Raw genomic sequence first — 72,089 nt, 5'->3', positions numbered from 1 at the left:
TCAAAGCGGAGAATGCTGAAACTTCAGGAATCGAATAACCTTTTGCTGAAAGTTCTACTTTGGAATGTTCGACTATAGAAACATCTAATGTAAACAACGCCAGCTCTAAAAACAACCCACTTTCCTTATATAAGAAATCCCATTTTATGTACGAGCATTACAATTATACTTGACGTGAAGAAGAACATGACGGACGGGGGAAAAAGGAATGCATATTTTAATGAAGACTTTACTAAAACTATATTAACAAAATATACCCCATACGCACCCTTATGGACCAATTTAATGGGTCGCTTTGTTGATAACAAAAATACGAGCATTGCTTCAATGTAATTAAAAATAGATTACTGTAAAAAATCAGAAATATTCGTGCTATTGCATACACACGGAATGCTTATATTTATGCACAAGCAAAAGTAAAGGGATTAAGACACTTTTATTTAAATTCAAAAAACAAGAATTCAAAAAATATTAACAAGCCACGACCAAGATAGAAAGTCATTTTGTACGACTTGTCACGAAGATGAAACAATATATATCACCCTATTACCCAATATAATGGGTCGCTTTGTTGATGACGAAAATACGAGCATTGCTTGCAGTCCGGGGGAAACATACTTCAATGTAATTAAAAATAGATTACTGAACAAAATCAGAAATATTCGTGCTACTGCATACACACGGAATGCTTATATTTATCCACAAGCAAAACTAAAAGGAATAATACACTTTTATTTAAATCCAAAAACAAGAATTCAAAAAAGAAAGTAGTTGATATATTTTTTAACCACGACCAAGATAGAAAGTCATTTTGTACGACTTGTCACGAAGATGAAATAATATTTAACAGTTCAAGATATGTTCTTCTCCCAATAGATGAGTATGAACAAATGTTATCCAATATTACATTCAGTACACTATACACTAATTTACCTTCAAAGAAAGTCATTTCCTATGACTTGTCACGAAGATGAAACAATATTCAAAAGTTCAAGATATGTTCTTCTTCCATTAGATGAGTATGAACAAATTTGTATCACAATATTACACTCAGTACACTATACACTTATTTACCTTGAACCAACAAAAGAAGAAATCTACTACTTTAGCACTCGAAAAAAAAGCAGATCATGTAAAATTGTCAAATATTTATATAAAATAAATATAATGTTCGTAGCTGCTCTACAAATTTATTACAGGTGTTTCCTACAATTGTAGAGTATTTGTATCACAGTATGTATGTAGAATCGTAGCAGTGATTAAATAAACCACTAACAAATCTTGAATGCCAAATCCAATATAGAGAATATGATGACAAGTTTAATGGATTTATATACTGATCCAACTAAAACTATTTGCCTCCACTGCGGTCGTAATGGTTCGCACTCAAATATATGTTGCAATTGTAACCGATCCGTTTGTGAAGGCTGTTTTAAATTTTACTATGATAATATTAATACACAAAATGCACTATAAATAAAAATTTAAGAACGACAACAATACATATAATAATTCTAATGTAATATAAATGTAAGTTCAATATGAGGAACTTGGCAAATAGGCCAGTAGAGATGCCAAAAAAGTAAAAAAGTAGAAACGGTGTCTTTACATACATATATACAAAGCACCTTGCTCACCTATATTTGAGGAATTACCTAGGTAAGTAGGTAAGTAAAGCATGCCAACCAAGTAAAAAGAAGTGGCAACGCAGTTTTTATATTCTCAAGAAGTGTTTTGGAAAGTAGGCCTTAAAGGAAAGTCAACCAAATAAGATTAATGACAAATTTACGAGTTCTTACTAATAAGTCAAGAATGCACTATTACTTTATTATTTCATTATATATTTTTAAATTATATTTAGTAGTTAACATTATAAGATTTAATTACATTTAGATAGAAGTTGTTAAAGTTGAAATGAAAACTCTTTTGGGTTTTTTGGGGAAGACGTATTCTTGTACTATCTTTTCCAAATTAAGTTAATCTAAACGAAAAATAAAGTAATCGTGGGGAATTCTTAATAAGCATAATGTATACTTACTATTTTGGAGTAATTCGGACAACATACCTCAATAAAGTGAGGGTGTGTAGTTACATACTAAAGGTATTGTAACTTGAGTAAAATCATACTATTAGTTTGATACAGAAGGTATGCCAATTTGGACAAATGTGGCAACCAGTATGATACGTTGTCGTACGGAAGGTATGGCAACATGCATGAAACAAACACACTACACCTCCCTTTTTAACAAAAATTATCAACGGTTAAAATTGATTTTTCTTAGTTGAATTTAGAGAATGTCTTATTATTTATTCATATAAATTTACAATTAGTAGTCAGTGCTGGTTTCATTTAAAGTTAGTTAGTTCTTGTTAATATTAAAATTGAAATTAATGTTTACAATTTACTCATATTGGTTTCTTTTGTATAGAAACTAATGCTTACAACTATAATTAACGTTACATTTTAAATATGGTTACAATTTTTGGATAAGGACAACACAAAATAGAAAAATTTTTTTTCCGTTCGCTCTAATGAGACATAAGAACGAATATATTCATTAAATGTCCTATGTGACCTTTCTATGGATCCAACTGTTTGATTGTGGTATGCTGTCAAAGGGGACCTGTTTCACATCTAACATCTTAAAAAGTTCCTGCAGGGTCTATTTTTATACCCTCCAACATACTATGGAGGGTATATTAACTTTGTCATTCCGTTTGTAACTCCTCGAAATACTCATGTCAGGCCCAACAAAGTATATATATTCTTGATCTGCGTAAAATTCTAAGTCGATTTAGCGATGTACGTCTGCCTTTCTGTCTGTCCGTCTGTCTGTTTGTCTGTCTGTTTGTCTGTCTGTCTGTCCCTCTGTCCGTCTGTCTGTCTGTTGTAATCACGCTATCTTTCGAATGAATTAAGATAGATGGCTAAAATGTTGCACACATGTTTATTTTTCCAGTAGGCAGGTTATGTTCGTAAATGGGTCATGTAGGTCCACGTTTTCATATAGCCCACATATAACGGTACCTCCCTATATTCGGTATTTTGATGATTTTGGGGACATTTTTCACTGGCATTGTTTCAAATTTGGTATATGAAGTTCAAAATGGATACTACATCCTAAGACAGAAAATTGTCTGTGCAGGTCCACGTCTTCGTATAGCCCCCATATATCAGTACCTCCCTATATTCGGTATCTTGATGATTTTAGTGACATTATTCACCGGAATTGTTTGAAAATTGGTATTTGAAGTTCGTAATGAATACTACAGTCTAAGATAGAAAATTGTCTGTGCAAGTCCATGTCTTCGTATAGCCCCCATATAACGGTACCTCCTGATATTCGGTATTTTGGTGATTTAACGACATTATTCACGGGAATTGTTTCAAATTTGGTACTTGAAGCTCAAAATGGATACTACACCCTAAGACAGAAAATTGTCTGTGCAGGTCCACGTCTTCGTATAGCCCCCATATAACTGTACCTCCCTATATTCGGTATTTTGATGATTTTAGCGACATTAGTCACCGGAATTGTTTCGAAATTGGTGTTTGAAGTTCGTAATGAATACTACAGTCTGTGACAGAAAATTGTCTGTGCGGGTCCAGGTCTTCGTATACGCCCCATATATCAGTACCTCCCCATATTCGGTATTTTGACGATTTTAGGTACAATACCCACCGAAATTGTTTGAAATGTGGTATTTGAAGTTCGTAATGGATGCTACAGCCTGTGACAAAAAATTGTCTATGCTGGTCCAGGTCTTTGCACAGCTCCAATTTAAAGGCACCTCCTTATATACGATATTTTGGTGATTTTAGCTACATTATTCACCGCTTATGACAAACAATGCCTATGTATGTCCACTTCGTATAGACCCCAATATAACGGCTATATTCGGTATTTTTAAAATTTTAACAGAATTTTTTAAGGATTTTATTTTTTAAAAATTTCCAAATTCGTTGCAAATGGTGGAGGGTATTAAAAGTTCGGCACGGCCGAACTTAGTGCTTTTTAACTTGTTTATACTCAGTTCCTATTATATATTACCGTAGCAATAGTTTTTGCCGTTTTATCGGGTACTTGTATAGTTACCAGGTACTTGGTGAGATCACATATTATTGTCACATCATATTCGTTACCGCTGTTTGACTTCATAAACGGACATATTGTGTCAATAACGAGAATATAAAAGGCACTTGCTGGGGTTTCCGTTATGCACATAGGTTCTTTCGTCCTTTTTAGGGGCTTGTTTTCTTGGCATTTACTGCAATTTTAACAAAGTTTTTGATGTCTTGAGACATTTCTTTCCAACGATATTTAGTGCGGAGTTTTTCTGACATTCTTTTGATGCCAGGGTGGGTCATTACGATACGTTTTTAGGAGTTTTTTTCTGCTCGTCAGCAGATATTTTTACTTATTTTGGCGTTAACGCTATCGTTAGTTCCTTTAGTAACTGGTTCGCATATTTTTGAGAGTTTCAATTTGACTATTCCCTTATTACCGGTTATTTTCTCCAACCTAGGAAGGAATTGACTTAGATCAAAGCTTCCATTAGCAATAAGGTCATCAGTCTTTACATTTTCCATATTTGAGGTTACGCTTTGGAGTTGTACCAGAGAGAGAAATCTTTAGGCGAACACTTTTTTTACCTCCTTTGCATTTAATTGTTTGTAGACCCTAGGAATGTCTGCCAAGCTTGTAAAGTTTTTATATTCTTGTTTTTGGTCTTTCTTTGATTTTGACCGCGTAGTTATCATATAGAGTCTCTTTATATTCTTAATTCAAAATCAATTCTGGAGAGGACATCGGCACCACAGTTGTCCTTTCCTTTTATGTACTGTATTTCAATGTCATATTCTTCTAAGTTCTTTCTCATGCGGTACCACATATAACGGTACCTCCCTATATTCGGTATTTTGATGATTTTGGGGACATTTTTCACTGGCATTGTTTCAAATTTGGTATATGAAGTTCAAAATGGATACTACATCCTAAGACAGAAAATTGTCTGTGCAGGTCCACGTCTTCGTATAGCCCCCATATATCAGTACCTCCCTATATTCGGTATCTTGATGATTTTAGTGACATTATTCACCGGAATTGTTTGAAAATTGGTATTTGAAGTTCGTAATGAATACTATAGTCTAAGATAGAAAATTGTCTGTGCAAGTCCATGTCTTCGTATAGCCCCCATATAACGGTACCTCCTGATATTCGGTATTTTGGTGATTTAACGACATTATTCACGGGAATTGTTTCAAATTTGGTACTTGAAGCTCAAAATGGATACTACACCCTAAGACAGAAAATTGTCTGTGCAGGTCCACGTCTTCGTATAGCCCCCATATAACTGTACCTCCCTATATTCGGTATTTTGATGATTTTAGCGACATTAGTCACCGGAATTGTTTCGAAATTGGTGTTTGAAGTTCGTAATGAATACTACAGTCTGTGACAGAAAATTGTCTGTGCGGGTCCAGGTCTTCGTATACGCCCCATATATCAGTACCTCCCCATATTCGGTATTTTGACGATTTTAGGTACAATACCCACCGAAATTGTTTGAAATGTGGTATTTGAAGTTCGTAATGGATGCTACAGCCTGTGACAAAAAATTGTCTATGCTGGTCCAGGTCTTTGCACAGCTCCAATTTAAAGGCACCTCCTTATATACGATATTTTGGTGATTTTAGCTACATTATTCACCGCTTATGACAAACAATGCCTATGTATGTCCACTTCGTATAGACCCCAATATAACGGCTATATTCGGTATTTTTAAAATTTTAACAGAATTTTTTAAGGATTTTATTTTTTAAAAATTTCCAAATTCGTTGCAAATGGTGGAGGGTATTAAAAGTTCGGCACGGCCGAACTTAGTGCTTTTTAACTTGTTTATACTCAGTTCCTATTATATATTACCGTAGCAATAGTTTTTGCCGTTTTATCGGGTACTTGTATAGTTACCAGGTACTTGGTGAGATCACATATTATTGTCACATCATATTCGTTACCGCTGTTTGACTTCATAAACGGACATATTGTGTCAATAACGAGAATATAAAAGGCACTTGCTGGGGTTTCCGTTATGCACATAGGTTCTTTCGTCCTTTTTAGGGGCTTGTTTTCTTGGCATTTACTGCAATTTTAACAAAGTTTTTGATGTCTTGAGACATTTCTTTCCAACGATATTTAGTGCGGAGTTTTTCTGACATTCTTTTGATGCCAGGGTGGGTCATTACGATACGTTTTTAGGAGTTTTTTTCTGCTCGTCAGCAGATATTTTTACTTATTTTGGCGTTAACGCTATCGTTAGTTCCTTTAGTAACTGGTTCGCATATTTTTGAGAGTTTCAATTTGACTATTCCCTTATTACCGGTTATTTTCTCCAACCTAGGAAGGAATTGACTTAGATCAAAGCTTCCATTAGCAATAAGGTCATCAGTCTTTACATTTTCCATATTTGAGGTTACGCTTTGGAGTTGTACCAGAGAGAGAAATCTTTAGGCGAACACTTTTTTTACCTCCTTTGCATTTAATTGTTTGTAGACCCTAGGAATGTCTGCCAAGCTTGTAAAGTTTTTATATTCTTGTTTTTGGTCTTTCTTTGATTTTGACCGCGTAGTTATCATATAGAGTCTCTTTATATTCTTAATTCAAAATCAATTCTGGAGAGGACATCGGCACCACAGTTGTCCTTTCCTTTTATGTACTGTATTTCAATGTCATATTCTTCTAAGTTCTTTCTCATGCGGGTTTAATTTTGAAGATAGATTCTTCAAAGAGAGCGAGTAGGTCAATGGGCGGTGATCACTTCTCACCACAAATTTTGTACCATATATGTATGGTCTGAAGTATTTTATTGCCCAATGTACTGCTGCGAGTTCTTGTTCAATTTTTGTACAGATTTTTTGCTTTCAGCTTTGGTGAAGGATCTTGATGCATATGCCACGGGTAATTGTACACCCTTATGCTCGGTAGTTATGCATCGGTAGTAATGCAAAATTGTTTATTGAAATCGGGGTATTGAAGAATTCTTGGGGTTAAAAGTGAATTCTTCATATACTCAAACCACTTTTGGCATTCTTCAGTCTAAATAATCTTTGCATTTTTATACCCTCCCCATACTATGGAGGGTATATTAACTTTGTCATTCCGTTTGTAACTCCTCGAAATACTCATGTCAGGCCCAACAAAGTATATATATTCTTGATCTGCGTAAAATTCTAAGTCGATTTAGCGATGTCCGTCTGTCTGTCTGTCTGTCTGTCCGTCTGTCTGTCTGTTGTAATCACGCTATCTTTCGAATGAATTAATATAGATGGCTAAAATTTTGCACACATGTTTATTTTTCCAATAGGCAGGTTAAGTTCGTAAATGGGTCATGTAGGTCCACGTTTTCATATAGCCCACATATAACGGTACCTCCCTATATTCGGTATTTTCATGATTTTAGTGACATTATTCACCGGAATTGTTTGAAAATTTGTATTTGAAGTTCGCAATGAATACTACAGTCTAAGATAGAAAATTGTCTGTGCAAGTCCATGTCTTCGTATAGCCCCCATATAACGGTACCTCCTGATATTCGGTATTTTGGTGATTTTAACGACATTATTCACGGGAATTGTTTCAAATTTAGTACTTGAAGCTCAAAATGGATACTACACCCTAAGACAGAAAATTGTCTGTGCAGGTCCACGTCTTCGTATAGCCCCCATATAACTGTACCTTCCTATATTCGGTATTTTGATGATTTTAGCGACATTAGTCAGCGGAATTGTTTCGAAATTGGTGTTTGAAGTTCGTAATGAATACTACAGTCTGTGACAGAAAATTGTCTGTGCGGGTCCAGGTCTTCGTATAGGCCCCATATATCAGTACCTCCCCATATTCGGTATTTTGACGTTTTTAGGTACAATACCCACCGAAATTGTTTGAAATGTGGTATTTGAAGTTCGTAATGGATGCTACAGCCTGTGACAAAAAATTGTCTATGCTGGTCCAGGTCTTTGCACAGCTCCAATTTAACGGCACCTCCTTATATACGATATTTTGGTGATTATAGCTACATTATTCATCGCTTATGACAAACAATGCCTATGTATGTCCACGTCGTATAGACCCCAATATAACGGCTATATTCGGTATTTTTAAAATTTTAACAGAATTTTTTAAGGATTTTATTTTTTAAAAATTTCCAAATTCGTTGCAAATGGTGGAGGGTATTAAAAGTTCGGCACGGCCGAACTTAGTGCCTTTTAACTTGTTCCTAGTTAGTTTTGTTAATGTCAGAGTGTATTCTGCAAAATTCGGTATAAATCTTCTGTAGTAATTAAAAAATGCAACATCCCTTTCAGTTTTGTCGGCGCTTTTTGGGGTAGGATATGATGATGTATTCCCTTGTCAGTGCATTTATGACCCATAAAAGTTACACCATGCAACAAAAAATACAATTATCAGGATGTAACTTCTGATTATATGTTCTGCACGTCGTAAAGGCATCCCGCAGATTTTGAATCATATGTTTTTCTCAGCATTCCAATTATGATGAGATCATCCATGTAAAGGAATGCCTGTTCAGGCGTTAGACCAGAAAATGCTATTGTCATCATTCTTTGGAAGGAGTTCAGTGCTACTTTAATTCCATAAGGGTTTCCCTTATTCAAAGCGGAATGATCTTTCATTCGTGGAGAATGAAGTCCTCTTTTAGTTCTATGGAATCCATACATATATACAAAGAACCTTACTCACCTATATTTGAGGAATTACCTAGGTAAGTAGGCAAGTAAAGCATGCCAACCAAGTAAAAAGAAGTGGCAACGAAGTTCTTATATTCTCAAGAAGTGTTTTGGAAAGTAGGCCTTAAAGGAAAGTCAACCAAATAAGATTAATGACAAATTTACGAGTTCTTACTAATAAGTCAAGAATGCACTATTACTTTATTATTACTTTAGACGCAAAATGCGTCTTCCCCTTACTTTATTCAAATCAAAGCTATTCTTATATTATCGTTAACAAATTAAGTTAATCTAAACGAAAAATAAAGTAAGCGTGGGGAATTCTTAGTAAGCATAATGTATACTTACTATTTTGGAGTAATTCGGACAACATACCTCAATAAAGTGAGGATGTGTAGTTCCATACTAAACGTATTGTAACTTGAGTAAAATCATACCATTAGTTTGATACAGAAGTTATGCCAATTTAGACAAATGTGGCAACCAGTATGATACGTTATCGTACGGAAGGTATGGCAACATGCATGAAACAAACACACTACACCTCCCTTTTTAACAAAAATTATCAACGGTTAAAATTGATTTTTCTTAGTTGAATTTAGAGAATGTCTTATTATTTATTCATATAAATTTACAATTAGTAGTCAGTGCTGGTTTCATTTAAAGTTAGTTAGTTCTTGTTAATATTAAAATTGAAATTAATGTTTACAATTTACTCATATTGGTTTCTTTTGTATAGAAACTAATGCTTACACCTATAATTAACGTTACTTTTTAAATATGGTTACAATTTTTGGTCTACAATATATTTTGTAGTAGAAAAAAATTATTAAATAAGGACAACACAATATAGTATATATATATATTTTTGGTAGTATTAAAACCGTATGTAAGATATTCTAGCCATTCGTCCCAATCCGTTCGCTCTAATGAGACATAAGAACGAATATATTCATTAAATGTCCTATGTGACCTTTCTATGGATCCAACTGTTTGATTGTGGTATGCTGTCAAAGGGGACATGTTTCACATCTAACATCTTAAAAAGTTCCTGCAGGGTCTGGTTTTTATACTCAGTTCCTCTGTCAATTAAAACTTTTCTCATTGGTCCGTATGTAAGTACAAAGTTTGCAAATATTACCGTAGCTGTAGTTTTTGCCGTTTTATCGGGTACTGGTATAGTTACCAGGTACTTGGTGAGATCACATATTATTGTCACATCATATTCGTTACCGCTGTTTGACTTCATAAACGGACATATTGTGTCAATAACGAGACTATCAAAGGCACTTGCTGGGGTTTCCGTTATGCACATTGGTTCTTTCGTCCTTTTTAGGGGCTTTTTTTCTTGGCATTTACTCCAATTTTAATATAGTTTTTGATGTCTTGAGACATTTCTTTCCAACGATATTTAGTACCAGAGAGAGAAATCTTTAGGCGAACACTTTTTTACCTCCTTTGCATTTAATTGTTCGTAGACCCTTGGAATGTCTGTCAAGCTTGTAAATTTTTTATATTCTTGTGTTTGGTCATTCTTTGATTTTGACCGCGTAGTTACCATATAGAGTCTCTTTATATTCTTAATTCAAAATCAATTCTGGAGAGGACATCGGCACCACAGTTGTCCTTTCCTTTTATGTACTGTATTTCAATATCATATTCTTCTAAGTTCTTTCCCATGCGGGTTTAATTTTGAAGATAGATTCTTCAAAGAGAGCGAGTAGGTCAATGGGCTGTGATCACTTCTCTCCACAAATTTTGTACCATATATGTATGGTCTGAAGTATTTTATTGTCCAATGTACTGCTGCGAGTTCTTGTTCAATTACAGATTTTTTGCTTTCAGCTTTGGTGAAGGATCTTGATGCATATGCCACGGGTAATTGTACACCCTTATGCTCGGTAGTTATGCATCGGTAGTAATGCAAAATTGTTTATTGGAATCGGGGTATTGAAGAATTCTTTTGGTTAAAAGTGAATTCTTCATATACTCAAACCACTTTTGGCATTCTTCAGTCTAAATAATCTTTGCATTTTTCCTAGTTAGTTTTGTTAATGTCAGATGGTATTCTGCAAAATTCGGTATAAATCTTCTGTAGTAATTAAAAAATGCAACATCCCTTTCAGCTTTGTCTGCGCTTTTTGGGGTAGGATATTATGATGTATTCCCTTGTCAGTGCATTTATGACCCAAAAAGGTTACTTCATGGTACAAAAAAATAGTTCTATGGAATCCAGACATTAGATCCAGACAGTAAAAATATTTTGCTCTCCTTGGTTAGTCTAGAATATCTTCGATTCTTGGTAATGGATATTTGTTCGCTATTAACCTTTTATTAATTTTTCTGTAGTCTCCAACTAGTCGCCATATCTTTGCTGAGTTACCTGGAAGGGTGTTCTTTGGGACTAATAATACCGGACTGTTGTAACATGAAAATGATGGCTCTATAATATAATCTTGTATTAATTTGTCAACCTGAGATTTGATTTCCTGTTTTTGACCATGTGGAATTCTATAAGTTTTTATATAAACAGGGGTATCATCCATTACTAGGAACTCTTGTTTATAAAAATTATTAATTGAGATTTTATCGATTTCCAAAGCAAAAAATTTTATTTGTAAAATCAGGAAAATTTTTTGTAAGTTTTTTCAATATTTGTTCACTACGGGGGCATTGTATCTGTATGTTATAATGTGAAAATTTTTTAGTAACACGTTTGCGGACTTAGGCATTATTCCTTTCTACTATAGTGTTTGCTATAAAAATACCTTCTGATAACTCTTGATTTGGTATCAAAATCACCTCATGAGGGCCATTAAGTTTAATTTTCGTCACTGCTTCCGATCTAGGTGGTAGTGAGACGGAACAGGGTGTTGGGGTATCATATAATGGAACTGTAATTGTAATGTTGTGATTAGGAGGTGTTACCACTAAATGCGTGTTTATTGCCCCAATGGATTCTATCATCGAGTCACCAATCCCATTTATATTGCATGTTGTTTTGTTATTGATATAAGCATTAAATATTGTTGTTCTTTTTATTATGGAGACATCGCATAATTTTGAGTCGCATAATTTTGTTTGTAATATCACATAGCTACTCAGGTTGAGATTGATATTATATATGTGATGACTAAATACTTTGGTATATAGTCTATTATTTGTTTCCCCGTGGGATCTCCGGGGACTTGGTCATTTTCTTGGGTGTTAGTACACCTCACACAGTGACTATTTCCTCAATTTTCATTACCGCGTTTGTTGGAATGGTTTGACCTACCATTACCGCTGTAAATACCGTAATTATTTTCACCATTATTACGACCAGTCTTTGATAGTTGTTAGTATAACCACATCCGTGGTTACGTTCTCGGCCGCGTCTCTTCCCTCGAGAGTTGGAATTCATATACATTGTACTTGAAGCATTTGTACTAACTTCAGTACTAGTGTTTATGAATTTACTTATCGCGTCATTTAAGTTTGAAAAAGTACCGGCTTCCATAACAAGTTTGACCCGTTCATCGGAATTGTTTTTTGTAATAGCCTTAACAGCTATTTGTGTGGCTACAGTTCCGCAGTTTTGTTTGGGAGTCCGTCTGCAAGATATGCTGAAGATAATGATTTTGTGAGCTCTTGAATTTCAGCTATTACAATATTCAAATGCGAAACTTGAAAGAAAAAAATCTGTTAATAATATAGCTAAAATCGTCAAAATAACGAATATAGGGAGGTACCGTGGTGGTTATAAAACGTGGATCTGAACAGACAATTTTCTGTCATCGGCTGTAAAATCCATTACGAACTTCAAATGCGAAATTTGAAACAATTCCGCTAAATAATGTCGCTAAAATTATTAAAATACCGAATATCGGGGTGTACCGTTAGATGGTGGCTATACGGAGACGTGGACCTGCACAGACAATTTTCTGTCATAGGCTGTAGTATTCATTATGAACTTCAAATGCGATATTCTAAACAATTGCGGTAAATAATGTCGCTAAAATCATGAAAATACCGAATATCGAGGGGCACCGTTATATGAAAACTATACGAAGGCGTAGACCTGCACAGACAATTTTCTGTCATATGCTGTTGTATCCATTACGAATCTCAAATACCAAATTTGAAACACTTCCACTAAATAATGTCGCTAAAATCATCAAAATACCGAATGTAGGGAGGTACCGTTATATAGGGGCTATACGAAGACGTGGACTTACACAGAAAATTTTCTGTCATAGGCTATAGTATTCATTACGAACTTCAATGCGAAATTTGAAACAATTCCGGTAAATAATGCCGCTAAAATCATGAAAATACCGAATATCGAGGGGTACCGTTATATGGTGGCTATACGAAGGCGTGGACCTGCACAGACAATGTTCTGTCATATGCTGTAGTATTTATTACGAACTTTAAATACAAAATTTGAAACACTTCCGGTAAATAACGTCGCTAAAATCATCGAAATACCCAATATAGGGAGGTACCGTTATATAAGGGCTATACGAAGACGTGACCTGCACAGACAATTTTATGTCATAGGCTATAGTATTCATTACGAAATTAAAATACCAAATTTGAAATAGTTTCGGTAAATAATGTCGCTAACATCATCAAAATACCGAATATCGGGAGGTACCGTTATATGGGGGCTATACGTAAACGTGGACCTACACAGACAACTTTCTGCTATAGGCTATAGTATTCATTACGAACTTTAAGTACCAAATTTGAAATAATTCCGGTAAATAAAATCATCAAAATACCGAATATCGGGGGGTACCGTTGCATGGGCTATATGAAGACGTGGACCTACATGGACCATTTTCTGTTTTGCGCTGTAGTATCTATAAAACACTTCAAATACCAAATTTGAAACAATTCCGGTAAATAATGTCGCTAAAATCATCAACATACCGAATATCGGGACGTTCCGTTATGTGGGGGAAATTTATAGTTATAACACCACTCACCATACCGACATGGGTTTCACATCCAACAAAATTGTTACTATTAATATCAAATCAAACAAGAATAATATTATGAGATTGGGAATGAAAATACAGTTCAATATAATATTCCGGGAAGACCAATCAATTCGAAATTTTGATGTAACTCATCACACTAATCTCCTAAATGATGTCGATCGAAGTCATGAAACTGAAGTACTTTCCATTCATTAGTTCGTGAATATTTTTTCTTTGAAGACAAAAATATTACATATAGCAATAGCAATTCTCCCAACAGTATGGATAGTGAAAATAGCAAGGTTGCAAATATTAACCATCATAAACAATTGTCCAATTGCTGTGCACATATTATGAAGGTTGTCGTAAATGATTTTCAAAATCTAAAATGAAAAAGAAAATCCTGCCCATGAACATATTATTCCAGAAGAAGACTATGACATTGATGATTTGAGTGTTAATAGTGAGACTGTTGATTCGGTAGTTGATATTTCTGTACTGGGATCAGGGAATGCTGAAACTTCTGGAATCGACAACTTTTTGCTGAAAGTTCTACTGTGGAATGTTTGACTATAGAAACATCTAATGTAAACAACACCAGCTTTAACAAGTTAAAAAGCAGTAAGTTCGGCCGGGCCGAACTTTGAATACCCTCCACCATTTGGAACGAATTTGGAAATTTTCAAAAAATAAAATCCGTTAAAAGTTCTGTTAATTTTTTAAAAATATCGAATATAGCCGTTATATTGGGTTCTATACGACGTGGACATACATAAGCATTGTCTGTCAAAAACCATATTCAAATTCGAAACGTGAAATAAACGGTGAATAATGTATCTATAATCATCATAATACTGTATATAGGGAGGTACGGTTACATCAAAGCTATACGAAGACCTGGACCTGCGTAGACAACTCTCTGTCACAGGCTGTAGCATCCATAACGAACTCAAATGCGACAACTCAAACAATTTCGATGAGTATTGTACCTAAAATCGTCAAAATACCGAATATAGGGAGGTACTGGTATATGGGGCCTATACGAAGACCTGGACCTGCATAGGCAATTTTATGTCACAGTCTCTAGTTCCCATTACGAACTCTAAATACGTAATTTGAAACTACTCCGGCGACCAATGACGCTAAAATCATCAAAATACCGAATATCGGGGTGTACCGTTATATGGTGGCTATACGGAGACGTGGACCTGCACTGAGAATTTTCTGTCATAGGCTGTAGTATTCATTATGAACTTCAAATGCGAAATTCTAAACAATTGCGGTAAATAATGTCGCTAAAATCATGAAAATACCGAATATCGAGGGGTACCGTTATATGAAAACTATACGAAGGCGTAGACCTGCAAAGACAATTTTCTGTCATATGCTGTTGTATCCATTACGAATCTCAAATACCAAATTTGAAACACTTCCGGTAAATATAGTCGCTAAAATCATCAAAATACCGAATATAGGGAGGTATCGTTATATAGGGGCTATACGAAGACGTGGACCTACACAGACAATTTTCTGTCATAGGCTGTAGTATTCACTACGAACTTCAATGCGAAATTTGAAACAATTCCGGTAAATAATGCCGCTAAAATCATGAAAATCGAGGGGTACCGTTATATGTTGGCTATACGAAGGCGTGGACCTGCACAGACAATGTTCTGTCATATGCTGTAGTATTTATTACGAACTTTAAATACAACATTTGAAACATTTCCGGTAAATAACGTCGCTCAAATCATCGAAATACCCAATATAGGGAGGTACCGTTATATAAGGGATATACGAAGACGTGACCTGCACAGACAATTTTATGTCATTGGCTATAGTATTCATTACGAAATTAAAATACCAAATTTGAAATAGTTTCGGTAAATAATGTCGCTAAAATCATCAAAATACCGAATATCGGGAGGTACCGTTATATGGGGGCTATACGAAAACTTGGACCTACACAGACCATTTTCTGTAATAGGCTATAGTATTCATTACGAACTTCAAATACCAAATTTGAAATAATTCCGGTAAATAAAATCATCAAAATACCGAATATCGGTGGGTACCGTTGCATGGGCTATATGAAGACGTGGACCTACATGGACCATTTTCTGTTTTGCGCTGTAGTATCTATAAAAAAACTTCAAATACCAAATTTGAAACAATTCCGGTAAATAATGTCGCTAAAATCATCAAGATGCCGAATATCGGGACGTTCCGTTATGTGGGGGAAATTTATAGTTATAACACCACTCACCATACCGACATGGGTTTCACATCCAACGAAATTGTTACTATTAATATCGAATCAAACAAGAATAATGTTATGAGATTGGGAATGAAAATACAGTTCAATATAATATTCAAACCGGGAAGACCAATCAATTCGAAATTTTGATGTAACTCCTCACACTAATCTCCTAAATGATGTCGATCGAAGTCATGAAACTGAAGTACTTTCCATTCATTAGTTCGTAAATATTTTTTCTTTGATATAGTAATAGCAATACTCCCAACAGTATGGATAGTGAAAATAGCAAGTTTGCAAATATTAACCATCATAAACAATAGTCCAATTGCTGTGCACATATTATGAAGGTTGTCGTAAATGACAAAAAGTATTGGAATTTTATTATGACATTGTTAAGTTTCTAAAATGGCAAATTAATGTAGCCATTAATAAAAGTGATCTTGCATAATTTTATGCATAGATTCAGAGTATATTTATTATATTACTAAGTCCGTTAAATTTTCAAAATCTAAAATGAAAAAGAAAATCCTGCCCATGAACATATTATTCCAGAAGAAGACTATGACATTGATGATTTGAGTGTTAATAGTGAGACTGTTGATTCGGTAGTTGATATTTCTTTAGTCGGATCAGGGAATGCTGAAACTTCTGGAATCGACAACTTTTTGCTGAAAGTTCTACTGTGGAATGTTTGACTATAGAAACATCTAATGTAAACAACACCAGCTTTAACAAGTTAAAAAGCAGTAAGTTCGGCCGGGCCGAACTTTGAATACCCTCCACCATTTGGAACGAATTTGGAAATTTTCAAGAAATAAAATCCGTTAAAAGTTCTGTTAATTTTTAAAAATATCGAATATAGCCGTTATATTGGGTTCTATACGACGTGGACATACATAAGCATTGTCTGTCAAAAACCATATTCAAATTCGAAACGTGAAATAAACGGTGAATAATGTATCTATAATCATCATAATACTGTATATAGGGAGGTACGGTTACATCAAAGCTATACGAAGACCTGGACCTGCGTAGACAACTCTCTGTCACAGGCTGTAGCATCCATAACGAACTCAAATGCGACAACTCAAACAATTTCGATGAGTATTGTACCTAAAATCGTCAAAATACCGAATATAGGGAGGTACTGGTATATGGGGCCTATACGAAGACCTGGACCTGCATAGGCAATTTTATGTCACAGTCTCTAGTTCCCATTACGAACTCTAAATACGTAATTTGAAACTACTCCGGCGACCAATGACGCTAAAATCATCAAAATACCGAATATCGGGGTGTACCGTTATATGGTGGCTATACGGAGACGTGGACCTGCACTGAGAATTTTCTGTCATAGGCTGTAGTATTCATTATGAACTTCAAATGCGAAATTCTAAACAATTGCGGTAAATAATGTCGCTAAAATCATGAAAATACCGAATATCGAGGGGTACCGTTATATGAAAACTATACGAAGGCGTAGACCTGCAAAGACAATTTTCTGTCATATGCTGTTGTATCCATTACGAATCTCAAATACCAAATTTGAAACACTTCCGGTAAATAAAGTCGCTAGAATCATCAAAATACCGAATATAGGGAGGTATCGTTATATAGGGGCTATACGAAGACGTGGACCTACACAGACAATTTTCTGTCATAGGCTGTAGTATTCACTACGAACTTCAATGCGAAATTTGAAACAATTCCGGTAAATAATGCCGCTAAAATCATGAAAATCGAGGGGTACCGTTATATGTTGGCTATACGAAGGCGTGGACCTGCACAGACAATGTTCTGTCATATGCTGTAGTATTTATTACGAACTTTAAATACAACATTTGAAACATTTCCGGTAAATAACGTCGCTCAAATCATCGAAATACCCAATATAGGGAGGTACCGTTATATAAGGGCTATACGAAGACGTGACCTGCACAGACAATTTTATGTCATTGGCTATAGTATTCATTACGAAATTAAAATACCAAATTTGAAATAGTTTCGGTAAATAATGTCGCTAAAATCATCAAAATACCGAATATCGGGAGGTACCGTTATATGGGGGCTATACGAAAACTTGGACCTACACAGACCACTTTCTGTAATAGGCTATAGTATTCATTACGAACTTCAAATACCAAATTTGAAATAATTCCGGTAAATAAAATCATCAAAATACCGAATATCGGGGGGTACCGTTGCATGGGCTATATGAAGACGTGGACCTACATGGACCATTTTCTGTTTTGCGCTGTAGTATCTATAAAAAACTTCAAATACCAAATTTGAAACAATTCCGGTAAATAATGTCGCTAAAATCATCAAGATGCCGAATATCGGGACGTTCCGTTATGTGGGGGAAATTTATAGTTATAACACCACTCACCATTCCGACATGGGTTTCACATCCAACGAAATTGTTACTATTAATATCGAATCAAACAAGAATAATGTTATGAGATTGGGAATGAAATTACAGTTCAATATAATATTCAAACCGGGAAGACCAATCAATTCGAAATTTTGATGTAACTCCTCACACTAATCTCCTAAATGATGTCGATCGAAGTCATGAACTGAAGTACTTTCCATTCATTAGTTCGTAAATATTTTTTCTTTGATATAGTAATAGCAATACTCCCAACAGTATGGATAGTGAAAATAGCAAGTTTGCAAATATTAACCATCATAAACAATAGTCCAATTGCTGTGCACATATTATGAAGGTTGTCGTAAATGACAAAAAGTATTGGAATTTTTATTATGACATTGTTAAGTTTCTAAAATGGCAAATTAATGTAGCCATTAATAAAAGTGATCTTGCATAATTTTATGCATAGATTCAAGTATATTTATTATATTACTAAGTCCGTTAAATTTTCAAAATCTAAAATGAAAAAGAAAATCCTGCCCATGAACATATTATTCCAGAAGAAGACTATGACATTGATGATTTGAGTGTTAATAGTGAGACTGTTGATTCGGTAGTTGATATTTCTTTAGTCGGATCAGGGAATGCTGAAACTTCTGGAATCGACAACTTTTTGCTGAAAGTTCTACCGTGGAATGTTTGACTATAGAAACATCTAATGTAAACAACACCAGCTTTAACAAGTTAAGAAGCAGTAAGTTCGGCCGGGCCGAACTTTGAATACCCTCCACCATTTGGAACGAATTTGGAAATTTTCAAGAAATAAAATCCGTTAAAAGTTCTGTTAATTTTTAAAAATATCGAATATAGCCGTTATATTGGGTTCTATACGACGTGGACATACATAAGCATTGTCTGTCAAAAACCATATTCAAATTCGAAACGTGAAATAAACGGTGAATAATGTATCTATAATCATCATAATACTGTATATAGGGAGGTACGGTTATATCAAGCTATACGAAGACCTGGACCTGCGTAGACAACTCTCTGTCACAGGCTGTAGCATCCATAACGAACTCAAATGCGACAACTCAAACAATTTCGATGAGTATTGTACCTAAAATCGTCAAAATACCGAATATAGGGAGGTACTGGTATATGGGGCCTATACGAAGACCTGGACCTGCATAGGCAATTTTATGTCACAGTCTCTAGTTCCCATTACGAACTCTAAATACGTAATTTGAAACTACTCCGGCGACCAATGACGCTAAAATCATCAAAATACCGAATATCGGGGTGTACCGTTATATGGTGGCTATACGGAGACGTGGACCTGCACTGAGAATTTTCTGTCATAGGCTGTAGTATTCATTATGAACTTCAAATGCGAAATTCTAAACAATTGCGGTAAATAATGTCGCTAAAATCATGAAAATACCGAATATCGAGGGGTACCGTTATATGAAAACTATACGAAGGCGTAGACCTGCAAAGACAATTTTCTGTCATATGCTGTTGTATCCATTACGAATCTCAAATACCAAATTTGAAACACTTCGGGTAAATAAAGTCGCTAGAATCATCAAAATACGAATATAGGGAGGTATAGTTATATAGGGGCTATACGAAGACGTGGACCTACACAGACAATTTTCTGTCATAGGCTGTAGTATTCACTACGAACTTCAATGCGAAATTTGAAACAATTCCGGTGAATAATGCCGCTAAAATCATGAAAATCGAGGGGTACCGTTATATGTTGGCTATACGAAGGCGTGGACCTGCACAGACAATGTTCTGTCATATGCTGTAGTATTTATTACGAACTTTAAATACAACATTTGAAACACTTCCGGTAAATAACGTCGCTCAAATCATCGAAATACCCAATATAGGGAGGTACCGTTATATAAGGGCTATACAAAGACGTGACCTGCACAGACAATTTTATGTCATAGGCTATAGTATTCATTACGAAATTAAAATACCAAATTTGAAATAGTTTCGGTAAATAATGTCGCTAAAATCATCAAAATACCGAATATCGGGAGGTACCGTTATATGGTGGCTATACGAAAACGTGGACCTACACAGACCACTTTCTGTAATAGGCTATAGTATTCATTACGAACTTCAAATACCAAATTTGAAATAATTCCGGTAAATAAAATCATCAAAATACCGAATATCGGGGGGTACCGTTGCATGGGCTATATGAAGACGTGGACCTACATGGACCATTTTCTGTTTTGCGCTGTAGTATCTATAAAAAAACTTCAAATACCAAATTTGAAACAATTCCGGTAAATATGTCGCTAAAATCATTCAAGATACCGAATATCGGGACGTTCCGTTATGTGGGGGAAATTTATAGTTATAACACCACTCACCATACCGACATGGGTTTCACATCCAACGAAATTGTTACTATTAATATCGAATCAAACAAGAATAATGTTATGAGATTGGGAATGAAAATACAGTTCAATATAATATTCAAACCGGGAAGACCAATCAATTCGAAATTTTGATGTAACTCCTCACACTAATCTCCTAAATGATGTCGATCGAAGTCATGAAACTGAAGTACTTTCCATTCATTAGTTCGTAAATATTTTTTCTTTGAATACAAAAATATTGCATATAATAATAGCAATACTCCCAACAGTATGGATAGTGAAAATAGCAAGGTTGCAAATATTAACCATCATAAACAATTGTCCAATTGCTGTGCACATATTATGAAGGTTGTCGTAAATGACAAAAAGTATTGGAATTTTTATTATGACATTGTTAAGTTTCTAAAATGGCAAATTAATGTAGCCATTAATAAAAGTGATCTTGCATAATTTTATGCATAGATTCAAAGTATATTTATTATATTACTAAGTCCGTTAAATTTTCAAATCTAAAATGAAAAAGAAAATCCTGCCCATGAACATATTATTCCAGAAGAAGACTATGACATTGATGATTTGAGTGTTAATAGTGAGACTGTTGATTCGGTAGTTGATATTTCTTTACTCGGATCAGGGAATGCTGAAACTTCTGGAATCGACAACTTTTTGCTGAAAGTTCTACTGTGGAATGTTTGACTATAGAAACATCTAATGTAAACAACACCAGCTTTAACAAGTTAAGAAGCAGTAAGTTCGGCCGGGCCGAACTTTGAATACCCTCCACCATTTGGAACGAATTTGGAAATTTTCAAGAAATAAAATCCGTTAAAAGTTCTGTTAATTTTTTAAAAATATCGAATATAGCCGTTATATTGGGTTCTATACGACGTGGACATACATAAGCATTTTTTGTCAAAAACCATATTCAAATTCGAAACGTGAAATAAACGGTGAATAATGTATCTAAAATCATAAAAATTCTGTATATAGGGAGGTACGGTTACATCAAAGCTATACGAAGACCTGGACCTGAATAGACAACTCTCTGTCACAGGCTGTAGCATCCATAACGAACTCAAATGCGACATGAGTATTGTACCTAAAATCGTCAAAATACCGAATATATTGAGGTACTGGTATATGGGGCCTATACGAAGACCTGGACCTGCATAGGCAATTTTATGTCACAGTCTCTAGTTCCCATTACGAACTCTAAATACGTAATTTGAAACTACTCCGGCGACCAATGACGCTAAAATCATCAAAATACCGAATATTGGGAGGTACCGTTATATGGGGACTATACGGAGACGTGGACTGCGCATACAATTTTCTGTCTTAGCCCGTAGCATCTATTTGGAAGTTCAAATACCAAATTTGAAACAATTCCGGTGAATAATGTAGCTAAAATCATCAAAATACCGAATATCGATACCTACATGGCCCATTTACGAACTTAACCTGCCTACCGTCTATCTCACTTCGTTCGAAATATAGCGTCATTACAACTAACGGACAGACAGACAGACAAACATACGGACATCCCTAAATGGACTTAGAATTTTACGCTAATCAAGAATATATATACTTTGGTGGGTCTGACAGGGGTATTTCGAGGAGGTACAAACGGAATGACAAAGTTAATAGTGTGGAGGAGGGGTATAAAAACAACCCACTTTCCTTATATAAGAAATCCTATTTTATGTACGAGCATTACAATTATACTTAACGTGAAGAAGAACATGAGGGACGGAGGAAAAAGGAATGCATATTTTAATGAAGACTTTACTAAAACTATATTAACAAAATATGCTCCATACGTACCCTTAGGAACCAATTTAATGGGTCGCTTTGTTGATAACGAAAATACGAGCATAGCTAACAGTCCGGCAGAAGCATACTTCAATGTAATTAAAAATGATTACTGAAAAAATCAGAAATATTCGTGCTACTGCATACACACGGAATGCTTCTAATTATGCACAAGCAAAAATAAAAGGAATAAGACTCTTTTTTTAATCCAAAAACAAGAATTCAAAAAAGAAACATTATTAACACACCACTACCAAGATAGAAAGTCATTTTCTACGACTTGTGATGAAGATGAAACAATATTTAACAGTTTAAGATATGTTCTTCCCCATAAGATGAGTATGAACGAATTTTATCCTAATGTTACACTCAGTACACAATACACTAATTTACATTGAACAAAATATTACTCTTTTTATTCTACTACTTTAACACTCGGAAAAGAGCACATAATGTAGAATTGAATTTAGTGGAATTCCCTTTACAGAATTTTTTAGAGTTTTAATTATATCCTCTATTGTTGCTTCCGAACTGATTAGATTTCTTGATGTACCTTCAGTTTAGTTTTTATAACCCTGACGGCTATAACCTCGTGGCTTTCTTTCACGGAATCGATCAATTCTAAGGTTTCTATGAAGCTTTGCAAGTTTTCCGGTTTACAATCAATATCTGGTATGGATCTTGTGGTCAAACTTAAAATTCTGTTGCTGTTTGAGCCATTTTATTTGTTGGCTTTTCCTGTTCTTTAAATAACCTGTTGAATGTCTTGCTTAAAGATTCATTATTCTTTTTATTGTTTTCAAAAATGGGTTTAACTTCAAATGATAATAAATAAATTACGTCCTCCTTAGGTGAGTCTGGTAATTTATTTTATAAACCCTTCTTTTCTAAATCTAAGCTTTGTTTATTTTTATCGTCCTGGAAAAAGCCTTCAGCTGCAATTTGATGAGCAGGTGTTAGTCGATCATACCACTGGTATAAATGTATCCTAATTTCATTTAAACTTTCAAACAATATTTTATAATGCTTTTCTAAGGTTTCGACCTTTTTCGGTCTTTCTACTGTTAAACATTTATAGGACTTGTTAACATTTATTTTCTTTGAGTGCTCTGTCCTTGCGAGTATTTCTATCCAGTCCATGTGGAGTGCTGGATTTTAACGTGGTTAGGGCAACAATCAAAGAAATAAAATGAGGTATATATTCTTTTTATTGCTTGAATATATACGAACAGAAACAAAATAGAAATTTTACTCAGCCAAGAATGATAAACCTTATCAAGACAGTTTCCGATTGAAGCAGCCCGGATATAATTTTTGTTCAATGCCCTTTTATGTAACTGCTTAAGTGTTACCAGTAGTTGAGCGGCTAGTAAAGTAAAAATTATAATAAACACTAGGATGTTCAACCTTAGGCACAATGTCATATACTACATTGGCATTCGGTTTGTCTATTTTAAACTCTGAGCCACCCACTCCTTATCAATGAAAAACAAAGCTGATCAATATTTTATAGATTTGATGGGATTTATGTTTGAGTTGTGAAGACTTGTAAAAAATTAAATACATACATACACCACACATAAAATTAAGATTGCATTCTCCTCAAGTGGTGTTTAACTGGATGAAAATTAATCCGCTTATACAATAGATGACTGCTGCAGCTGCTGATGTTGTTGTAAGGATTTGTTCTGTTAATGCGGTTCCGGCTCTAACTCCAAGTTTAAAAGTTCCGCTACATCGATGAGCTGTAGCCAGGAATCTTTGGGATTAAGATGTGTAGGTTTGAGATTACCGAACTACGAGGACGGAATTCCAACTGTATTGATTTGCGATAATGTAGTTCTGTTCTGCCAATAGTAGACAACGTTCGGGGTGCTTTTACATGTTGGTCCGTTCAGAAACTTGACCGCGTCTTGCGCCAACATCACAGTGGTAGTTGTAGCGAAACAAGCTAACGAATAGGTATGTTTAAATAATTTACACGTTTTCGGCTCCAGTTTTTATCGTTTTGTTACTTGAAAATGGCATTATTATAATTATTGTTGTTATATAAGTTCATTAGTTGTTTTTTATAGAGCCTTTGCTTTCTTTATCAGTCACTTGTTTGTTTTTTTTTTTTTTTTAACAAACCCAACGCCTTTTTCTTTCTCTTTTCTATTTATTATTTATTATCCGAAATCACATTACACATTGTTTAACTCAGGGGAGTGAGGTTAAGGCTTCGATAGCGGCAGCAAAAACAACGATAACTCCCCAGAGTTATTATGTGAGATGATGTGTAGGTGAGAGATGAGGGTGATTCGCGCGTGTGGTTTAAGTAAAAAGAAAGAAAATAACGAGAAATAAAACAAAGATAAATTAGCATTATTTCCTAATATAATTCATGTTTATTGTATCTTTCTTTTCAAATTAACTTTAGGTATGTGATAGTGGCGACAGAGGCCGTGTGTTTACGCTTTCGTTTCTAAAAGACAAGTGAACGCAATGGTTCTGAGTGACCGCTGAGGGTCCCATGTCTGTCTACAATTACAACTACAACTACTTCCAATGAGAGCAAGGTGAGCCTACCGACAAAAACCAATGCCCAGCGACGATCCGCTCACTACGGTCTCCGCCAGGGGAGTTGTAGAGGAGATGCCTGTGCGCCAATCAGCATCCGTGATTGATCGAGCATTGGAAAGTTGTGGTGGAACGTATCGAACTTATACATTCCGGCCCCCTTGCTAGAACTACGAGTCTAGCAATTAATATCACTTTATTACAAGTTAGGAGAGAACGTAAGTTCAGATTCCTAAGAGAGCTATAGTTGCAGATTTTCGTATTTTCATCAAAGCGATTACCGAATTACCGATAGATTTGGTCTACAATTTCAATGTTTAGCGCAAATACTGTTTTCAGCAAATGCCAATTATAAATGCTACGATTCTTTTCTAATTTGGTCGATTTCAATTCTTGGTTCAAGATTAAGTTACAGTCCAGGGAGGTACTGAACCGGTGAGAATGTACCCGAAAATAGACTTTTGGGCCAGCAATGAATCCAAAACAATTTTTGGAGGTTCAGCTTCTAGAATTTTAGTATACAAGTCAGCGCCAAGTAGCAAATCTATTGGGCTATTATCGAAAGAATCCGCTAAATCTAAGTTAGGAATCCGAGTCTTCAAATTGCTAATAGATGGTGACGAAAACAACTTCCCATTAACGTTTGGTAAGACTAATGCATTCGTTTCTACAGTCATAGATGCATTTTTAGGGGAGGACAACTTCAGAGAGCAAACTTCCTTTTTAGATTTAGATTTTTCTAAAACACGAGTTGTAATGCCAAGTGCATTTTTGAGTTTCTTGCTAACAATTGATACCTTAGAAGAAGGGTCTACTATAGCACGAGCAGTATGACTTTTTCCATTATGAACCAATTTAACTAGTGCAGTTCCCAAGAGCACATTATCTTAAATGGTGTTGGGAGACTGGGTTTTTTTTTTTGCAGAAAGAGGGTGCGTTTTAGAGGACTTTGGAACTCGACTTTTGACCTTCGTAAAAGTCGGAGGGGGATTTGGACCTCGACTTTTGATTTGGTAAAAGCCGTAGGTAAGAAGGTATTTCAAAACTGCTTTTTGCGATGTTGAAACAACTCTACTAATTTGTGGCCGGTGAAGGAGGCAGTGATGCCTTTGTTTGCACGATTTGCAACTATTTGTACTGTGACAATTTTTAACAGCATGACCACGAGATAGGCAATTTATACAACACTTATTCTTCTTCACAATCAAAAATTTGTCCTCAAACGAAAGATTTATAAAGGTTGGGCAGAGTCGAAAATGACTCTGGTTAGAACAAATGGGAGAATTACTATTCGACAATGAATTAGTAGACCGAGGGACACGCACAGATTTTGGTCCATGTGTCAATGGCTTTTTAATGGTGAAACTAGATGTACAAACATGCTCTGATGCCAACGATCTAGTGGAGCAGCAAGAAAGTTCAACGCTTTTTGGCAACAACGATTTCTTTGTAGATCTAGAAGTAACATTTTTTGATGACAACGAGGAATTGGGAGAAACAACGTTGGTGGATGTATTTTTACACAAATTTTGAATACATTGTACAGTTTGTATTCTTTCTGTGAGAAAAGCATCTAGGTCTGGCCAGGAAGGCAAAACGACTTATTTTTGATACTTTGCTCCCACAAAGTCAAGGTGTTTAAGGGCAAGCGCTGCAAACAAATATGTACAATAATTGGATCCCACTGATCCGTGGCGACGTTATAGACGTCCATTTTGAATAATTTTCAAACAATAGCAGTTCTCTTTTTCAAAAGAAGGAAGCTTGAATAAACGTTTAATGTGACTATTTACCACGATGCGCTTATTATCATAAGCATCCGACAAAGCTCTCCAAGCTAAATGGAAACTACTATTGGTGAGTGGAAATCTGCTAACGATTTCTCGAGCCTCACCGGTAGTCTTCTGTCGAATATGACAGAGACGTTCAATATCTTAAGGGCGTGCATTTTTCACAAATAGGGTGGTAAATAAATCCCAAAACGTGGGCCAAGACACAAACTCGCCCTCAAAGACTTCTATGTCAAGTGGAGGTAGGGCGAAATTATTGTAATCAAAAGGCGGACTGGAGCAAGTATTGGTGGCAGAAGATTTGGAACAAGTATCAACGTGTTTCTCCACCCGATGATACTTGTTCCATGGACTGCACAGGAACCGATAAGATAGCAAGCAAGACTTAAGGTGGTGTTCTATTAGATTAAGGACTGAGGAGCAGCAACAGGAGAGCCATTTTCATTGAGTGGGGATTTAAGGCGGACAAGATGCTTGTTTATGCTGGTCAAACACCAATGATATCCAATAAATGCATTATTGTACTTATCCTCAACGACATTAAAATGGTCAGTCTGCGCAGTCTCTGATGCGTGAGGTAGTTTTTACACTCAGCGTAGGTGATTAAAACCTTTTCCCACAATTCTCGTATTTCCGAAATACGGATTTCAAGATTAAATACTGTAAACTTGGATTCATTTATCTGTTCGAAGTATTCAACAGATTGAGAACAGTGTTAGTAGCTCTAACTAATCGAGTAACTGGTGTTATCGACATTCTGTTACGTGGATTAGACGGAAAAACAAAGCAAAGAAATGCAACTACGAGAAATAAAAAGCTTCCTCAAAAAACCTCGACGAATTTGGTAAAATTTGGCTATATGGCAAAAACTACAAAATTTAAAAAGACTAAAATTGCTCCAATATTAACAAAGTTAAGATAATTAATACTTTAGTAATGCCAGCTGTGGAAGGGTTTTTACAACATATGTCCCAATTCCAAAAATCTTACAACCAACTCAAGATTTTTGTCAAAGTTTTAACAAGAGTCCTGCAAAGTTGAGTAGTTCTACAGAATATGTTATACAAAATTTGACAATTTTTTTCAAGATTATGCCTAAAGTAGGGTGTATTCTTCCAAAAAATACCCAAAACCCTACAGAGAGTCACAAATAGTGTAAACAACTGTGATTTATTTACCCAAACAATTACAAAATAGCCACAAAAACAAACAGATTCAACTAATGTATGCTGCTTAAAAATATGCACAGAATGCCGAATGTAGGGTGAATTTGTCAAAAATTCCAAAAACCCTATATAGAGTTCAATTGCAAGCAGAAGTTAAACAAAATCTAAAAATGTTGTAAAATTAACCAAAAAACGATTAAATTTCACCAATATGTTTCGCTAAATATGTCTGCAAAGAATGCCGAATTTGTCAAAAATTTCCAAAAACCCTACTACTAGTCAAAAATATTTCAGAAAATTATCGAAAAATAATTTCTAAAATAAATTAAAAAAATTCACAAATTATGTTGTTTTACCCCACTGTGCCGAACCAACAACGGACATCACACAAGGAGGAATAAAACACAAGCGACGGCGGCAGAGAAATGACTATGCGTAAACAGCTACGCACTAGATCTGTCAAACTATCGAAATCACTATCGATAGTATCGATAGTTTATTTTTTAGGTGAATATCGATAGTTTTTAATCACTATCGATATTATCGGCAAAATGTCATCACTTACGCATATGTTGTGACGCTGCGACTTTTTGGGTAAGAGAAATGAACAACAGCTAAGTAATAATAATAAAGTAATAATTATATTTAAGTTAACGGTTCTACAAATCATATAGAAGTTTCAGAAAAGATCAAAAAGTAAGATTTAATTAATGACCTGTTCGTTATTTGTGTCTATTAACATTTTATCAACAACGTATATAGCAGACTCAGCCAGCAAAGAAAATGTAATTGATATCATCTTTCATGCTATGCGCACACAATAAACCTTTTGGTTCAAGACTGTTTAAGCCAAACATTTATAAAAGAAAATGTTTTAGCAAAGTGTAAACGAATCGTGACATTTTTTAAGTCCAGCACAATTGCATATCAAAAGTTTAAGGACATACAAGCGACCGTTAAACCGTATAGTCTGCTGCAGGAGGTGCCCACACCTTGGAATAGCGCATACAGGATGATTGAGAGAATATTGCTTACAAATGACTTTATTTACACTGCCTGACTGACTGCAGATGAAATTGACTCCTTGAAGAATCTTAAAGAAATTCTATCGCCCTTTGAAAATGCCACCGTACAGACGTCATTGAGTTCATCTGTATCAGTTTCCTTAATAATACCATTAACATGTGGCCTCTTCCAAAGTCTTCAAGAGCTAAAAGGAAAAATGAAGACATCAGAAGTACTCCAAGCGTGCCTATTCTTAATCGAGCGGATAAAGAAGCGTTTATTTCCTTATGAGGTCCGAACGGCAACAAGATTAGGCACATTATTAGAACCACGGTTTAAAAAAGAAGGATTCCGATCTATGTTTAATGCAGATCAAGCATCAAAAGTCCTAGAAAATGAAGTGGCTGCTATATGTAAGGGGCATTCTTCAACTGTAGAACCGTCAACTTCACAAAGCATGAACAATGAACCACAACAACCACTCCTTAATTTTATGAAAAGTAAAATAGCTAACAAAGTAAGAACAAGCCGAGTTGATGCAATAGCTTATACTCGACAGTATTTTGAAAATGCTCCGACAGAAAGTGATCCACTGGAATATTCGAGAGTAAGAATGATGATTTAACTACATAACATATTAACGTAACATTTTTTTTTACAGTACAATGCCAATGACATGTCTTCACTTAAAATATGTGCGACACGTTATTTATGTATTCCAGCCACTTCAACCGAATCGGAAAGGATGTTCAGCAAAGCTGGCTTAATAATTTCAGACAGAAGAACTTGCCTAAAATCCAAAAATGTAGACAGTCTTCTTTTTTTAAACAAAAATGACTGGATTACCCAATAATTTTCACTTAGAAAATAGTATATACTTCGATACCAATATTAGTGTTGAACAACACATTTTTTTCAATTGTATTGAAATTGAAAATCAACGTATCTTTTTCGGATTTCAAAATTTTTATTTAAATAAGATAGTCGTTCAAAATTTTTTTTTAATGTTCCAAAAAAATTTTATTTTAATTGGAACTTAAAAAAAATGTAAATTAATATTAAGAAATATTTATTTTTAATAGAACGTATTTTAATTTTAAATGTAATTTTATGGATTCGCCTTAAAGCACAATATATAGTTCATTCAATGATCTCATGAATTTACTAAGTCATTGCTCTTAGCGCTTTTGTTTTTTCCTTTTTATATTCTTGAATAAAAATGTTATATTATCCATATGACTTTAGATACTAGTCAAATTCGTCATGCTGCAATAACCAGGCGAGAAATGCAATATTCAGTCCAATTATGAATAAAAATTCCTAATGAAAAAAATTATTTGAAAAATTGAGTTGGAAAATTGGAAATTGAATTGGTGAATTGTTCCTGAGGATTTTTTAAAGGCAGAAATTTTTATTCATAATTGCGCTGGTTACATATCCGATACTATCGATAGTATCGATAGTTTTACAACAAACTATCGAAACTATCGAATGGGACGATAGTTTGACAGCTCTACTACGCACCCACACAAGAACCGACGCTACAAACGATTCAACAGTGAGAGTTGGAGATCAAAACAATTTGTTGTTACTTCTATTTAATATCAAACCGACGCTTAAAAGGGCGTGATGATGGGGTATTGTTGTTGCAATTTTGGCAATGTAAGTTCTCAAGTGAGAACTGATCAATTTTTCAAAAACAAATGAAGAAGGAATTGCAACAACAGTGAATGTGTGGTGGCGACCACGACAAAATAACCAACCGACAATGATATAGACGGTTATTGCAAGAATGTTGTTTTTGCAAATGAGTGTTGCTCGTTAAAGCGCTCAACCTTTGAAACATGAAGGGGGATAACAACAGCGACCAAATTGTAATATGTATTTATGTTAAGGACAAAGCGATGATGCAAAATTCTTCTCCAACTAAATTGAGGGGATAGAGAAAGAACGAGGGGGAATAAAACAACATCAACAACTCGATGGAAGGAGGGTGTTCAGAAAAACTCTGTCCGTAACAAAGAGATTACAAAACGAAATAGAATAGAACAACACCAAATATTTTTTGTATGATCAACGCGACGACGGATGATCAGTACAAGAGAAGTTAATTACGAGTATTTTCACAACAATAAAGCTACTTGGTGTAGGGAAATGCACTTGATTAACACAAGAAGTGTTAATGCGAGTCGACAACTGACTTGTTTTCAAACGAAAGGCAAATGTATGATCACCGCGGCGTTGGATGATCAGTACAAATAATATTTTTTCTTGTACAAATACGAGAGTGGACTGTATATTGAATGCAACAAATACACGCGTAGAACAATTGAGATTCGACCAAACCGAAACAATTTTAATATGCACTAAGAATAGCGGGTAGCTCCCTTAAAATGGAAAACTGAATTTATGTACCTGTTTCTAAGTCAAATATTTTGGTGATGATGAGAGAGATCCAGTGATTTCTTCATCCAAACAAACGACAACAAATTTTGGCTCGAATCTGACTCGATACGACCAAATGTTTAACTCCGGGGAGTGGGGGAATGGCTTCGACAGCGGTAAGACAACAAAAACTCCCCAGAGTTTTTTATGATGAGAGGTGTAAGGTGTGTAGTTGAGGGATTTTGTGAGGTGCGGTTTAAGTAAAAAGAAAGAAAATAACGAGAAATAAAACAAATATAAATTAGCATTATTTCTTAATGTAATTCATGTTTATTGTATCTTTCTTTTCAACGACAAATTACATTTAGGCATGTGATAGTGGCGACAGAGGCCGTGTATTTACGCTTTCGTTTCTAAAAGACAAGTGGACGCAATGGTTCTGAGTGACCACTGAGGGTCCCATGTCTGTCTACAATTACAACTACAACTACTTCCAATGAGAGCAAGGTGAGCCTACCGACAACAACCAATGCCCAGCGACGATCCGCTCACTACGGTCTCCTCCAGGGGAGTTGTAGAGGAGATGCCTGTGCGCCAATCAGCATCCGTGATTGATCGAGCATTGGAAAGTTGTGGTGGAACGCATCGAACTTATACACACATAGTGGCGCCTTTTGTAGATTTTTAATTTTTTTATTTCAGTTTTTTTATGTGCTTGGCAGGATCGCCATGAAATGAAAACTATTTTGGGTTTATTGGGGAAGCCGCAAAATGCGACTTCCACTTACTTATATTATTTTCTCAAATTAACTTAAGCTAAACGAAAAATAAAGTAAGCGTGGGAAACGCTTATTAAGCATAATGCTTGCTTACTATCTCGGAGAAGAGCGGACAACACACCTCAATAAAGTGAGGGTGTAAAGTTACATACTGAAGGTATTGTAACTTGAGTAAAATCATACTATTAGTTGGATACAGAAGGTATGCCAACTTCGACAAATGTGTCAACCAGTATGATACGTTGTCGTATGGAAGTCAATATGCATGAATCCAACACACTACACTTGGTATGCATGCCTAAAAGGAAATCCAACCAAGTAAAGAAGTGGCAACGGTGTTTTTATGTATTCAAGTAGCATCTTGGAATGTATGCCTTTAACGGAAGTAAGCTAAGTAAAATAAGTGGCAACCTTAAGTGTTCTTACCAATACATCAAGAACACGTAATTATTTTTTGCTTCATTATTTATTTTAAAATTATATTTAATAGTTACACCTATATGAAGTTACAACTTGGTATGTAGGCCTATAGGAGAGGCCAAACACATAAAACAAATGCCAACGGAGTTTTATATTCTCAAGAAGTACTTTGGAAAGTAGGCGTTAAAGGTAAGTCAACCAAGTAAAATTAATGACAACTTTAAGAGTTCTTACCAATAAGTCAAGAATACACTATTGCACCTATAATAACTTACAACTTGGTATGTAGGCCTATAGGAGAAGCCAAGTAAAAGGAATTGCCAACGGAGTTTTTATATTCTAAAGATGTATTTTGGAAAGTAGGCCTTAAAGGGAAGTCAACCAAGTAAAATTAATGACAACTTTAATAGTTCTTACCAATAAATCAAGAGTACACTATTACTTTATTAGTTCATAATAAATTTTTAAATTATACTTAATAGTTGCACCAATAAGTTTTAATTACATTGTAGTTGTAACTTGATATGTTTGGCCAAGGGGAAGCCAACCAATTAAGGCAAAGGGGCAAATCTCATGTATTGTGTGGAAATCTGTCACCATAAACAATAAAACAACTATATAAAACATATGCCAATGCCTTTTTAAAATGACTACAAAAATCCTAATAGTCCATCTACTATATTTGTTGTCAAGCGTTTTGGGAAGCTCTTTTAGCGACCTTTAATGTACAGTGGCGTGCATTATTTTTTATTGCTTTACAGTGGCTCATTATATTTTCCACTCTGGAAGACACTTGATTTTAGGGAAAATATTAAAAACAAGTAAAAAAGCTGTAAGTTCGGCCGGGCCGAACTTGGAATACCTTCCACCATTTGGTACAAATTTAACAATTTTCAAAAAATTAAAATCCGTTAAAATTTCTGTTAATAACTTAACTTAAAAAATACCTAATGTAGCCGTATATTATAGTCTATACGACGACGTGAACCTGCATAGGCAACTTTTGTCACAAGCTATTACAATATTCAAATGTGAAAGAAAAAATCTGTTTATAATGTAGCTAATATCATCAAAATACCGAATATAGGGAGGTACCGTGGTGGTTATAAAAAAATGCGAAATTTGAAACAATTCCGGTAAATAATGTCGCTAAAATTATTAAAATACCGAATATCGGGAGGTACCGTTATATGGGCCTATACGAAGACGTGAACCTATATGGCGCTTTTTCAATACCAAAAGTTCCGCAGATATAGTACACATTTGAGTAAAATTTTATCAACCTACTTCATTTCGTTCGGGAGCTAAAGTGATTTCCACAGACGGACGGACATTGATAAATCGACATAGAATTTTATGCTGATCAAGAATATACTTTGTGGGGTCTATAATGTATATTTCGAGGTGTTACAAACATAATGACAAACTTAATATACCCTCCATACTATGGTGGAGGGTATAAAAACTGTCCGATTCATCTTTTTGAAGTGTGGGTATATCTTGGAAGCACACATCATGGGAATTCCAACGCTCTGTTCTATGTGCTTGCACTATATTAAGTTTTCTCACCGAAACTTTTTAATTTTAAGGAAAATATTAAAAAAAACTTTGGTTACCCTCCGCCATTTAGTACAAATTTAACAATTTTCAAAAAAATAAAATCCGTTAAAATTCCTGTTAATAACTTAACTTAACAGCGGTATAGGTAAAAGGGTAAATAATCCTGAAGTTATGAGTATTGATAGTGAGGTTTCTAAGAAAACCTCACAATCTACTCGTAACATACAGGAATTATCACTTCCTTCACTTATCACTAGTGATCGTCCCGAGACTGCTACTGGCAAAACTCAACCTGGCCAAAGATCATTATCTATGGCTCCCGCCATGAAAATGATATTTGCAACAAGGTTTGCGCCAGTAACAACGGCCGATGACATAATTTATTATATAAAATCAAAAATTGAGGGAGATTACTTTTTGAGATGTTATAAGCTCCGATCTGCATTTTCTGAAAGTAGATCTTCTTTCAAAATCGTTGTGCCTGAAAATATTTTTGTACAGTTGATTTTAAAAGAATTTTGGCCTGCTAGGGCATTTATTAAAGAATTTGTGGAGAGATCCGATAATTTAGCTCATTTGGCTCTTAGACCAGATTCGGTGCCAAAAATCTAAATGACTCATTTTCTATTTGCTATCAGAATGTAAGGGGGCTGATAGCATTGGTTTCAATTATAATGTATTGGTTTTCTCCGAAACTTGGTTAAAAACATCTATATTAAATAGTGAAATTTTATGTTCAAAATATCAAATATTTAGAAAAGATCGTGTTTGTAAAAAAGGTGTTATTGCAGTTGATACCAAATATACCACTAATTTAATTGATCTAAATGATTTTCTTGATTTGTTGGTGTTTCCATTGAATTGGGCATATCTAAATTGTTTGTAACTTGCTCTTATATTCTCCCTTCATCTTCACTTGACATTTATAATCAGCATTTATCAGCAATAAATTTAATCACTGAAAAAATGAAAGATTCCGATCGCATTCTGATCCTTGGTGATTTTAATTTGCCCTCCATTAGGTGGCTTCCAATGCCAGATTCTGAAGCTTTGATTCCTTTGCCATCCGAAATGAACAGTACCCAGAATACAGTTGATGTTATAAATAGTTTGTGTGACTTAAATCTTTATCAAATAAACAATGTGAAAAATTCCCTCGGCAAAATTCTTGATTTGGCGTTTGTAAATATAACACAGCATTTTGATATATTCAGAATTCCTCCAATATGTACTCCTGAAGATATATACCATACAACTTTATATATCTCCATGACTCACAGTTATGTAATTGAAGAAAGTCAGTCCGACTCATTTAAAACTGTCCTTAATTACAAAAAAAATAATTTTCGACAATGTAATACCCTCATTTCCTCATTAAATTGGGCTTCTGTGTGCCTGTGTAACAGCCATAAAGATTTAGAATATGTAATTGAAAAAATGTATGATATTTTAAATAGATTTAAACTGGAATGTGTTCCAACCACTAGAGTTAAAAATTCAAATAAATATCCATGGATAACCTCTGAGTTATCAAGTTTAAAAAACTCTAAAAATAAGCTTTTTCGTAAATATAAAAAATTAGGCTTAACAATACACTACACAAATTACTCTGTTGCTAGATCTAAATATACTTTAGAGTGTCGTAGATTGTATGATCTTTACCTAGACAAGATTAAAAATAATTTTAAGTCCAATCCTAAATCTTTTTATGATTTTGCTAATCTAAAACGAAAAGTTTCCTCAAAGCCCTCAGTATTGAAATATAACAATAAAGAATTTGTCACAGGTACAGATATTGCTGAATGTTTCGCAGATTTTTTTGCCACAACCTATTCCAGTACATCTTGCCAAATTAAAGATTCGTATCCTTATAAGTTATCACAGGCTGATCAAATTTGTATGCCTTTTGTACAACGTCAGGATGTGTCCAATAGTCTGCGTAGTTTAAAATCGATTAAATGTCCAGGACCGGATGACATACCTAATATAATTCTTCAATATTGTTCAGAAACATTAGCACTTCCGTTAACTATATTGTTTAATTATTCACTTAAATTTGGTCACTTTCCCACTTTCTGGAAAAAATCTTATATTATACCTTTACATAAGTCTGGTAGTCTTACTAATGTGTCAAATTATAAAGGAATTGCAAAATTAAGTGCCATACCAAAATTGTTTGAAAAATTAATTACTGCAGTAATTTCACAGAAAATTCAATCTATATTGAGTCCATATCAGCATGGTTTTCGTAGTGGTCTTTCAACTACAACAAATCTTATACAATTTACGTCAACAGTAATAAAAGGATTTGTTCAGCGTAAACAAACTGATACAATTTATACTGATTTTTGTAAAGCTTTTGATAGGGTTAACCATGAACTCCTAATATATAAATTAAATTATATGGGTTTCAACACAAACTTAGTCAAATGGATATCATCTTACTTAAAAGATAGATCACAACTTGTTTTGTTTGAAGGGTATCTATCCAAAACGATTAATGTTCCATCGGGTGTTCCGCAAGGAAGTCACCTTGGACCGGTCCTCTTTCTTTTATTTATCAACGATTTACCTAATTCCATAAATTACTCGAAATTGTTAATGTACGCAGATGATGTTAAATTATTCATTTCCCATAATTGTGATAAACGAGCTAGTTTACTTCAAAACGATTTAGATAGCCTTTTTAAATGGTGCAGGTTAAATTGTATGGAGTTAAATTTAAGCAAATGTAAGTATATGTGCTTCTCCAGATCTTCTTCTCTGATATTACAATATAATATTGACGGTCATTCATTATCAACTGTGGATTTATTTGTCGATCTAGGCCTCTTGATGAATCCAAAATTAAATTTTAATAGCCATGTAATAACAATGGTAATAAAAGCAAATGGTGTTTTAGGTTTTGTTAAACGGTGGGCCAAAGAATTTTCTGATCCATATATAACAAAACAGTTATTTACGTCTCTTGTTAGACCTATATTGCAATATGGTTCTGTTGTATGGGATCCTCAATATGCAATATATTCAGATAAAATAGAATCCGTGCAAAAACAATTTCTGCCATTTGCCTTACGAGGTTTACATTGGAATAGTGATTTTGTTTTGCCTTCTTATGCTAGCAGGCTAAAATTAATTAGATTGCCTACACTTAAAAGCAGACGTATTATGTTGAACTCCATGTTTGTACTAAAAATATTAAATGGTTATATACCTTCAGATTTCCTAATCTCATCTATTAGAATTAATGTTCCGTTTAGATCTAGTAGATACTACCAATTATTATATACTGATTTTCACCGCACGAATTATTCAATAGGCGAACTTCTTAATAAAATGTGTGTTGACTTTAATTCTGTGTATTGTAATATAGATTTTTGTATGAGTTTAGAAGTTATTAAATCTAGAATAATTTTATTTTTAAACAATTAACATACATGTTTTATTATTTGACAAACTAGCTGATGAATTAGCTTCTGTAGCTGGTTTTCAATTTCCTACTGAATTCACATTATGATGCGGATCATGATTTGTACGCGATCCCTCCGTAAAGGGAGGTCGCCCCCTTGGTCGGCAGGGGTGGGAATGTGAGGCGTGGGAACGTTCGAAAAAAAATACCTAATGTAGCCGTATATTATAGTCTATACGACGACGTGAACCTGCATAGGCAACTTTTGTCACAAGCTATTACGATATTCAAATGCGAAACTTGAAAGAAAAAAATATGTTTATAATGTAGCTAAAATCATCAAAATACCGAATATAGGGAGGTACCGTGGTGGTTATAAAAAAATGCGAAATTTGAAACAATTCCTGTAAATAATGTCGCTAAAATTATTAAAATACCGAATATCGGGAGGTACCGTTATATGGGGCCTATACGAAGACGTGAACCTACATGGCCCATTTTCAATACCACAAGTTCTGCAGATATAGTACACATTTGAGTAAAATTTTATCAACCTACTTCATTTCGTTCGGAAGCTAGAGTGATTTCCACAGACGGGCGGTCATTGACAAATCGACATAGAATTTTATGCTGATCAAGAATATACTTTGTGGGGTCTATAATGTATATTTCGAGGTGTTACAAACGGAATGACAAACTTAATATAACCTCCATACTATGGTGGAGGGTATAAAAACTGTCCGATTCATCTTTTAAGTGTGGGTATATCTTGGAAGCACACATCATGGGAATTCCAACGTTCTGTTCCATGTGCTTGCACTATATTTAGTTTCCTCACCGAATCTTTTAAAAAATCGGAAATGTAAATTTTCTCCAATTTTGCACTATCGATTTGGGCAAGTAATAGCGTTTTGGAAAGCTCTTGGAACGACCTTTCGTGCAGTATAGTTGGCCGAAGTGTCCCCCATCATCCATTATTGATAAGAATAGTGCAAAATTTAAAGAACATCGGACATTTATTTTCCATTTTATGCTAATAATTATAGATCAAAATTTTTCTTTTTTGTGTGGGAGATAGCAGAGGACAGATAAATCTCATATTCAAATCTGTAGAAAGATTCTCTCATTTTTAAAGTTACCGACAAAAATCTGTAACTTTGAAATACAAATTTTGGATACAAACAATAAGTTTAAGTTGACAATATTGGTATCTATATATTTGTCTAGAGACTAATTGTAATGAACTACTAAAAAAATTTAATATTAACAAAATGCATCTTTACGTCGGGTATAATTTGCAGTTTTTATAAAATTATTTTTTTTTTTTTACTTTTAATGTTGCTATAGAAATTTAGTGATCACACTATGCAGAATTGTTCGAAAACGTAAATAAGTGTACCTTAACTTTTTCAGAAACATAGAGCTGAATTAAAATTAAATAAAATTGTGATAGGAGAGAACAAAAACACCTAGTATTCTCTCGTTTTAAAGCTGCAGTAAGTACTACAAATTTCCATATGATGAATAATATTGCAAGGTTAATATATTTTACTGACAGATGATTCGAATATCTATCATAATTCTGAGGTAAATTGTTTTCGTGTTATCTTGTACGGCTTCTTAATGAAACTATTTTCTATATGGTGCGTTCACAGTCGCAGAAAGTATCGGTGAAATTTCTATCGCAATGCTTGCAGTTGTTTTGAATACATGCATTAAAATTATTGCAATTAATATTCCGCATTTTGATGAATATTGCCATTTTTCATCGAAAATGATTAAAATTTGGTATTTCAAACTCTCAATATGTAACAGACTATGAAGTAGAAAATTTTAACCAAAATTCATTCTTGTGAATCGTTTCCCCTGATATTGACCAGTCACTTTCAATTTGAATGTGGAATGCATTTGCTAAAAATTATTACGAATCCATTATAATACACAACGTTAAATGCAAAAAAAAAAAAAAAAATTATAACGTACCCTTTTCTACAAAATCAGAATTAGGAAAATTTGACATTTGATGATTTGCTACAAAATACAAAAGTATTATGTTTCAAGAACAATCTATTGGATTGATGCGAGGGAATAGTTGCGATTTTGGATTTTTTCCGATGAAAAATCAACAGAATACCCTTAATTGAAACTCGATAATTCCAGATCGTTGCTGCGAAAAATGCTACAATTGAACATGTAGTACTAACAAACCAAATATAGTTGATGAAACCACGAATAATAAAATTAAAATGGATGAAATAGAAATTTATAGTTATAACACCACTCACCATACCGACATGGGTTTCACATCCAACAAAATTGTTACTATTAATATCGAATCAAACAAGAATAATATTATGAAATTGGGAATGAAAATACAATTCAATATAATATTGACACAAGTAAAGTAGAACACTCTAAAATGGATTCAAACCGGGAAGACCAATCAATTCGAAATTTTGACGTAACTCATCACACTAATCCCATAAATGATGTCGATCGAAATCATAAAAGTGAAGTACTTTCCATTAATTAGTTCGTAAATATTTTTTCTTTAAAGACAAAAATATTGCATATAGTAATAGCAATACTCCCAACAGTATGGATAGTGAAAATTGCAAGGTTGCAAATATTAACCATCATATACAATTGCATATATTATGAAAGTTGTCGTAAATGGCAATAAGTAATGGAATATTTATTATGACATTGTCAAGTCGGACTAAGTATTCATTCTATTACTTAGTCCGTTAAATTTTCAAAATGTTAAATGAAAAAGAAAATCCTGCCCATGAACATATTATTCCAGAAGAAGACTATGACATAGATGATTTGAGTGTCAATAGTGAGACAGTTGATGCTTCGGTAGTTGATATTTCTGTACTCGGATCAGGGAATACTGAAACTTCTGGAATCGACAACTTTTTACTGAAAGTTCTACTGTGGAATGTTTGACTATAGAAACATCTAATGTAAACAATACCAGCTTTAACAAGTTAAAAAGCAGTAAGATCGGCCGGGCCGAACTTTAAATACCCTCCACCATTTGGACATTTACAAAAAATAAAATCCGTTAAAAGTTTTGTTAATTTTTTAAAAATATACGACGTGGACATACATAAGCATTGTTTGTCATAAACCATATTTAAATTCGAAACGTGAAATAAACGGTGAATAATGTATCTTAAATCATCAAAATACCGTATAGAGGGGGGTACTGATATATAGGGCCTATACGAAGACCTGGACCTGCGTAGACAATTTTCTGTCACAATATCGGGAGGTACCGTTATATGGGGGCTATATGAAAACGTGAACCTATATTGCCCATTTACGAACTTAACCTGCCTACTGGCAAAACAAACATGTGTACAAAACTGTAGCTGTCTATCTCACTTCGTTCGAAATATAGCGCGATAACAACTAACGGACAGACAGACAAACAAACGGACATTCCTAAATCGATTTGGAATTTTAGCGTGATCAAGAATATATATATACTTTGTTGGGTCTGACAGGGGTATTTCGAGGAGTTACAAACGGAATGACAAAGTTAATACTATGGAGGAGGGGTATAAAAACAAACCACTTTCCTTAAATAAAAAAGCCTTTTTTTATGTACGAGCATTACAATTTTACTGTGACGTGAAAAATAACATGAGGGACGGAGGAAAAAGGAATGCATATTTTAATAAAGACTTTAATAAAACTATATTAACAAAATATGCTCCATACGTACCCAATTTAATGGTTCGCTTTGTTTATAACGAAAATACGAGCATAGCTAACAGTCCGGCAGAAACATAATTCAATGTAATTAAAAATGATTACTGAAAAAATCAGAAATATTCGTGTACTGCATACACACGGAAAGCTTCTAATTATGCACAAGCAAATGTTTACCAGGGGGTAAGACAGGGAATAGCATAACCATGTAAGTTGGTTTTGTCTGTTACAACAAAAACCCCTTCGTCGGCCGTGCCTTGTCTATAAATAGAACAGTGTGGCTTGTTTGTTCGGGATACCGTAGTATTTTGTTGTTGCAAAATGGTCAGGCTTATCCCTTTATTGTTGTTTTTATAAAAACAACGTTTGTTTATTAGTGGAGAACGATTGTAATGTTTACCAGGGGGTAAGGCAGGGAATACCTAGGTTTCGGAAAGAGTCACCAATCCTCATCAGTTCCCTTGTTTTTTGTCTGGGATATTCTCCCCAGAAGTTATTTTAAAAAATAACTTCTATGACAAAAAACATTTTTTACCCAAGTGACGAGATCGTAAGCTCAATAGAAGAGGAACCAAAGAATTAAATAAAACTAAAATTCTTTTGGAAAGTCTTCTAAATCTTACAACCGCACTTATAAACATTTACATCTTTCTCCACTTGTTATGCTTTCGTTCCACCTGAACGAAGTAGCATAACCATGTAAGTTGGTTTTGTCTGTTACAACAAAAACCCCTTCGTCGACCGTGCCTTGTCTATAAATAGAACAGTGTGGCTTGTTTGTTCGGGATACCGTAGTATTTTGTTGTTGCAAAATGGTCAAGCTTTTCCCTTTATTGTTGTTTTTATAAAAACAACGTTTGTTTATTAGTGGAGAACGATGGTAATGTTTACCAGGGGGTAAGTCAGGGAATACCTAGTTTTCGGAAAGAGCCACCAATCATCAGTATGTTCCCTTGTTTTTTGTCTGGGATATTCTCCCCAGAAGTTATTTTAAAAAATAACTTCTATGACAAAAAACATTTTTTACCCAAGTGACGAGATCGTAAGCTCAATAGAAGAGGAACCACTGAATTAAATAAAACTAAAATTCTTTTGGAAAGTCTTCTAAATCTTACAACCGCACTTATAAACATTTACATCTTTCTCCACTTGTTATGCTTTCCTTCAACCTGAACGAAGTAGCATAACCATGTAAGTTGGTTTTGTCTGTTACAACAAAAATCCCTTCGTCGACCGTGCCTTGTCTATAAATAGAATAGTGTGGCTTGTTTGTTCGGGATACCGTAGTATTTTGTTGTTGCAAAATGGTCAGGCTTATCCCTTTATTGTTGTTTTTATAAAAACAACGTTTGTTTATTAGTGGAGAACGATGGTAATGTTTACCAGGGGGTAAGGCAGGGAATACCTAGGTTTCGGAAAGAGTCACCAATCCTCAGTTATCCCAGAAGTTATTTTAAAAAATAACTTCTATGACAAAAAAAAACAGTTTTTACCCAAGTGACGAGATCGTAAGCTCAATAGAAATTTTGTCCCAATATTACATTCAGTACACTATACACTAATTTACCTTGAACAAAATATTACTATTTTTATTCTACTACTTTAACGCTCGGAAAAGAGCAAATCATGTAGAATTGAATTTAGTGGAATTCCCTTTTACAGAATATTTAGAGTTTTAATTATATCATCTATTGGTGCTTCCGAACTGATTAGATTTCTTGATGTACCTTCAGTTTAGTTTTTATAACCCTGACGGCTATAACCTCGTGGCTTTCTTTCACGGAATCGATCAATTCTAAGGCATATATGAAGCTTTGCAAGTTTTCCGGTTTACCATCAATATCTGGTATGGATCTTGTGGTTAAACTTAAAAATTCTGTTGCTGTTTGAGGCATTTTAATTGTTGGCTTTTCCTGTTCTTTAAATAACCTGTTAATGTCTTGCTTAAAGATTCATTATTTTTTTATTGTCTTCTAAAATGGGTTTATCTTCAAATGATAATGAATAAATTACCTCCTCCTTAGGTGAGTCAGGTAATTTATTTTCTTCTTCTTCTTTTCTAAAGCTAAGCTTTGTTTTTTATCGTCCTGGAAAAAGCCTTCAGTTGCAATTTCATGAGCAGGCGTTAGATGGTCATACCACTGGTATAAAAGTATCCTAATTTCATTTAAACTTTCAGACAATATTTTATAATGTTTTTCTAAGGTTTCGACATTTTTGGATTGTCTACCGTTAAACATTTATAGGACTTGTTAAATTTATAAAATGAGTTATATATTCTTTTTATTGCTTGAATATATACGAAAAGAAACAAATAGAAATTTTACTTAGCAAAGAACAATAAACCTTATCAAGACCGTTTCCGTTTGAAGCAGCCCTGATATAATTTTTGCTCAATATCCTTTTATGCAACAGGTAAAGTGTTACTAGTAGTTGCGCGGCTAGTAAAATAATAATTATAATAAAGTAAACAGTAGTATGCTCAACCTTAAATACAATGTCATTTACTACATTGGGATTCGGTTTGTCTATTTTAAATTCTGAGCTACCCACTCCTTAACAATGAAAAACAAAGCTGATCAAGATTTTATAGATTTGATGGGATTTATGTTTGAGTTGTGAAGAAAAATTAAATACATACATACATCACAAACATAAATGTAAGATTGCATTCTCCTCAAGTGGTGTTTAACTGGATAAAAATTAATCCGCTGATACAATAGATGACTGCTGCAACTGCTGATGTTGTTGTAAGGATTTGTTCTGTTAATGCGGTTCCGGCTCTAACTCCAAGTTTAAAAGTTCCGCTACATCGATGAGCTGTAGCCAGGAATCTTTGAGATTAAGTTGTGTAGGTTTGAGATTACCGAACTACGAGGACGGAATTCCAACTGTATTGATTTGCGAAAATGTACTGCTGTTTTGTCATTAGTAGGCAACGGTCGGTATGCTTTTGGTTGTTGATCCGTTCAGACACTTGACCCCGTCTTGCGCCGATATCACAGTGGTAGTTGTAGCGAAATCAGCAAAAGAACAGGTAGTTACCGTTTTGTTACTTGAAAATGAGGAGCCGCGAAATGTGACATCCCCTTACTTACATTATTTTCTCAAAGTAACTTAAGCTAAACGAAAAATAAAGTAAGGGTGGGAAACGCTTAATAAGCATTATGCATGCTTACTATCTCGGAGAAGAACGGACAACACACCTCAATAAAGTGAGGGTGTAAAGTTACATACTGAAGGTATTGTAACTTGAAAAAATCATACTATTCGTTGGATGCAGAAGTATGCTAACTTCGACAAATGTGTCAATCAATATGATACGTTGTCGTATGGGAGGTATGGCAAAATGCATGAATCAAACACATTACACTTGGTATGCATGCCTAAAAGGAAATCCAACCAAGTAAAACAAGTGGCAATTTAGAAAGTATGTTTAAGAGAAATAAGCCAAGTAAAATAAATGACAACTTTCAACTTTCTGTTCTTACCAACACATCAAGAACACGTAATTAATTTTTCGTTCATTTATTTAGGCCTATACGAGAGGCCAAACACATAAAACAAATGCCGGCGGACTTTTTATACCCTCCACCTTGGAAAGGAGGGTATATTAACTTTGTCATTCCGTTTGTAACATCCCTAAATATTCGTTTTAGACCCCATAAAGTATATATATTCATAATCAGCATAAAATTCTAAGTCGATTTAACGATGTCCGTCTGTCTGTCTGTCCATCTGTCTGTCCGTCCGTCTGTCTGTCTGTCTGTCTGTTGAAATCACGATACAGCCCACATTATTTGACGTAGAGCTCCAAAATTTAGCAGAGCTATTTGCATTGTGTCTAGGATGGTTGGTATTGAAAATGAGATATATCGGTCCACGTTCTGGTATAGTCCCCATATAACGGTACCTACCGATATTCGGTATTTTGATGATTTATGCCACATTTTTTCACGGATTTGTCTTAAAATTGGTATTTGTAGGTCATAGCGGGTCCCTGAGCGTGTGGCAAAACATTGCATGTATAGGTCCACGTTGTGGTATAGCCCCCATATAAAGGTACCTCCCGATATTTAATATTTTAGTTTTTTTTTTACCACATTTTTTCACCGATTTGTCTAAAAATTGGTATTTGTGGGTCATAATGGTTTCCAGCTCCGGTGGCGGAACATTGCATGTATGGGTCCATAATTTGGTATAGTCCCCATATAACGGTACCTCCCGATATTCGGTATTTTGATGATTTATGCCACATTTTTTCACGGATTTGTCTTAAAATTGGTATTTGTAGGTCATAGCGGGTCCCTGAGCGTGTGGAAAAACATTGCATGTATAGGTCCACGTTGTGGTATAGCCCCCATATAAAGGTACCTCCCGATATTTAGTATTTTAGTTTTTTTACCACATTTTTTCACGGATTTGTCTGAAAATCGGTATTTGTTGGTCATAATGGGTTCCAGCTCCGGTGGCGAAACATTGTAATTATAGGTCCACGTTTTGGTATAGCCCCCATATAACGGTACCTCCCGATATTCGGTAATTTGATGATTTTTGCCACATTTTTTTAGGGATTTGTTCGAAAATTGGTATTTGTTGGTCATAATTGGTTCCAGCTTCGGTGGCGAAACACTGCATGCATGGGTCCATGATTTGATATAGCCCCCATATAACGGTACCTCCCGATATTCGGTATTTTGATGGTTTTTGCCACATTTTTTCACTGATTTGTCTAAAAATCGGTATTTGTGGGTCATAATGGGTTCCAGCTCCGGTGGCGAAACATTGTAATTATAGGTCCACGTTTTGGTATAGCCCCCATATAACGGTACCTCCCGATATTCGGTAATTTGATGATTTTTGCCACATTTTTTCAGGGATTTGTTCGAAAATTGGTATTTGTTGGTCATAATTGGTTCCAGCTTCGGTGGCGAAACATTGCATGCATGGGTCCATGATTTGATATAGCCCCCATATAACGGTACCTCCCGATATTCGGTATTTTGATGGTTTTTGCCACATTTTTTCACTGATTTGTCTAAAAATTGGTATTTGTGGGTCATAATGGGTTCCAGCTCCGGTGGCGAAACATTGTAATTATAGGTCCACGTTTTGGTATAGCCCCCATATAACGGTACCTCCCCATAATCGGCATTTTAATGGTTTTTGCCACATTTCTTCTAATGTTTCTTTTACCCTAAGGTGGAGGGTATTAAAAGTTTGGCCCGACCGAACTTAATGTTTTTTTACTTGTTATATTCTCAAAAAGTATTAACGACAAATTTAAGAGTTCTTACCAAGAACTCAAGAATACACTATTATTATAAATTATAAATTTTTAAATTATATTAAATAGTTGCACCTATCAGTTTTAATTGCAAGTAGTTTGAAGCTTTAACTTGGTATGTATGGCCAAAGGGGAAGCCAACAAAGTAAGACAAAAGGGCAGACCTTATGTATTTTGTGGAAATCTGTCACCATAAGCAATAAAACAACTATATAAAACATATGCTAATACCTTTTTAAAATGACTACAAAAATCTTAATAGTCCATCCACTACATTTGTTGTCAAGCGTTTTGGGAAGCTCTTGGAGCGACCTTTACTGTACAGTGGCGTGCACTATTTTTTATTGCTGTACAGTGGCCCATTTTATGTTCCACTCTGGAAGACTCTTGATTTTAGGAAAAATATTAAAAACAAATAAAAAAGCTGTAAGCTCGGACGGGCCGAATTTTGAATACCCTCCACCATTTGGTACAAATTGAACAGTTTTCAAAAAAATAAAATCCGTCAAAAATTCTGTTAATATCTTGAAAATACCTAATGTAGCCTTATATTATAGTCTATACGACGACGTGAACATGCATAGGCAACTTTTGTCACAAGCTATTACAATATTCAAATGCGAAACTTGAAAGAAAAAAATCTGTTTATAATGTAGCTAAAATCATCAAAATACCGAATATAGGGAGGTACCGTGGTGGTTATAAAACGTGGATCTGCACAGACAGTTTTCTGTCATCGGCTGTAAAATCCATTACGAACTTCAAATGCGAAATTTGAAATAGTTCCGGTAAATAATGTCGCTAAAACCATCAAAATAACGAATATCGAGAGGTACCGTTATACGCATACGTGGACCTGCACAAACAATTTTCTGTCATCGGCTGTAAAATCCATTACGAACTTCAAATGCGAAATTTGAACTAGTTCCGGTAAATAATGTCGCTAAAATCATCAAACTACCGTATATCGGGGGGTACCGTTACATGGGGGCTATATGAAGACGTAGACCTACATGACCCATTTTCTGTTTTATTCTGCAGTATCTATAACAAACTTCAAATTCCAAATTTGAAATAATTCCGTTGAATAATGTCGCTAGAATCACCAAATACCGTATATCGGGAGGTACCGTTATATGGGGGCTATACGAAGACGTGGACCTACATGGCCCATTCCCAATACCAAAAGTCCTGCAGATATAGTACACATTTGTATTCATAAGTATTCATTCTATTACTTAGTCCGTTAAATTTTCAAAATGTTAAATGAAAAAGAAAATCCTGCCCATGAACATATTATTCCAGAAGAAGACTATGACATTAATGATTTGAGTGTCAATAGTGAGACAGTTGATGCTTCGGTAGTTGATATTTCTGTACTCGGATCAGGGAATGCTGAAACTTCTGGAATCGACAACTTTTTACTGAAAGTTCTACTGTGGAATGTTTGACTATAGAAACATCTAATGTAAACAACACCAGCTTTAACAAGTTAAAAAGCAGTAAGTTCGGCCGGGCCGAATTTTAAATACACTCCACCATTTGGAACGAATTTGGACAATTACAAAAAATAAAATCCGTTAAAAGTTTTGTTAATTTTTTAAAAATATACGACGTGGACATACATAAGCATTGTTTGTCATAAACCATATTTAAATTCGAAACGTGAAATAAACGGTGAATAATGTATCTTAAATCATCAAAATACCGTATATAGGGAGGTACGGTTACATCGGACAACTCAAACAATTTCGATGAGTATTGTACCTAAAATCGTCAAAATAGGGGGGGGGGGGCTACTGATATATATGGCCTATACGAAGACCTGGACCTGCGTACACAATTTTCTGTCACAATATCGGGAGGTGCCGTTATATGGGGGCTATATGAAAACGTGAACCTATATTGCCCATTTACGAACTTAACCTGCCTACTGGCAAAATAAACATGTGTACAAAACTGCAGCTGTCTATCTCACTTCGTTCGAAATATAGCGCGATTACAACTAACGGACAGACAGACAAACAAACGGACATCCCTAAATCGATTTGGAATTTCAGCGTGATCAAGAATATATATACTTTGTTAGGTCTGACAGGGGTATTTCGAGGAGTTACAAACGGAATGACAAAGTTAATACTATGGAGGAGGGGTACAAAAACAAACCACTTTCCTTAAATAAAAAAGCCTTTTTTTATGTACGAGCATTACAATTTTACTGTGACGTGAAAAATAACATGAGGGACGGAGGAAAAAGGAATGCATATTTTAATAAAGACTTTAATAAAACTATATTAACAAAATATGCTCCATACGTACCCAATTTAATGGTTCGCTTTGTTTATAACGAAAATACGAGCATAGCTAACAGTCCGGCAGAAACATAATTCAATGTAATTAAAAATGATTACTGAAAAAATCAGAAATATTCGTGTACTGCATACACACGGAATGCTTCTAATTATGCACAAGCAAATGTTTACCAGGGGGTAAGGCAGGGAATACCTAGGTTTCGGAAAGAGCCACCAAACCTCATCAGTTCCCTTGTTTTTTGTCTGGGATATTCTCCCCAGAAGTTATTTTAAAAAATAACTTCTATGACAAAAAACATTTTTTACCCAAGTGACGAGATCGTAAGCTCAATAGAAGAGGAACCACTGAATTAAATAAAACTAAAATTCTTTTGGAAAGTCTTCTAAATCTTACAACCGCACTTATAAACATTTACATCTTTCTCCACTTGTTATGCTTTCCTTCAACCTGAACGAAGTAGCATAACCATGTAAGTTGGTTTTGTCTGTTACAACAAAAATCCCTTCGTCGACCGTGCCTTGTCTATAAATAGAATAGTGTGGCTTGTTTGTTCGGGATACCGTAGTATTTTGTTGTTGCAAAATGGTCAGGCTTATCCCTTTATTGTTGTTTTTATAAAAACAACGTTTGTTTATTAGTGGAGAACGATGGTAATGTTTACCAGGGGGTAAGGCAGGGAATACCTAGGTTTCGGAAAGAGTCACCAATCCTCAGTTATCCCAGAAGTTATTTTAAAAAATAACTTCTATGACAAAAAAAACAGTTTTTACCCAAGTGACGAGATCGTAAGCTCGATAGAAATTTTATCCCAATATTACATTCAGTACACTATACACTAATTTACCTTGAACAAAATATTACTATTTTTATTCTACTACTTTAACGCTCGGAAAAGAGCAAATCATGTAGAATTGAATTCAGTGGAATTCCCTTTTACAGAATATTTTAGAGTTTTAATTATATCATCTATTGTTGCTTCCGAACTGATGTACCTTCAGTTTAGTTTTTATAACCCTGACGGCTATAAGCACGTGGCTTTCATTCACGGAATCGATCAATTCTAAGGCATCTATGAAGCTTTGCAAGTTTTCCGGTTTACCATCAATATCTGGTATGGATCTTGTGGTCAAACTTAAAAATTCTGTTGCTGTTTGAGGCATTTTAATTGTTGGCATTTCCTGTTCTTTAAATAACCTGTTTAATGTCTTGCTCAAAGATTCATTATTTTTCTATTGTCTTCTAAAATGGGTTTATCTTCAAATGATAATGAATAAATTACCTCCTCCTTAGGTGAGTCAGGTAATTTATTTTCTTCTTCTTCTTTTCTAAAACTAAGCTTTGTTTTTTATCGTCCTGGAAAAAGCCTTCAGTTGCAATTTCATGAGCAGGCGTTAGATGGTCATACCACTGGTATAAAAGTATCCTAATTTCATTTAAACTTTCAGACAATATTTTATAATGTTTTTCTAAGGTTTTGACATTTTTGGATTGTCTACCGTTAAACATTTATAGGACTTGTTAAATTTATAAAATGAGTTATATATTCTTTTTATTGCTTGAATATATACGAAAAGAAACAAAATAGAAATTTTACTTAGCAAAGAACAATAAACCTTATCAAGACCGTTTCCGATTGAAGCAGCCCTGATATAATTTTTGCTCAATATCCTTTTATGCAACAGGTAAAGTGTTACTAGTAGTTGCGCGGCTAGTAAAATAATAATTATAATAAAGTAAACAGTAGTATGCTCAACCTTAAATACAATGTCATTTACTACATTGGGATTCGGTTTGTCTATTTTAAATTCTGAGCTACCCACTCCTTAACAATGAAAAACAAAGCTGATCAAGATTTTATAGATTTGATGGGATTTATGTTTGAGTTGTGAAGAAAAATTAAATACATACATACATCACAAACATGAATGTAAGATTGCATTCTCCTCAAGTGGTGTTTAACTGGATAAAAATTAATCCGCTGATACAATAGATGACTGCTGCAACTGCTGATGTTGTTGTAAGGATTTGTTCTGTTAATGCGGTTCCGGCTCTAACTCCAAGTTTAAAAGTTCCGCTACATCGATGAGCTGTAGCCAGGAATCTTTGAGATTAAGTTGTGTAGGTTTGAGATTACCGAACTACGAGGACGGAATTCCAACTGTATTGATTTGCGAAAATGTACTGCTGTTTTGTCATTAGTAGGCAACGGTCGGTATGCTTTTGGTTGTTGATCCGTTCAGACACTTGACCCCGTCTTGCGCCGATATCACAGTGGTAGTTGTAGCGAAATCAGCTAACGAACAGGTAGTTACCGTTTTGTTACTTGAAAATGAGGAGCCGCGAAATGCGACATCCCCTTACTTACATTATTTTCTCAAAGTAACTTAAGCTAAACGAAAAATAAAGTAAGGGTGGGAAACGCTTAATAAGCATTATGCATGCTTACTATCTCGGAGAAGAACGGACAACACACCTCAATAAAGTGAGGGTGTAAAGTTACATACTGAAGGTATTGTAACTTGAAAAAATCATACTATTCGTTGGATGCAGAAGTATGCTAACTTCGACAAATGTGTCAATCAATATGATACGTTGTCGTATGGGAGGTATGGCAAAATGCATGAATCAAACACAAACATGCCTAAAAGGAAATCCAACCAAGTAAAACAAGTGGCAATTTAGAAAGTATGTTTAAGAGAAATAAGCCAAGTAAAATAAATGACAACTTTCAACTTTCTGTTCTTACCAACACATCAAGAACACGTAATTAATTTTTCGTTCATTTATTTAGACCTATACGAGAGGCCAAACACATAAAACAAATGCCGGCGGACTTTTTATACCTTCCACCTTGGAAAGGAGGGTATATTAACTTTGTCATTCCGTTTGTAACATCCCTAAATATTCGTTTTAGACCCCATAAAGTATATATATTCATAATCAGCATAAAATTCTAAGTCGATTTAACGATGTCCGTCTGTCTGTCTGTCCGTCTGTCTGTCCGTCCGTCTGTCTGTCTGTCTGTCTGTTGAAATCACGATACAGCCCACATTATTTGACGTAGAGCTCCAAAATTTAGCAGAGCTATTTGCATTGTGTCTAGGATGGTTGGTATTGAAAATGAGATATATCGGTCCACGTTCTGGTATAGTCCCCATATAACGGTACCTCCCGATATTCGGTATTTTGATGATTTATGCCACATTTTTTCACGGATTTGTCTTAAAATTGGTATTTGTAGGTCATAGCGGGTCCCTGAGCGTGTGGCAAAACATTGCATGTATAGGTCCACGTTGTGGTATAGCCCCCATATAAAGGTACCTCCCGATATTTAGTATTTTAGTTTTTTTTACCACATTTTTTCACCGATTTGTCTAAAAATTGGTATTTGTGGATCATAATGGTTTCCAGCTCCGGTGGCGGAACATTGCATGTATGGGTCCATAATTTGGTATAGTCCCCATATAACGGTACCTCCCGATATTCGGTATTTTGATGATTTATGCCACATTTTTTCACGGATTTGTCTTAAAATTGGTATTTGTAGGTCATAGCGGGTCCCTGAGCGTGTGGAAAAACATTGCATGTATAGGTCCAAGTTGTGGTATAGCCCCCATATAAAGGTACCTCCCGATATTTAGTATTTTAGTTTTTTTACCACATTTGTTCACGGATTTGTCTGAAAATCGGTATTTGTTGGTCATAATGGGTTCCAGCTCCGGTGGCGAAACATTGTAATTATAGGTCCACGTTTTGGTATAGCCCCCATATAACGGTACCTCCCGATATTCGGTAATTTGATGATTTTTGCCACATTTTTTTAGGGATTTGTTCGAAAATTGGTATTTGTTGGTCATAATTGGTTCCAGCTTCGGTGGCGAAACATTGCATGCATGGGTCCATGATTTGATATAGCCCCCATATAACGGTACCTCCCGATATTCGGTATTTTGATGGTTTTTGCCACATTTTTTCACTGATTTGTCTAAAAATTGGTATTTGTGGGTCATAATGGGTTCCAGCTCCGGTGGCGAAACATTGTAATTATAGGTCCACGTTTTGGTATAGCCCCCATATAACGGTACCTCCCCATAATCGGCATTTTAATGGTTTTTGCCACATTTCTTCTAATGTTTCTTTTACCCTAAGGTGGAGGGTATTAAAAGTTTGGCCCGACCGAACTTAATGTTTTTTTACTTGTTATATTCTCAAAAAGTATTAACGACAAATTTAAGAGTTCTTACCAAGAACTCAAGAATACACTATTATTATAAATTATAAATTTTTAAATTATATTAAATAGTTGCACCTATCAGTTTTAATTGCAAGTAGTTTGAAGCTTTAACTTGGTATGTATGGCCAAAGGGGAAGCCAACAAAGTAAGACAAAAGGGCAGACCTTATGTATTTTGTGGAAATCTGTCACCATAAGCAATAAAACAACTATATAAAACATATGCTAATACCTTTTTAAAATGACTACAAAAATCTTAATAGTCCATCCACTATATTTGTTGTCAAGCGTTTTGGGAAGCTCTTGGAGCGACCTTTACTGTACAGTGGCGTGCACTATTTTTTATTGCTGTACAGTGGCCCATTTTATGTTCCACTCTGGAAGACTCTTGATTTTAGGAAAAATATTAAAAACAAGTAAAAAAGCTGTAAGTTCGGCCGGGCCGAACTTTGAATACCCTCCACCATTTGGTACAAATTGAACAATTTTCAAAAAAAATAAAATCCGTCAAAAATTCTGTTAATATCTTGAAAATACCTAATGTAGCCGTATATTATGGTCTATACGACGACGTGAACATGCATAGGCAACTTTTGTCACAAGCTATTACAATATTCAAATGCGAAACTTGAAAGAAAAAAATCTGTTTATAATGTAGCTAAAATCATCAAAATACCGAATATAGGGAGGTACCGTGGTGGTTATAAAACGTGGATCTGCACAGACAATTTTCTGTCATCGGCTGTAAAATCCATTACGAACTTCAAATGCGAAATTTGAAATAGTTCCGGTAAATAAAGTCGCTAAAACCATCAAAATAACGAATATCGAGAGGTACCGTTATATGGGGGCTATACGAATACGTGGACCTGCACAAACAATTTTCTGTCGTGGACTATAGTATTCATTACGAACTTCAAATACCAAATTTGAAATAGTTACGGTAAATAATGTCGCTAAAATCATCAAACTACCGTATATCGGGGGGTACCGTTACATGGGGGCTATATGAAGACGTAGACCTACATGACCCATTTTCTGTTTTATTCTGCAGTATCTATAACAAACTTCAAATTCCAAATTTGAAATAATTCCGTTGAATAATGTCGCTAGAATCACCAAATACCGTATATCGGGAGGTACCGTTATATGGGGGCTATACGAAGACGTGGACCTACATGGCCCATTTCCAATACCAAAAGTCCTGCAGATATAGTACACATTAGATTAAAATTATATCAACCTACTTCATTTCGTTCGGAAGCTAGAGCGATTTCCACAGACAGACAGACGAACGGACATTGATAAATCGACATAGAATTTTATGCTGATCAAAAATATATATACTTTGTGGGGTCTAAAATATATATTTCGAGGTGTTACAAACGGAATGACAAACTTAATATACCCTCCATACAATAGTGGGGGGGGGTATAAAAACTGTCCGATTCATCTTTTAAGAGTGGGTATATCTTGGAAGCGCACATCATGGGAATTCTAACGCGCTATTCCAAGTGCTTGCACTATTTTTAGTTTTCTCACTAAAACTTTTAAAAAATCGGAAATGTCAATTTTCTCTTATTTTGCACTATCGATTTGGGCAAGTAATAGCGTTTTAGAAAGCTCTTGGAATTATCATCCATTATTGATAAGAATAGTGCAAAATTTAAAGAACATCGGACATTTATTTTCCATTTTATGCTAATAATTATAGATCAAAATTTTTCTTTTTTGTGTGGGAGATAGCAGAGGGCAGATAAATCTCATATTCACATCTGTAATGGGATTCTCTCATTTTTAAAGTTACCGACAAAAATCTGTAACTTTGAAATACAAATTTTGGATACAAACAATAAGTTGAAGTTGACAACATTGATATCTATATATCTGTCTAGACACTAATTGTAATGAACTACTAAAAAATATAATATTAACAAAATGCGTCTTTACGTCGGGTATAATTTACAGTTTTAATAAAATTATTTTTTTACTTTTAATGTTGCTATAGAAGTTTGTGATCACGAAATAAGTGTACCTAAAACGTGAATAAGTTTGCCTTAACTTTTTCAGAAACATAGAGCTAAAATAAGATTACTTGTGATAGGAGAGAACAAATAAAGCTAGTATTCTCTCGTTTTAAAGCTGCAGTAAATACTACAAACTTCCATATGATGAATAATATTGCAAGGTTAATATATTTTAATATGTAATATGTAACAGTCTATAAAGTAGAAAATTTTACCTAAAATTCATTTTGTGAATTGTTTCCCCTGATATTGACCAGTCACTGTCAATTTGAATGTGGAATGCATTTGCTAAAAATAATTACGAATCCATTATAATACACAACGTTAAATGCAAAAAAAAAATAATAATTATAACGTACCCTTTTCTACAAAATTAGAATTAGGAAAATTTGACATTTGATGATTTGCTACAAAATACAAAAGTATTATGTTTCAAGAACAATCTAATGGATTGATGCGACGAAATAGTTAGCCATTTTTGATTTCTTACCGATGAAGAATCAACAGAATACTCTTAACTGAAGCTCGATAATTCCAGATCGTTGCTGAGAAAAATGCTACAGTTGAACAGGTACATAGTACTAACAAACCAAATATAGTTGAAGAAGCCACGAACAATAAAATTAAAATGGATGAAATAGAAATTTATAGTTATAACACCACTCACCATACCGACATGGGTTTCACATCCAACGAAATTGTCACTATTAATATCGAATCAAACAATAAAAATTTTATGAAATTGGGAATGAAAATACAATTCAATATAATATTGACACAAGTAACGTAGAACATTCTAAAATAGATTCAAACCGGGAAGACCAATCAATTCGAAATTTTGATGTAACTCATCACACTAATCATCAAAATGTTTTCGATCGAAATCACAAAAGGGAAGTACTTTCCATTAATGAGTTCGTAGATATTTTTTCAATGAAGACGAAAATATTGAATATAGTAATAGCAATTTATATACAATTGTCCAATTATGCTGTGCACATTTTATAAAGGTTGTCGTAAATGACATTAAGTATTGGAATTTTTATGATGACATTGTCAAGTTTTTAAAAAGGAAAATTTATGTAGCCATCAATAAAAGTGATCTTGATTTATTTTATGCACGGATTCAAAATATGTTCATTCTATTACTTAGTCCGTCAAATTCCCGAAATGTAAATTGAAAAAGAAAATCCAGCCCATGAACATATTATTCCAAAAGAAAACTATGACACTGAGTGTCAATAGTGAGACTGTTGATGCTTCGATAGTTGATAATTCTGTACTCAAAGCGGAGAATGCTGAAAGTTCAGGAATCGAAAAACCTTTTGCCGAAAGTTTTACTTTGGAATGTTCGACTATAGAAACATCTAATGTAAACAACAACAGCTCTAAAATATAATAAAAATAAAATATTTTATATAAATGAGACACAATAATTATAAAATTAAACTTATATAAACATTAATTAAAATTTTTGAATGTGAATTAGAAGTAGTAATTGCAATAATAACATAAAATCAATGATAAAAACTTAAAATGCTTACACTCCGACAACTGCCTCCAAATTATGAAAATAATTCATTAGTTTTATTTTAAATATAGATACATTCCTGATACCTTGAATTTCAGATGGAAGAGAATTCCACAGACGTATTGAGCCAATAAAAAATTGCCACTCCGAAACAAGACACCGCCCTTTGGGAGGTGTTAACTTTTTTCCTCTATTCGATCTCGCAAATCTGATCCTCTCAAATAGGTACTTCGGTGTCTGTTTGTATATTATTTTATGAAAGAATAATAGTGATCTGGTTTTAATGAAGGACTGGAAGCTGATCCCACATAACGTATCCGCATATTGACTAATATGCTGCATTCTACTTAAACCATACACATAACGAATAATGCTATTATAAGCCACATTTAACTTATTTCGACGGTGTGCATCACAAAAAGCAAAGAGCTCACATCCGTATATTAACCCTGGATCAAGTAAGATTTAGCCAAAGTTGTCTTATATATGGCGGAGTAAAGGAGTGGGAAAGCCATAATGTTCGCAATTTTGAATAAGTCTCCCCTACAGCCATATTAATGTGATTTGTCCAAGTTAGAGAAGAATTGAATACAACACCATGGTTTTTTGTACTGGCAACAAGTGAAATTTTTTCTTGATTTACAAGTATATTAATATCATCTATTTTTAGGTTTTTATTTTTGTGAATAAAAAGACACTTGAATTTTTGTGAGTTAAGGCAAAGTCCATTTGCTCTAGCACAATTGTCTACCCTGCCGAGGTCTTCATTAAGTTTTTGGATGCAGTCTTCAATACCGTTTACCGGGCTACTAATATAGATTTGAACATCATCCACATACATGTGTATTTTACTATGAATAAGTTGTAGCGGAAGGTCATTAGCATACAGAGAGTGGACCCAATATGGAACCCTGGGGAACTCCTTTCTCTACTCCTAATGGTTTAGATTTAGAATTACCTGATACTACCGATTGTGTTCGATCCGATAAGTATGATTTTAAGAGTCTTGTTGGTGTGTTTGCAAAATTGAAAAAGTGATGTAGCTTAAAACAAAGATTATTGTGATCAACAGTGTCAAAAGCTTTTGATTGATCAAGCAATACCAATAAAACTACTTTATTTTCGTCTTGGTCGTTCCTTACCGACTCCGAAACTTCAATCAAGGCACTAATACAGCTATGGTCTGCTCGAAATCAAGACAGGGCTGTTGTTAATGGGCATTCTCGTTGTATGTACTCTGACATTTGTTTATTAAGCAACTTCTCAAAAACTTTTGAGCAGAAAGATAAAATTGATACTGGTAGATATTCAGTATTTGTTTTGGGCAAAGGAACTGGGTCGATATACAGTATTTGTTTTGGGCAAAGGAATTACTTTTGCGTGCTTTCAAACCATTGGATAAATGCTAGTACTCAAAATCGTATTGAAAATGTATGTGACGATGGGTAGCAACAAAATATTATCAGCACAATTGCATTGGATTTTATCTGTCTGAAGCTGTATAGGACTTCGTCATTGGTAACACATCGGAACTCAAATGTTCCCTCACCAGACAGACCATCCAAGTTGTCGACGTAAGAGCCGTAGAAGGAGGAGATAGCTTGAACCGTCGGAATGTTTGTGAACGTTTTATTTAGCTCGTCCACATCTACATGACATGTCTGAAGAGTCTGTGATTTTCCTACACCAATGTCCTGAATGACTTCTCATTTGCTTCTTGAATTTACAGCTGAATTAAAACGTGTGTAATAATATTCTGCTTTGGCTGTGTTAATTTTAGTGTTCACTATTCTTCGTGCAGACCGATATTCTTCGTGGAGATCTGGCGTTTTGTATCGCTTTCACCTTGAGTAAGCTTTATCTCTTTTGGCTATATATGATTTTTTAGTGGAGGTAAACCAGGGCTTGGTGATCGATTTATTCATCTTGCTTCTAATCGGAACAGTGTCATTATATAGAGAAAGGATATTTTTTTGAAGAAACTCTACTTCGTCATCTACAGAAATAAGACCATAAATATTGCTCCAACTTATATAAAGGAATTTTTCCTCCAGAATATCAAACTAGTCCCGAAAAGTATATGTCTGAAAGGATTCCATTATATTAAAGTCGTAAGCCAGGAAGATCACGTCATGCATGGAAAAACATGGCGCTGAACACTGATCGTACATAAGAACCTGGGAAAGGTCATTGACGAAAAATAAGTCAAGTAGAGTTCTGGTCGTCATTGAAAAGTGGTCATTGAAATTGAAAAGTGCGTAGGATATGTTGTATTTGGAGCATGTAAAGCAAATGATGACATAAGGGTTGTTAATGAAGCGTCATTAAGAATATTACAATTAAAATCTCCAGTTATAATAACTTTGTTATATCCCATTGTAACATTCTCCAGAACATCTTCAAGTTGATGGAGTCTAATGCTGTTGTTGGGTCGATATGTGCAACCAATCAACGTTTTCTCGTTGTTAGACTTTAGTTCAATGAAAATGTGTTCGATTTCATCACCTTCACTTGATTTGATTCGTAACCGAGAATATAAAGTATTTTTAACGAAAATGGCAACGCCGCCCCCACGTCGTCCTCTGTCCGACCTATATACTGTATACCTTTGCAAATTAATTAAACTGTCGGGAATTGATAAGTGAAGCTAAGTCTCAGAGAGACATATAATATCTACACCTGAATTTTCAAAAATGTATCAATATTCATCTGTTTTATTCAAAATACTTTGCGAATTTATATGACATATTTTTATCCCCTTTCGTTGATTGGCTAAGATTTTTACTAAACTGTTAGTTACACCTATAGAATCTCTATCTGTGTTATTTACGAAAACCATAATAACTGGTAAGCGAGGCATCAGTATTTGGTATCTGTAAAAATTGTATCTTCCAAAGGAAGAAATAGGTAGAGGAAGTAGTGAAATGTAAGTTATAATATTATTAAAATCAAATAGTAAAAGACACAAAAATGACCAAAAAAAATAAAAAATAAAATTATGATGACCGTTGTTGTTGGCCCGTAGCACGACATTCATCGATGATTTTTGGGTGGTAAATGCATATTGGTTCGTTGCTGTTGTGTCGCTTAACATATACAAGACCCCGAAAGGTATACGCTGATTGCACCAGGCCCTTTTTCTTCAGATTTATAGATTTTTGGGTGGTAAATGCATATTGGTTTGTTGCTGTTGTGTCGCTTAACATATACAAGACCCCGAAAGGTATACGCTGATTGCACCAGGCCCTTCCTAAATAAATGAACGAATAAATAATTACGTGTTCTTGACGTGTTGGTAAGAACACAAAGTTGAAACTTGTCATTTATTTTACTTGGCTTATTTCTCTTAAGCATACATTCTAAAATGCTACTTGAAAACATAAAAACACCGTTGCCACTTGTTTTACTTGATTGGATTTCCTTTAGGCATGCATACCAAGTGTAATGTGTTTGATTCATGCATGTTGCCATACCTCCCATACGACAACGTATCATATTGGTTGACACATTTGTCGAAGTTAGCATACCTTCTGCATCCAACGAATAGTATGATTTTTTCAAGTTACAATACCTTCAGTATGTAACTTTACACCCTCACTTTATTGAGGTGTGTTGTCCGTTCTTCTCCGAGATTGTAAGCATGCATAATGCTTATTAAGCGTTTCCCACCCTTACTTTATTTTTCGTTTAGCTTAAGTTACTTTGAGAAAATAATGTAAGTAAGGGGAAGTCGCATTTCGCGGCTCCCCATTTTCAAGTAACAAAACGGTAACTACCTGTTCGTTAGCTGATTTCGCTACAACTACCACTGTGATATCGGCGCAAGACGGGGTCAAGTGTCTGAACGGATCAACAACCAAAAGCATACCGACCGTTGCCTACTAATGACAAAACAGCAGTACATTTTCGCAAATCAATACAGTTGGAATTCCGTCCTCGTAGTTCGGTAATCTCAAACCTACACAACTTAATCTCAAAGATTCCTGGCTACAGCTCATCGATGTAGCGGAACTTTTAAACTTGGAGTTAGAGCCGGAACCGCATTAACAGAACAAATCCTTACAACAACATCAGCAGTCATCTATTGTATCAGCGGATTAATTTTTATCCAGTTAAACACCACTTGAGGAGAATGCAATCTTACATTTATGTTTGTGATTTATGTATGTATTTAATTTTTCTTCACAACTCAAACATAAATCCCATCAAATCTATAAAATCTTGATCAGCTTTGTTTTTCATTGATAAGGAGTGGGTAGCTCAGAATTTAAAATAGACAAACCGAATCCCAATGTAGTAAATGACATTGTGTTCAAGGTTGAGCATACTACTGTTTACTTTATTATAATTATTATTTTACTAGCCGCGCAACTACTGGTAACACTTTACCAGTTGCATAAAAGGACAAATATAAAATAAAAAATTATATCAGGGCTGCTTCAATCGGAAACGATCTTGATAAGGTTTATTGTTCTTTGCTAAGTAAAATTTCTATTTTGTTTCTGTTCGTATATATTCAAGCAATAAAAAGAATATATAACTCATTTTATAAATTTAACAAGTCCTATAAATGTTTAACGGTAGACAATCCAAAAATGTCGAAACCTTAGAAAAACATTATAAAATATTGTCTGAAAGTTTAAATGAAATTAGGATACTTTTATACCAGTGGTATGACCATCTAACGCCTGCTCATGAAATTGCAACTGACGGCTTTTTCCAGGACGATAAAAAACAAAGCTTAGCTTTAGAAAAGAAGAAGAAGAAAATAAATTACCTGACTCACCTAAGGAGGAGGTAATTTATTCATTATCATTTGAAGATAAACTTATTTTAGAAGACAATAAAAAAATAATGAATCTTTAAGCAAGACATTAAACAGGTTATTTAAAGAACAGGAACAGCCAACAATTAAAATGCCTCAAACAGCAACAGAATTTTTAAGTTTGACCACAAGATCCATACCAGATATTGATGGTAAACCAGGAAACTTGCAAAGCTTCATAGATGCCTTAGAATTGATCGATTCCGTGAAAGAAAGCCACGAGCTTATAGCCGTCAGGGTTATAAAAACTAAACTGAAGGTACATCAGTTCGGAAGCAACAATAGATGATATAATTAAAACTCTAAAATATTCTGTAAAAAGGAATTCCATTAAATTCAATTCTACATGATTTGCTCTTTTCCGAGTGTTAAAGTGGTAGAATAAAATATTGGGATAAAATTTGTTCATACTTATCTTATGTAGGAAGAACATATCTTGAACTGTTAAATATTGTTTCATCTTCATGACAAGTCGTAGAAAATGACTTTCTATCTTGGTCGTGGTGTGCCTATATTGTTAAAAATATATGAACTCTTTTCTTTTTTGAATTCTTGTTTTGGATTTAAAAAAAAGGGTCTTATTCCTTTTATTTTTGCTTGTGCATAATTAGAAGCATTCCGTGTGTATGCAGTTGCACGAATATTTCTGATTTTTTTCAGTAATCAATTTTAATTATATTGAAGTTTGTTTCTGCCGGACTGTTAGCTGTGCTCGTATTTTCGTTATCAACAAAGCGACCCATTAAATTGGTCCATAAGGGTGTGTATGGAGCATATTGTGTTAAAAGTGATCCCAACAAAGCATAAACATAACGTTTAATAGACTCTGAGAATTTTAACATTTTATACGTTAATGAACACTATAAACTTTACGATAGTGCCTAAAAGTATGCTGTATCATTCACGGGTAAAAGTTATTGCAGTATCTGTGTACCTGTGTTATTGCAGTATCTGTATATATATATATATATATATATATATATATATATATATATATATATATATATATATATATATATATATATATATATATATATATATATATATATATATATATATATATTAGGCACTATCGTAAAGTTTATAGTGTTCATTAACGTATAAAATGTTAAAATGTTGAAAAAGCTCTCAGAGTCTTTTAAACGTTATGTTTATGCTTTGTTGGGATCACTTTTAACACAATATGCTCCATACACACCCTTATGGACCAATTTAATGGGTCGCTTTGTTGATAACGAAAATACGAGCACAGCTAAAAGTCCGGCAGAAACATACTTCAATATAATTAAAATTGATTACTGAAAAAAATCAGAAATATTCGTGCAACTGCATACACACGGAATGCTTCTAATTATGCACAAGCAAAAATAAAAGGAATAAGACACATTTTTTTAAATCCAAAAACAAGAATTCAAAAAAGAAAAGAGTTCATATATTTTTAACAATATAGGCACACCACGACCAAGATAGAAAGTCATTTTCTACGACTTGTCATGAAGATGAAACAATATTTAACAGTTCAAGATATGTTCTTCCCACATAAGATAAGTATGAACAAATTTTATCCCAATATTTTATTCTACTACTTTAACACTCGGAAAAGAGCAAATCATGTAGAATTGAATTTAATGGAATTCCTTTTTACAGAATATTTTAGAGTTTTAATTATATCATCTATTGTTGCTTCCGAACTGATTAGATTTCTTGATGTACCTTCAGTTTAGTTTTTATAACCCTGACGGCTATAAGCTCGTGGCTTTCTTTCACGGAATCGATCAATTCTAAGGCATCTATGAAGCTTTGCAAGTTTTCCGGTTTACCATCAATATCTGGTATGGATCTTGTGGTCAAACTTAAAAATTCTGTTGCTGTTTGAGGCATTTTAATTGTTGGCTGTTCCTGTTCTTTAAATAACCTGTTTAATGTCTTGCTTAAAGATTCATTATTTTTTTATTGTCTTCTAAAATAAGTTTATCTTCAAATGATAATGAATAAATTACCTCCTCCTTAGGTGAGTCAGGTAATTTATTTTCTTCTTCTTCTTTTCTAAAACTAAGCTTTGTTTTTTATCGTCCTGGAAAAAGCCTTCAGTTGCAATTTCATGAGCAGGCGTTAGATGGTCATACCACTGGTATAAAAGTATCCTAATTTCATTTAAACTTTCAGACAATATTTTATAATGTTTTTCTAAGGTTTCGACATTTTTGGATTGTCTACCGTTAAACATTTATAGGACTTGTTAAATTTATAAAATGAGTTATATATTCTTTTTATTGCTTGAATATATACGAACAGAAACAAAATAGAAATTTTACTTAGCAAAGAACAATAAACCTTATCAAGACCGTTTCCGATTGAAGCAGCCCTGATATAATTTTTTATTTTATATTTGTCCTTTTATGCAACTGGTAAAGTGTTACCAGTAGTTGCGCGGCTAGTAAAATAATAATTATAATAAAGTAAACAGTAGTATGCTCAACCTTGAACACAATGTCATTTACTACATTGGGATTCGGTTTGTCTATTTTAAATTCTGAGCTACCCACTCCTTATCAATGAAAAACAAAGCTGATCAAGATTTTATAGATTTGATGGGATTTATGTTTGAGTTGTGAAGAAAAATTAAATACATACATAAATCACAAACATAAATGTAAGATTGCATTCTCCTCAAGTGGTGTTTAACTGGATAAAAATTAATCCGCTGATACAATAGATGACTGCTGCAACTGCTGATGTTGTTGTAAGGATTTGTTCTGTTAATGCGGTTCCGGCTCTAACTCCAAGTTTAAAAGTTCCGCTACATCGATGAGCTGTAGCCAGGAATCTTTGAGATTAAGTTGTGTAGGTTTGAGATTACCGAACTACGAGGACGGAATTCCAACTGTATTGATTTGCGAAAATGTACTGCTGTTTTGTCATTAGTAGGCAACGGTCGGTATGCTTTTGGTTGTTGATCCGTTCAGACACTTGACCCCGTCTTGCGCCGATATCACAGTGGTAGTTGTAGCGAAATCAGCTAACGAACAGGTAGTTACCGTTTTGTTACTTGAAAATGGGGAGCCGCGAAATGCGACTTCCCCTTACTTACATTATTTTCTCAAAGTAACTTAAGCTAAACGAAAAATAAAGTAAGGGTGGGAAACGCTTAATAAGCATTATGCATGCTTACTATCTCGGAGAAGAACGGACAACACACCTCAATAAAGTGAGGGTGTAAAGTTACATACTGAAGGTATTGTAACTTGAAAAAATCATACTATTCGTTGGATGCAGAAGGTATGCTAACTTCGACAAATGTGTCAACCAATATGATACGTTGTCGTATGGGAGGTATGGCAACATGCATGAATCAAACACATTACACTTGGTATGCATGCCTAAAGGAAATCCAATCAAGTAAAACAAGTGGCAACGGTGTTTTTATGTTTTCAAGTAGCATTTTAGAATGTATGCTTAAGAGAAATAAGTCAAGTAAAATAAATGACAAGTTTCAACTTTGTGTTCTTACCAACACGTCTAGAACACGTAATTATTTATTCGTTCATTTATTTAGGCCTATACGAGAGGCCAAACCCATAAAACAAATAGACGTTTGGACGTATATGTAAACTTGTCAAAAAAATTACCTGTAAGACCATATCTCTTATTTAAAAAAGAACACATAATGTCAAAATGGTTTTTCCTTGTTGTTGCTAGTCCCAAAAAAAAAACGTCGCGTTAAAAAAATGAAATAAGTAATTTTTATTTATTTTCATTGATCAATAAACACCAAATAGCCTAATCAGAATCAGCCTTAAAACACAAATAAAAGACATCCAATACAATAAAATTATTTGTGATAGCAGAGAACAAAGAAATCGAGTATTCCCTTGTTTTAAGGCTGCAGTAAGTACTACAAACTTTCCATATGATGAATTATATTGCAATGTTAATATTTTTACTGACAGATGATTCGAATATCATAGTTCTATCATAATTCTAAGGTGAATTGTTTCCGTGTTATCTTGTTAATATTTTCTATATGATGCTTTCCCAATCGCAAAAAATATCGGTGGAATTTCTGTAGCTATACTTATTTTGAATAGATGCATTTTTATGGATATATAGACATTTTTCATCGAAAATGTTTAACGTTTGCTATTTCAAGCTCTCAATATGTAACAGTCTATAAAGTAAACAAATTTAACTAAAATTAATTCTTGTGAATCGTTTCCCCTGACATTGACCAGTCACTATCAATTTGAATGTGGAAAGCATTTGCTAAAAATTATTACAAATCTATTTTAATACATAACGTTAAATGCAAAAAAAAATGATAATAACGAACGCATTTCTACAAAATTAATCTTTTTAAAATTCGGAAAATTTGACATTTGATGATTTTCTACCAAATACAAAAGTACTATGCTTCAATAACAATCTAATGGATCGACGCGAGGAAATAGTTAGAAAATAGTTATATTGGATTTCTTAACTATGACGAATCAACAGAATACCCTTAATTGAAACTCGATAATCGTTGATGGGAAAAATGCTACAGTTGAACAGCACATAGTACTAACAAACCAAATAAGTTGATGAAACCACGAATAAATAAATTAAAATGGATGAAATAGAAATTTATTGTTACTAATTAATTACGAAATTGTTACTATTAATATCGAATCAAACAACAATAATATTTTGAAATCGGGAATGAAAATACAATGCAATATAATATTGACACAAGTAACGAAGAACACTCTAAAATGGATTCAAACCAGGAAGACCAATCAATTTGAAATTGTGATGTAACTAATCACACTAATCCTCTAAAAGATGTCGATCGAAATTATAAAAGTTAAGTACTTTCCATTAATGAGTCGGTAGATATTTTTTTCCAATGCAGACCAAAATATTTAATATAGTAATAGTAATACTCCCGACAGTATGGATAGTGTTTATAGTAAGTTTGGAAATATTGACCAACATATACAATGATATATGATGACATTGCCAAGTTTCTAAAATGGCAATTTTATATAGCCTTTAATATAAGTGTTCTTGCCTAATTTTATGCATGGATTCAAAGTATGTTCATTCTATTACTTAGTCCGTCAAATTTTTCAAAATGTAAATTGAAAAAGAAAATCCTGCCCCTGAACATATTATTCCAGAAGAAGACTATGACATTGATGATTTGAGTGTCAATTGTGAGACTGTTGATGATTCAGTAGTTGATATTTCTGCACTCGGAGCGGAGAATTCTGAAATTTCAGGAATCGAAAAACCTTTTGCTGAAAGTTCTACTTTGGAATATTTGACTACGGAAACATCTAATGTAAACAATACCAGCTCTAAAAACAAACCACTTCACTTAAATAAAAAATCCCTGTTTATGTACGAGCATCACAATTATACTGTGTTGCGAAGAAGAACATGAGGGACGGAGGAAAAAGGAATGCATATTTTATGCATTTTATTGAAAACAATCAGAAATATTCGTGCTACTGCATACACAAGGACTGCTTATATTTATGCACAAGCAAAACTAAACGGAATAGGACACTTTTATTTAAATCCAAAAAGAAGAATTCAAAAATGAAAGGAGTTGTATACTTTTAACAATATTAAAACACCTCGTCCAAGAGAAAAAATCATTTTCTACGACTTGTCATGAGGACGAAACAAAATTTAACAGTTCAAGATATGTTCTTATCCTAACTTTACATTTAGTACACTATACGCTAATTTACCTTGAACCAAAAAAAGTATTCCACTACCCAAACACTCGGAAAAGAGCAAATCATGCAAAATTGACTAATAGTTTCCTTAATATATTTAAACATAAATATAAACTATATCAGGAGGATTCCTACCAATGCAAAGTAGTAGTGATTAAATCGTAGTAGTGATTAAATAAACCACTGACAAATCTTGAATGACAAATCCAATATAGACAATACGTGACACGTGTAATGGAAGAATATAGTTATCCAACCAAAACTATTTGCCTCCATTGCGGTCGTTATGGCTCGCACTCAAATATATGTTGCAGTTGTAACCGATTCGTGAAGGCTGTTTTAAATGTTATTATTCTAATATTAATACACAAGATGCACCATAAATATAGATTTATGAACGACAATAATACATATAATAATTCAAATGTTATATAAAAGTAAATGCAATATGAGGAGCTTGGTAAGTAGGCTAGTAGAGATGCCAAACAAGTAAAAGTAAAAAAGTAGCAACGGTGTTTTTACATACATACAAAGAAACTTACTCAACTATATTTGAGGAATTACCTAGGTAAGTAGGCAAGTAAAGCATGACAACAAAGTAGAAAGAAGTGGCAACGGAGTTTTTATATTCTCAAGATGTATTTTCGAAAGTAGGCCTTAAAGGGAAGCCAACCAAAAAAGATTAATGACAACTTTACGAGTTCTTACTAGTAAGTCAAGAATGAACTATTACTTTATTACTTCATTATGTATTTTTAAATATGTCCTCCGAATAGTAGGAGTTGGCGGGCCAAGCTATTTTAGTGCACGGATAGTTTGTTTAAGTATTTTCGGCAAAGCTTCTTTATTTCTTCTTCAACTGTAAGTATATTTAGGTCCTTGTGGATGTTTGCGTTCCTTATGTACTATGGTGCACCTGTAATAGATCGAAGAATATTCGATTGCCTTCTTTGTAGTTTACTTACGTTAGAGGCACTATCTGTGCCCCAGAGCTGTATGTATGGTCCAAAGATACGACCCTGTGGGACGCCAGCCAATATTTTTCTCGAATTTGAAAGTAAGTCTTTCGATTTAACAACAAACGTACGATTTGACAAATAACTACAAAAAAGTTTATGAGTGTTTTTAGGTAGAGTTTCACAAATTTTGTATAGAATTCCAAGATGCCAGACTCTGTCAAACGCTTAGGAAATGTTGATAAATAACGCGGAGCAGTATTCCTTCCTTTCGAATGCCATTCTAATGTTTGTGACTATGCGGTGCACTTGCTCAATAGTACTGTGGTTCTTACGGAAGCCGAATTGGTGGTCGGGGATAATATTGCTACTTGTAATATGGGGAGTTAACAGTACGTTTATGTATATGAGGGTTGACCCACTGGATTTGGATTTAAATTGTCATATCCATTACTTATACTTCAAATAAATCCTCTCAAAGTAGGCTAACCCTATAAATGGTTCTAACGTAAACATGGCATAACTTCCTTAGTAATGTTGTTTCGAACAGCTTTGAGAGTATAGATAGGAGACTGATGGGTCTATACGATTTCCAGGTTTCGGAATCATTACTATTTCAGATTCTTTCCATACCGACGGGAAATACCCTACGCGAATAATGCTGTTAAATATAAATAACAATAGTTTAACGGCCGGTGTTGGTAATTTCTTGAGCATGTTTGGAGTAATTCTATCTTTACCCGGGGATTTTTTTAGTTTCATCAAGGCTATAGAACTTTCGTATTCGATTCGGAACAATGTCGTCAATTAAAGGTTAAAAACTGTCGATGGTCCGGGATTTGGGGTAAATACAGTTTCAAGGTGTTTTGCAATTGCGTTTACTTTTTCTTCTGTGGTTCCTGCCCAAGTCCCATTTTCTAGGCGAATTGGAGATTTGTGGGCGATAGGTCTATTCAAGTTTTTTGTGGCATTTCATAAGCTGTAGTCAGTTCTCTCTGTGGGATCCAGGTTATTTAGGAATATTTTTAGGTTTCGCTCTTCATTTAATCTGAGAGCTTGTTTTAAGAGTTTTTCACAATCTTTTAGTTTTTCCCGAAACATAGGTGAACGGTGCTTCTGCCATTCTCTTCTGGCCTTCCTTTTATCAGACATGAGTTTTCGAATGGTCGATAGATTGTAGGAATTATTTTCTAGTTTAGAAAATTTTAGTGGGAGTGGCAACATTGACAGCGGTGTTGACTATCGAAGTTAATATTTTAACTGCATTGTCAATTTCTTCTCCGGACTTTAGAGAAGTGTTAGAATTCACATGTCTACTGACATATTTTTTGTACTTCATCCAGTTTGTATATTTATTTTTTAGATAATTCGGGGAAGTTGCGAGTTGAACATCATTTAATGTTATTATAGTTGGGGAATGGTCTGACGACGACGACTGGTCAAACGAGGGTACCACGGACATTTGTTCCCTCTTAATATTCTTTGTCAAAGCAAAGACAATTAAGTCAGGACGTTTTTGTAGGTCTGAAGGCCAGTAAGTAGGCTGGCCAGTAGATAACACGCCCAGTTTAGCGGACGAAATGGAGTTTAAAAGCTGCCTACCTCTGTGTGTAATAAGTCTAGATCCCCAGAAGGAGTGTTTAGCATTATAATCTCCATCTGCAATGAATCTACTACCAAGAGATGAGAAAAAGTGTGCGAATTCGTCTTTGCTTATACTATGTCTCGGAGGACAATATATTGCAGATATAGCTGAATTCGTTGAAGATAGTGCAACTGTTGTAGCTTGTAGGTGGTCAAACTTATATTCTGGCATGGGATAATGCTGAAATTTATTAGAATTTATCACCGCGGTGCCACCGCAAGCTCTCCCACTAGGGTGTTTAGTGTCGTATGTACTGTAACCGTTTATTCTAAAACAGTTTCTAGAACTGAAATGAGTTTCAGATACCAGTAAAATGTGTATGTTGAATGAGTGAAGAAAGTATTCGACCTCGTGTTTATGTTGGCTTAAGCCATTTGCGTTCCAGAAACAGATTCGAATTTTATCTATTTTTGTTTTAAAACTATTTGCATAATCATAGATTGATTTCTCACAATTTCTTGCATCATGCTTTTATCATAAAAGAATTCATGGTGACGATTAGTTTTTCGATAGATGATTCTATATTTGAATTTTTATGAGTCATTTCTCAAAGTATCAGAATAAAAGTATTGCATATTATGTGAAGGGAGATTGTAATTAGGAGCGGTGGTTTCATTTCTCATGTTTAGCTCAGGGAACTCAGCTGTTTTGATATTAAATTGTGGATTTTCCCGTACCCGGTAGCTTGCAGGCTTTTTTGTGGCTAAGCTAGATTTTGTTAAGTGGATATATACAAGACATCCTTTATAGTTTGCAGTATGATTTCCACCGCAATTGCTGCACTTTTTGACGCTTGGGTCAGTTTTGGGATGTGGACATTCCGATGATTTGTGGAGGTCACCACAAGTAACACAAACCGATAGCAATTTGCAATACGTTTTGGTATATGCATACTCTTGGCAGTTTGTACATTGAGGTTAGCCTTTTCCTTTTTGAGGTTTTTCAATTTTCACACCGCCATTACAAAGAAGCCTAAATTGGATGAAATTGTCCCCTTTTCCTTACTTGCGAAGATTCGTATGTTAATTCTACTTTAAACATAGATTGCGGAACTTTATCTTTATTGAAAATGTTGATGATAGACTTTGTTTCGAATCCTTCTGCTGCGAGAGCATCTTTTATGTCTTCTATGGGTGTAGAACTATGAAGCCCTTTAATCACGACGACTAGTCCTTTTGAGCTCTTGATCTGATAGGTGTAATAATTCTTCTTCTCAGAATCCAGAGCACGAACTAGATCCATATAATGCGACTCAGTATAAGTTTGTAGTTTCGTCTCTTCGAGATTTCCTCTCTTAAGAGATACCACATGAAAATTAGGTTTACCCAATATTTGGGAGAGATTGTTCATAAGATTGTTTGTAGTTTCTTCGCGAAGATATAGTGGGGGAGGTTTTTGGGATTTAATCGGTTGTATCATTTCATCAGTCTCGTTATTCGAGCCGAGAATTGAGAATCTGTTGTTGCGGTCATTGTTTATAGACTTTTGGGTCTTAGCATTTGGTTCCTTAGTTGGAGTTCTAGAACAAGCCTTTCGCTTTGTTACTAAGACATATCGGTCCATGCCTGGGGAACTTCGTTTTGCTTCTTGTTTTTTTTCAAGAGACACATGCTTACTTGAAGCGATAGTTTCTTGATGTGCAATCGCATCGTGTGATAGCACCTTTATGGAATTTATTTTGGGCGTGGGCGTGTTTACATTGTTTTGTTTATATGACATTTCTCTTGTTTCGTTGGGAGTAGTTTCACCTGGCAAATTGTTGTCATGAAAAACTCTCGGCGATGCCGATTTAGAACGGCTTTGGGGTTTAGCTGTAAGATACCAGTTTTCGTGGCGTTTTGGCGCGGTTGAGCTGAAATCTGTCGACGTCAACTTAAGGTATACGTTTTGCCCGTTCTCACTTACATTTCTCCCTTCCGTATGAGAGAGTGACATGCACTTGTTGTTGTTAACACTATAACAAACCGATTTATGTATGTGCTTGGGGAAAAAGAGGATAAAGTTAAAAAAAAATATTTTGCAAAAAATTCTTAATAAAAAGGATTTTTTAGCAGTTTTTTTAGATTCTATTTCCTGAGTTTATTTAATAGCGTCCTGTTTGCTTTTATATTATTTATTTTACTTTACTTGTGAAAAAACCGCATTCATTAGCAACGAAAAATAAAACGCGTCCGTACTTAACGCCG

Source organism: Musca domestica, unplaced genomic scaffold, assembly GCF_030504385.1.
Source record: "Musca domestica strain aabys unplaced genomic scaffold, Musca_domestica.polishedcontigs.V.1.1 81, whole genome shotgun sequence".
Lineage (NCBI taxonomy): Eukaryota > Metazoa > Arthropoda > Insecta > Diptera > Muscidae > Musca > Musca domestica.
Note: the sequence above shows the minus strand (reverse complement) of the source record.